We start from the raw sequence: 54,929 nt of genomic DNA, 5'->3' as shown, positions 1-54,929 counted from the left end.
AATCTTTAGAACATGTGTAAAATTGATAAACTCGAGAGGCACTGAAAGTTTCGTCGCGATCGGCCGCTTTTTGCGCGAGTTATGTGCGAAAAGCCGAGGTGGTCCGTTCGCCCGCCTATAAGTGCGAGGGTTAATTTTGGCTTTTGATGCTGAATTCTGTTTTATGTCGCTTATTTCACCGATAGAATACAGTCCGAATTAGATTTGCTTCACTTAACTTCATAAATATTTTGTTGACTACCAGTCCACAAAAGCTCAGAAGTATATGTATTCTTTCATTTCAATCCATTATTTCTGTCAGAGGCATATCAACCTTGACCCGCAACTGACAATGTGTTTTAATTACAAGAAAATACACTTGTAATTCCAAAATATGTTGCCAGTTTTGATACCGTTGGCTTGAGGACACGTGACTAGCCAAGTTCAGAATGTTCTAAGTAAAACTAAGTATCATAAAGCGAAAAAATGATGCTGCTAAAATCAAGCCATTTTGATAGCGCTGTGTTGGACGTGATTGCGTTTTCATGAATGTGAGGTCTGCTGCCAAACTACTATCATTTTTCTAATGGTTTCTTTCAGGATGTGTTCTCTCATCCTTCTTTTAAACCCTGGCATTTTATCAACTCACCTCTGAGCTTCTTAAGCCGAGAAATTTTGAAAAATCCAAAATCATATCAACTCACCCCCTGGGGGGTGGTGAGTTGATATGAACTTTGGCGTTTTAAAAAAGGGGCTTAATATATACATTTTTTATTCATTTTTGCTGATTGCCTCCCCAAGGCATGTGCCATGAAACTGGCACAAAAAGAATTCCGTAAATGAATGTGACTTTTAAAGAAACGTTAGGCGGCACGGGCGGACATCGATAGCAGCGCCTCTATCGGTCACTAGGGAAAGCTTGGCTGTAGGCGACGAAATACCGGCTGAGTTGTCACACGTTGAATAGGTTTATAGACATCCGTCTTGTGAAAAAGTTGAACTTTTGCCTTCAATATTTCTACAGGCAATTTTAGAAGTGTCTTCACATAGATTACAAAACCATTTAGATTATTCTATTCACTTCAAGCCTTTCCTATTGTTCTTGACGAGATGCGGGAACTATTTCTAATTAGTGTTTCTAGCTTAGTAAAAGAACATCTTATGCAAACGATGAAAAAAGCATAAATGGAAGATTTTATATGCAATTTTCTCTAACAATTAATGGTAAATTATCTACATATCAAGGAAAAGATGCATGCTAACTGATAATTTAAAGTTCTTGGGGCCAGTTGTCTTCCTCTTTTCTTACGTCGCCCCAATGGCCGCGAATACACTAGTGATAACGCCTATCGATCTAGAATAACCTCAAAATCCATATCAACTCACCCCGGTTTACGGTAATAGCCGTTTTCACGACGGCCATCTGGTACACATTTGGTGCACATTTGGTGCAGATTAGGTGCATATTTGGTCAAATTAGGTTCAGTGTATCTCTTAGAAGCTATCAGCTAGGGTTGCACTAATTGCTTATATGCCTCCTTTGTCATATTATCAGAGAGTCTCAACGATTCAAACACTGAAATAAATTCATAAAATGAAGGTATTTGCTGTAAAAGAAATTGGGTGCAGATTTGGTCAAATTAGGTGCATTTGCCGGAAAGCCCGTCGTGAAAACGGCTATTATGAGGTTGGGTTAGATCGACGCCTGAGTTGTGTGCGGGCGAGGAGTGGGTGGACCATATCGGATTCACTAGCTGCTCACACTGAATCGTCGTTCAGGTCCAAGCGGCAAGGAGATGACATTATAACACCATTCTCCAGGATAGCTGACGGGGGACAGAACAAAGGAGAATGCCAACGTTTCCAAGTTATAACGTTCGTCGCCGGCTTGAGGTAAATTTGATCAGACCTGACGTCTAGCGGTAAAATGATGTACTAGTAGTTGAGCGGTCGGCTCCAGCAGCGCGCCCTGCGCTAGGGGCATCGGGACAGCACAGCACGGAATACGGATGGCACACGAGTTATTTCCGGAGGTCTCAGGTCTCTACAATACAATCGGCACACCATCTGTGGAAAGCTTGTTTATGCTTATGCGAACGTAACTGTGTGAGAACTCGCATGGATGGTTCATCTCGAGTTACAAAAGCGCGTATGACAGACACGCCCCCGGATCGCAGCCAACTTCACCTGGGGGGGGGGGGGGGGGGGGATTACGGGAAATAGGGGAACAAAAATAGAAAAAAAAAATCGGCCAAACATGACCTAGCTCTATAGCGTCATCTCTGGCCGGTAGCTACAACCAAGGCCGTATAAGAGAGGTAGAATCATCCCGCAATTTCCAATGGACCGGTCGCTAAGCATTAGCGTGACGTCACTGGAGGAGACCGCGCGGCGCCCGGCTCCAAGCCGTATGTCGGGTACATTTGGCACTTTATCATTGTTATTACTGCACGTAACGACAACTAATGACTCTTAACCCGCGCGGGGCTGGGGTCTCCAGCCGAACGCGCGGGGCTGGGGGGGGGTAAATTTTACCCCCCCTGTTATCTCCCGAACTAATGGTCCGATTTGGAAAATTCAAACGCCAATCGAAAGCTCTCGTCACGAACTACTAAAAACATGTACTTAATTTAAAGTTTGAGGTCAAGGTCAAGGTCAGGTCAAGGGTACAAATTGCAAGTTTCTACAGTATCGGCCTTGCACCGTAGTTGCCGAAGAATGGAGTCATGGACTGAGACTGATCGCCCAAAACGTGTTCTTAGGCTACCAAGACAATATTCGTTGCATACAATATCATTCAGAGGTCAAGGTCAAGGTCAGGTCAGGTCAGGTCAGGTCACCAAAAAACAAAATATAGAAAAGGGCATGTGCGACACATGTTTTATGGGTCATTTTACTCATAGAATTCAATAGGCACACTCAATAAGTGATATGGACCACCTCTGGATGAATTTCAGGTCGAGGTCAGGTCAAGGTCAGGTCAAGTGAGGTCAAATTTTGAAGTTGGTTTTTAAGGCCTAAAAAGGTGTCTATCTGATGCACTTTTTCACGGCGAATCGAATGGTGCTATTTTTGTTTCCGTACGAGGTCTAGAACTTCCAAAAAAGTCATTTTTCAAAAAATTTGTGTGTCGTGACGTCATAAAATTTTGAATAACTCCCATATTTTTGAACCGATTCTTCTAAAATTTGGTATGTAGGTGCACATAGACCACTTCTCTGACATATATTTCGGTTTTTTCGATAGACTCAAAATTTTGGATTTTATAATGATTTTCCCAAAAAAGTCAGTTTTTTGAAAAAATTTAGGCCAAAATCCAAAATTTTCAAAAAACCGAGATAGCCATTTGATAGACAAAGTAAAATTACGTATAACCTTTTTTGTTACGTCTTGATTCCTTTAAAAATGAAGATGTTAGCGGCGTTTGAACTTTTGCCGTTTTTGAGGCGAAAATGGCGAACATGACGTCACTAAAACGTCAATTTCTCAAAAATTTTGCGACGGATTTCGCTCAAATTTTCAGGGAACGTGTCAAATTGATGTAAGAAAAGGTACTGAAAGTTTGGCGGCGCTGCGCGCCGCCGTTTTTGAGATATCGCAAAAATTCGCGAGGGGGGGTAAAATTTACCCCCCCCAGCCCCGCGCGGGTTAATAACTTTTTTACCCACCTAAAGCTGATTTCCTTGCCGATACATTGCCGACCCGAGCCCCAGGGTCGACAATCTTGGGATATGGGTCGGATGGGCGACCTCGCGACGGGAGAAGGAACGATTGCAATTGTTGTGTCCCGCACCGCCGATTGCATTCTCTATTTACACCCGGAGGGGGGGGGGGGCAGGGGACACGTGCCCCTATCGGATCAGGGGGCCTCTCGGGCCCGAGGGGCCCTGCGACGCCAATTGGCGGCTGAGGGTCCACGCTGGCATTTTCGACTCAGAAGGGCCCCACAAGGCTCGAAAGAACACCTTATGTACTCCGAATAGCCACACTTCTCTCCATAAGAGTCACACACCGACTTTTTATTGTCCCTCGTCGGCATTTGAGGGCCCGTTGCCGGCCTCTAAGGGCCTATTGGCGACCTCTGAGGGCTACTTGCCGGCCTCTGAGGGCCCTTAGCGGCCTATCAGGGACCAGCAGCTCTAAGGGTTCCACACACGCCTGCGATGACCCCCTAAACCAATGGTTGAAGGCCCCACAACGGCGCCTACGAGGGCCCTCACCGGCGGCTGTGAAAGCCCCAAAGCGGTGCCCAGCTGAGGGTCCCACACTGCGGGCACACTGCCATCTCTGAGTTCAACCGGCACCCCTGAATGAAGTCCCAAAGGCCCAAATCAGTGCTTTTTGGCCATATATTTATCGGCGGCTCTGAGGGCTGAACGCCGGAGTCTCTGACGGCCCCAGACGGGACCTTCGCATCGGACGGCCAGTGGCCACTCACCGGTGACTTTTGAGGGCCCCACACCGACGACTCTAAGGGCCCCCACCGGCGTCTGAGAGTACCTTGCTGGTCTCGAAGGACTCCACAGGGCTCCTGAAAACACCGCAGACCTCTTGAGGGCCCCTTGTCGGTCTCTGAGAGCCCCTGTCGGCTTATAAAGGATTCGAGCCAGCAGCTCTAAGGGTCCCAACTCCCACACCCGAGTGTGATGACCCCACACTGCAGTGTCTCTGAGGGCCCACAATGGCAACTGTGAGGACCCTCACCGGCGCCTCTGAGGGCCACACACTAGCACCTCCGAGGGCCTACAGCGGCACCTCGGGGGCCCCGCACCAATGCCTCTGAGGGCCTCACACCGGTACCTACCTGTGAGCGCCCACACCAGTGCCTCCAAGCTCCAAAGGCTTCAAAACCGGCGGCCCTGAGAGTGAGGGCACTACACCGGTGATTTTGGGTGTTTACCGAAGGCACAACACAGTCCCTTAGTCTCGCTGAGTTGCTATCCCAATCCCGTACCGGCTTCTATCCCAATTCCGGCTCAACTAATTAGCAGCCCCCCCCCCCCCATGGATCAGCGGCGCCGCGCCGGTGTCGGTGCCGGGGGCCAGCGCCATCGGGGCGGCAGTCGGCCACGCGCACTCAGTGGTTAGCGCTTAGCACCGGCGGCTAGCGCACGCCCGGCGTGTTATCGGCCGAGAGCCGCTCCAAAACGGCTGCAGTAACTGGTCGATATAGCCAGTAAGCAGATGAGGAGATGCAGGTGAACTGATGACCGGCAAACTTTTGTGCTTTACGAGGGCGAAGGGTCGAAGTCGGCTGCTAAGCCTTGAGCGGGTTTTATCAGATACCGGTTCACTATGACCTTTGTCCGGGTCCTGGTACCCTGACGCACTCTTGCAGAGCCGAATTACAGCAAAACTCCATCCACGACTGTATCTATACGGCCTACGCTCTTCTGAAAACGTCTGCGCTTGGTCTTCTACGGGCCCGGCCGGCCGGCCGGACGGCCCCGATTGGCGATCCACCAGTGACGTCACTGGTAGTGTTAAGCTGATTGGCGAATAATACATGGGGAGAACCGGGACGACATCCCCCTGGCTACAACATTTTTCTTGCGCAAGGTGTGAAATTGATGCGTGTAGGGGTACCTACTGAAAGTTTCGTGACGATTCGTTCTGCGATTATGAAGATATTGCTGAAAACGAGAGGGCTCCGTAGAGCTCCCATCTCTGACGGTCATCGTACCCGGCTAGCGGCCTGCTCCTGCAGGATGTAGCTGCCCGCATGGTCTAAACTTGTCCGTCCTGCCCAGCTACAGAGAAATATCTGCGAGCGGGGCCCCAATAAGGTCTGGCAGTCTATCAGGACAGTTGTAGCAGGGAAAAAGGACGGTCCTAGTGTGCAGCCTAATTTACCCGCCGATGAACTGAACTCATTTTTCGTCTCTGTCGGACCTCGCATCGCTGCGGAGGTCCGGTCTCTTAACACCGCTACTAGAGATGCCCCAAATTTGCAATTTCATTACCCGCCCCGCCCCGCAGCTACCCCTTGCCCAACCACAACTACCCGCAAGCTGATTTTGGCTGAGCCGAACCCGCAAAAAACCCGCAATCTTAAAAACATACTTTTGCAAGAAAAAAAAAATACAGCTGAGTCAATGCTAGAGCTATATAAACCTTACTTGCTTCATTGCTGTGCAGAAAAAGACAGCCAAACAAATAGTAAGGACTTGAAATTGCTATGCTAAGTCCTCAGGAAGTGCACACTGGATAGTGGAAAATGAATAATGCATCAATACATTTGAAATTCCTTTCTGTAGAGTTCAGTAAAATCTTTCTCTCACCTTACCCTTGGCTGAGGATCAAAATTTCACTCTGGCTCCCTCTCAATGTTAGGCCTCTGGAATGATATTGTTATCAAAATGAATGTTGATATAAAAAGATATGCGATTTCCAGTTAAAAATAAATAGTGACACAGTGAATAATGAGTATCCAGTCGATCTACACATAAAACAAAACATGCAAAATCCCAGCAAAAACAAACTATAAAACATACATGGCCTTGCAACTAACCACCAATGAACCACGCATTTCTGGAAACATGCGTCAGAAGCGTCACCAACAGCTGATTGCAAGGAATGTTACAGCGACTAAATTATTGCGGCCGTAGTTAGTCGAACTTGTTGCGAAAACACTGTTGTATAATGCATATTCATGTGCCATTCTGATTAAATTATTTTACACAACAGCTAAAGTTTTACAATTCAGAGGTTAATCACCGGTTTAGAAATAAAGAAACAGTAAATGCTAAATTAAATGTAATGATTTTATAGATGGTCTTGGTAATGCTCTCCGGCTGGTCATCTGTCGGCATACAAATGATAAGGACGTAAAAAGACAAAAGAAATAAATGCGACCAGCTACGTGGTTTTGTAACATGTATAACTGCTATTTTGAGGCATTCAAAAACCAAGACAGAAAAAACTGATTGAAAATTATTGCGTCATCAATGACAGCTTTCCTTCGCCTCAGAGACCAAAATTGACGCAGTCAAATGCCAATCCTTGTCAGAATGTCGGAAGTGCGCCAGTATTGTATTGCGTTATGTTTGGGCCGGCCAGTCTATATTTTGATTTTTTGTAAGGGTAATTGGTGTGTTATTTTCGTAATATAGGGTGGAACAGAACATAGAGTAGGATAGGTAATCAATGAATTTGCATCAAATTTTGTTTAGCTGATAGCTCTTTTTTATGCCGACCAGACGCAAATAAAGTAACATGTGGCATTTGCTCTGATTTTCAACATCTCATTTAAGTCTGGGTTCTTCCATAATGTATATCTAGTGCACACTGCACAGTGCACATAGACTTCAGTTCAGCTTCCTATAAGTTTGCTTTCAGGGTCTTTTATGTTTTATGGAATGCTTTCATCAGCATTTATTTATGCTTAGTAGTTTATTGCTTGTACCCTGGTTTGGTCATTGCCAGACTGTGGATGCTATTGCTGGTTGTTTTCAGTTTTGCATTTGAAATGTGCTTCCTTGATATATTTTTATATTTGGTTCTGTTTTAAAAGTTGTTTTGATGAATATTGTATTGTTAACCTGAGCAAATGCACTTGGCATTGTGTTTTGCATCTAAAAAAAAAATAAAAATTATAGGTTCTTAAGTCTGACCGCCAAATACCCGCCACACGACAAGTTTTGCTTCTCGAACCCGCCAAAAACCCTGCGGGTTTTGAAAACCCGCAGAAAGCGGGTTCGCGGGTTCAAAAAGGGCATCTCTAACCGCTACCGATCTGAACGTTCGCCTCCCCCGGGTCGGTGCATGTCGTTTTCAGCTCCGCGCGGTCACTCTCGGCGAACTTGGTCACACTATCTTTGGCATGCGCAACTCAGGCGCCAGTGGGACTGATGGCATTTGCATCCGAATGTTAAAGTCCGGCTTCTCAGCTATCGGTCGCGTCATACTTTACATTATCAATACGTGTATTACCAACTCCGATATCCCCGATTCCTGGAAACATTCCACAGTCCACCCCATCTTCAAATCAGGCAGCCCCTCGGATCCCACCAACTTTCGACCAATCTCATTAGTCCCCGTGATTATGAAGGTTGTGGAACGCCTCGTACATCAACAGCTTTACCACTACCTCTCAAATAACTATCTCCTTGCCTCCTCGCAGCATGGTTTTCGCCCCCGACACTCCACAGAGACCGCTCTGCTGTCCGTCACAGACCAAATCCTCGCAGCCTCTGATAGGGGAGAACTTTCACTGCTGTGTCTCCTTGACTTAAGCAAATGCTTTGATGTCATCGACCACGAACTTTTACTTCAAAAACTGGCCATGCACGGGATCGAGACCTCTTGGTTTTCTGCTTTTCTCACGGGACACACCCAGAGCGTGTCCCTATCTAATGGCGCCGGAGGTAGAGTACTGTCTCGGCCGCTTCCAAATAATATGGGTGTCTTCCAAGGATCTGCCCTGGGACCGTTACTCTTCACCATATTTTCGAACAACCTCTCGCTATACGCAGGTGACGCCACCGTTTTCCAATATGCGGACGACACCCAGGTTCTAGTGAGCGGCCGTGCCGACGACCTCAGATCGCTTATCTCTCGCATGGACAGTGATGCCATCCACATTTTTGCTCCATCCCAAGATCTCGACCAGAATTTCCCAAGATTCTCGTCTCGAATCCCAAGACTACCCATCGCATGTTCTTAGGAGTGCCCCAAGTAAATCCATAGCTTATTTTGGACATATTAGTGTGTTTAGTATTCAACTTTCTCTTCTTCGGGTCCACCCTTGTCCTTATTGGCGTCTTTACAGCAGCTTATGTACCTAGAGGCCGGGGGGAGGGGAGGGGGAGGGGGTCGATCGAATTCCTACAGCTGATCGGTTCCTGACCGAGTATAATAGCTTCACGAAAAATGAAGATGCTGGCCTAGACAACATGAAGCCGGTGGTATCTGCTATTATGGTCAGGTCATTCGTCGACCGTCAATGGTGGGTCAAGGACCCAAAACACAAAGTTCGAATCTGTTAGAACTTCTTGGAAACGAAGTCTGTGGCATTTTGGGTTTATTTCGAAATTTGTCTCGTGGCACATTTGGAGAAGCTAGAGTCAGGTGAGGTCAGGCTGATTTTTAGTGTTTTCCACCAATGAGTTTTGAAATATGGGCTCCAAAACAAGCTCTTAAAAGCTTATGTGAATCCCGAAATCGAAAAGCCTATATTCTATTCACGGCATATATGCCGTGAATCTGCGCGTAAGCCAGTGCCCGCTGGGGCCCATGAATTTTCAAGCCGACGATGGCGAGGGGGTCTAAACGAGGACCTAACACGTCCCCTGGACTATATAGTTACAAGACGTCAGCAGTGTTGTGAAGGTCGCAAGGTTACGCTTTGATTATTTTTGGTCCAGCAGAGCCCAGAGGTCAGGTGACCAGACTCTTTTCCGAGGTCAAAGACAAATTGCCCTTATTTTGGTTCGCGGTCAACGGATAAGCCTCCATAGAGCAAAACCGTGAAATGAAACGCTTTGTGCGGGAGCCGCTTTCTGAAATATTTTTTAGGCATAATGTATGTAAAAGCTTTTCATAGCCATCCAACATCATGCCTCCAAACCACCCATCCCCGTTGATCGGTAGTTGGAAATTAAACAAATGAGTGCCAGTTGCGAACAGCGACTGAAAGCTGCTACTATACCCATAACAAGTAATGGTACATTACTCCTGCGAATCCTGCGACCTCGGGAAGATAATGCCTGCAAGAAACATCGCAAGCTTCGTCCGTTACTTCAATATGTTTGAATGCTATTAACCGTCCGTGAGGCAAATCCATCCTAAATTTATTATCGACCAAGGAAAAAAGCATTCGACAGCATGAGAAGACAAAGTGAAATCAGCTTCTGCCAGATCCCAAGATATGCAGCGCAAATCACAAGATCCCAATGTGAATGTTCAAATCCCGAGATCTTGGGACAAATCCCAAGGAATGGCATCGCTGCGCATGGAAGCTTCACTCGCATCAATCAGTGACTGGTTCTGTCTTCACGCCCTCAAGCTAAACGCAAACAAAACACAACTCATGGTTTTTGGCAGCAGACAAAATTTACGGAAGGTACCCGACTTCAGCGTCTCTCTTCGTGACTCTGTGTTGCAGCCAAGCGAGCAGGTGGGGAATCTGGGTGTTGTCTTTGACAGCGCCCTGTCCTGGGAAGCACATGTGTCCGAGCTTAGTCGTCGGTGTACTGGCTTGTTGATCGGACTGTCTCACGCACGAAATTGTCTCCCTGACGGTGTCATTAAAGTTCTCGTGACATCTCTGGTCACATCACGAATCAACTACTGCCTCACTGTGTACGGTAACGGGACTCAGAAAAATTTTGACCGACTCCAGAAAATTTTGAACTTTGCCGCTAGAGTGATCTTCGGACGGCGTAAGTTTGACCAAGTCTCGGACCTGCGCGACAGACTTGGCTGGCTATCACCAAAATCCATGTCAGATTACCTGACACTCACGATCGCGCAAAAGGTCATTAAGCATGAAGAGCCTGAGAACCTCGCTGCACTGTTCGTCCCTAATCAAAATTTTCGAGACAGGCACACACGGCAGGATCATCTCCTTCATCTTCCCCGACCGAGGCTTGAAACCGGAAAACGGCGTTTTGAGTACCGCGCCGCGGCGCTGTTAAATAGCCTCCCACCCCAGGTAGTGCAGCTGCCACCTGCCAGCTTCGCCCGGTCTGCCAGGGCCGCGCTGATTAACAAATCCCCGCTACGCCGCTGACGAGTCTGTTTAGTAGTAGACGAGGCATGCCGCCAATAGGTGGACGATCTGTTTGTGCTTATGTATATATATATATATATATATATATATATATATATATATATATATATATATATTGTTTGTCTTATGTACATATGTGGATGATTATTATCGCGACCCCCATCGATGGATGACTGTCGTCTAGTGCTGAGTGTTCTTCCCCCTGCCCGCATGACTGTTACCCATTATACTCGGATCTAAGCCGTAATCGCCACGCCATATATGTGGAAGGCTTTTGGTGTCAATACATACATACATACATACATACAACAGGAGTGGGGGAGTGGGGGAGAAGGATTTGACTATCCTTAGGATGGAAACGACGGAACGGAAGAAGGGTGTGGCCAAAGACGCAGTTCTCACCCATGCGAAGGCGGATGATTCACTGATTAGTAAGGTGTCTGCAGGAAAAACATAACTTATACCTATTTCTTTTGTATTTTGCCACATCCAAGATACCTACTTCAGAGACGAGTCATTCCGCGTGTCCAAGCTACTGTATGGACTTTCAAAATAAAACCTTGTATGAATCTTTCAAGTAGCGACAGCTGGCTGTTCTTCTTTCTAATAAATAGTATTCCATGAACGCTTCGGCTCCTTGGTAGTTTAGAGCCAGACTGGTAGGTGGCGCTACGGTCGCCGTCCGTGGCCGGCGGTGGCCCGTAATATGCCATTCAATCACTAAAAATACCCACAATAGGCTAGTGTAACTTTCATATCAATCGCCCAGGGTTAGCGAAGCACGTTCAGTGGTTGCAATAGACAGAACAGTGACCACTATCCTACAGATAGCCGCGCTCGGTCTTCTGCAGCAGCTCGTAGGGTTCGTGCGACTCCCGGACCACCGTGACCTCATCGATGACGGCTGTGGCGCCCTCCTGGGTGGTCTCCACCTGCTCGATGGACATGTGGGTGGCGTTGTGGAACGTGAAGCGGGAGTAGCCGTACTCCAGACTCCGGAAGGCCGTCCACGGCATCTTGATGGAGAATGGGGACAGATTCTCCTGGCAGCCCTGCAGGTAGAACACAGGAACCGTAAAAAAGATAGCCATCTTGCGGTCGTTATGGTGTTATTGCGCTGCATTTTCAGGTGAATCAACGTAACATGCTCATTGCTCAGCTTACTCAACGCTCTTAAAAATCATAAAACGGATTCTTTTGATTATTGCAAATCAATCCTATTTTGGACTTTGGTCATAGTTCATCTACTGATCTAAATATTTGATTTTTTTCTTTTAAAATCTTATTATTCTAATTGTCCATGGCAGCAGTGTATTACGCCTCTGTACAGTCGTGTATGCTGTACAGCGTACCATTGGTACCTCCTCTGTACCACGTACCGCTGACCCGGTGACGATGTGTACGGGCGCGCCCGGGTTACGGTACGGATTGTCGTCCGTCCCGTTGTAGATCCTGTAGTTATACAGCGGCCACATGCGCTCGTACGAGTGCTCGTGGCCCCAGACGGCCAGGTCGACTCCGTACTGCATCAGCAGGTCCTCCAGACCGGGACTGGGGAGGAAGGAGGGGGGGGGGGGGGCGAGAGGACGGATCAGCAATGGGAAGACTCGCTATGAAATGTTAACCCGGCACCGCCTGGACTATTTCCGCACCCACGACAGCCTGGGGGGGGGGGTCGGATCCGACCCCCCCTGTTATCTCGAGAACCAATGGTCGTATCGAGCCCCGCGAGGCGGCGTTCGAAAGGTCTCTACGAGACCTTCCCAAAGCACTCTTAAGATTTTAAGATTGAGGTCAACTTTCGGGTCAAGGTCAGGTCAAATATCAAATTCAGGGGTTTTGCATGATTAGGCTTACGGACAGCGGAATCGATAGCTGCTGCTCGAAACTCACAAAAAATGACCTCAAAGGCCTAGTGAAGGTACCATGTGCGTATAAGGGTCATACTAAGTACGGGTCAAGGTCAGGTCAGGTCACGAAAGGTCACGGTTTTCACTTTCTGCTACATGGGCGTGCGACACATGTTTTATGGCTTATTTTTCACGCCGAATCCGATGGTAATTGTTATATGTATGTAACCCCAAGTCACTGTGCTGGTGATAAGTGTGCATTGAAAGCATAAAAAATCGTTTATATAGTTTTAAAATATAGTTTAAAATATTATTAAAATATTATTAAAATATAGTAAAAAATAGTTTTTTGAATTTTTAGGGGTAAAAAAACGCATTTTATGGAAAATCCGAGATAGCCATTTAGAAGAACTTGTTGAGCTGCGTCTTTTCATGTCCTTAATTTGCGATTTGCTTAAAACCCTGATTTTTGGCGATTTTTTAAACATTTACCACTTTTTGACTAAAAACGCCATGTAGTTACATCACTAAAATCGATATATCTCAGAAAATTTTGGATATTTTTTCTTAAAAATTGCACAGGAGACGTCAAATCGATGGAGGAGAAGGTATGCCAAGTTTCAAGTAGATAGCAAAAGTGGTTCATGAGTTATTCAAGAAAAACGGAGGGGGGGTCGGATCCGACCCCCCCCCCAGGCGGTCGCGGGTTAACGTGTTAGGGCTCCTGTATTTCCCACGTTTACGTTTTCAAGCTCATCTTTGCTGAGTCTGACCATCATCATAGCCCGTGCTCTCGAAATCGGACAATTATAAACAGAACTTACAGGGTCCAAAAACACGTATAGTTATATTCATGACATACTGACGAAAAGGCACATTTTAATTCCCAGCAGTTGTTTTCATCCTTAGCTGTGCGTCATCTACTCACATTGGCGGTTCCAGGTCTGGAGCGCCCACTCTGACCCTGTCATGCACCTTGGTACAGTCATCCTCGTCCCGGTTGGTGCAGTACATGGGACGGTGTCCGTACAGGACGATCCACGGTCGGGCGGCTCGGGCTGACGGCTCAGTGGCTGCCTGTGGACAACATTTGGTCGGTTGATACGTGATAGTTATATCGTATGTAGAGGGTGGCTAAGGTGACACTGACCTGACTTTTTGTAAAATACTCTATAAGAAGAGTCAGTATCAGAAGGAAACTCCTGTAAAAGAGTCATGCAATCCAAAAACAGCATTATGAAGGGTGTTAACACCCTAAAAGAGTATTGCTTTTCTTATTATTCCTTATAAAATCGCTATTATGTGAGCCTTTTCGCTGGATGCTTAAAAGCTTAGCTATGGTTGAAAGCGAAAGAAGTCGAAAAAATGGTACATACAATGTTTTCGACGAAGTAGTGAACGAATTGCTTAGTTTACCTAGTTACTTACCTCGAGGTCGGAGACCAGCCAGTTATACTGCGAGAACGCCTGGTCTGTGCCGTAGCCGGTGAAGTAGTAGAACTCGGTAGATATTGAGATGAAGTGGACAGGACCCATGTCGAAGCTGTAGTACATGCTTTCCGTCCCACCAGGCATACTGAACCTATTCAGCAGAAGAAAGAAAGGAAACATCGCTGGCATGTCTATTCTGACCTCACCAGCTTTCATTTTGTGCCAAAACATAGTAATATTGCTCTGTTTGGTGGAAATATGTCAAAAGAAACCGTCAATATGTAACAATAAAGTTGCACACCGCGAATTTCACCTGTTTTTGTAGTTGGAGAAGTTGGCGTACTGCTCGTGGTTTCCGGGACAGGTCATGTAGGGCAGGTGGGCGGCCACCGGCTGGATCTGACGCATGAACGTGTCGCCCACCTCGCCCTCCTGGTCGTACATGTCGTACCCAAAGTCGCCGACGTGCAGCACCGCGTCGTACATCTCATCGTAGGTGTCGTTCACAATGAACGGCAGCGCAACACCGTTCTGAAGACCACACACAAATTGTGTCATAAAAACAAGAGCTGCCATGCCGTGTCCGTCCGTTAGCAGCTGCCTAAACACCTGTCCTTATACGGCTACCCACGTAAATACATCTGCTTACGTACAGCTGCCCGCATACAGCTGCCTTAGCACAGCTGCCTACACACAAAATGTGTCAACGTACCACCATGCCCAGGTCTCCATAGACGGCCAGCCGGGGGCTCCAGTCGCTTCCCTGCTGCATGGGTCGGAACCAGAACACCTCGGACCATCCGGCCGGACCGAGCACCTGGTAGACGTGCCGCTCCCCCGGCGACAGACCGGTCAGAGACACGCTGAAAGGTCAACCAACGACGTCAGGGAAATAAAGATGAAGTTGTGAAGATGTATGATGTAATTATTAGTCATACATGATAAACGAAGAGCCCACTATTGCCCGTATACTGTATTTTTTATTTCGCTTCGTGGGCGGGGTACGAACCCCCTGTCGTTCCTATCCCACTTTGCTAAGGGGATCCGAAACATCGCAAGATCCGAAACACAAACCAAGCACCAAATCTGGCAGAATTATGAATCGAACCCGCAAGAACTCGGGAGCTTACTAATTCCCGAAGTTTTGTTCTCCTACGTTAGAGTTCCTGGCAAAGAGCATTGGAAAATCGCAGCATTTTTATTCATGCAGAAGATTACTTACTTACGAGTTCACTTACGAGGTCAGCGACCTTGCCTGACTTTGATATGCAGTTTGAGTGATATGGTTTGGCTTATCGAAAGTCAGGTAGATTGGATTTCAATTATATCTGTCATAGATAACACAAATATATAGATTCACGTTGTCTATGTATCAATCGACATATCCTAACGCGTGTTCCGAACATTCGCGAAAATTATTATCACGAATGACACTATACCCACGGCGGAGGAAGGGTAACAATTGACCATAAGATAACAACAATAACAAAATTATCATGCTCATTACTCAATGTGAAGTGCTCACCGATTTATGTACTGGAGATGAGTTCCGTTGTCATCCTGAGCGAATGGAGTGGAAACTCCTTCCACCTGGCAAACACATACGACCATAAAATAGGAGACGGATCTGGACCATGACCACGGCGATCATGTAATGACAGCATACAAATGTCCCAGGTATGAGGTAATGCACCATGCTGTAAACGGCATGAGATGTTGAGTCGGTTGATGTGTTGCATTGCGTTATGTTGTTGGTGTTGTTGGAATGGATAGGTACTTAACAGTGCAGCGTGGCGATGCTGTATCTTATGTCATAGCGAATATAAGGCATGCTGGTGAGTTAAACAAAATACATAAATAAAACGAAACATGTGCGTAAAAACATGTGCATGCACATAAAAATCAAAATTTGCCAACATACAACATCCACATTCCACAACCATGTGTACCAAGCTATCAAATTCACTCGCAATTCAATACAACGAACGCTACCTGGCGTCTCTCCTAAAACCGTAGGAATAAAGATTCAAAATTCTGGTGCTGTTTTAGCGTTTGAAATTCCGTAGCTTTCCGGCACCCGTTTATCAATATACCATCTGGGCATCCTCAGAAACCCGTTATGACGCTACCCGACACTGGCCAGTACCCCAACTCCCCAGGCATTTTTTAAAAAGACATTTGCACTATTGCAAATGCACACAGTTTTGACAATATCTTTATAAACACATCCGTTTGTTACCAATGAGCTAAAGCATGAGATTAAGTAGTGTAAGGGAAACGCAACAATTTATAACATGAATCATTTCTTTCCCCAAAGATCTTTGTCCTGTTCTTCTTGCCCCGTTTCATCCTTACCAGTGTGTCGGGCTGGTCTCTTCCGTATCTGGCCGAGGCCTTCACCGGCTGGAAGGTGCTGTAGGTGACCTGGATGGTGGTGACGTCATCGGTGAAGGACAGGTGAATTTGTTCGGCGCCGCTGTTGTCGGCTACCGAACACACTCCTCCCAGCAGAACAGCCGCCACCAGCAGCAGAAACAGCGGTGATCGGGACAGTAAATTACGATAGGAAAACATGATGTTTGTGTGCTCCTGTCTGAAGAAGAAAGCACCGTGTCAGCTTAGGTGATTTGTTATATAAATTAACACCTTATCCAGGTGTTAGTACGTAAATAAAGATAAAGTATACAATAAACACTTCATATTAGGCTCGTAATTGATAGACTTGCCCAAAAACGCAAAGAATCCCTCGCTGACCGCCTGAACCATTCACCTGTTTGAACTCTGGGTGCCGACTGCTGACAGAGCTCCCTCCACGACGCGACACATACGCCCGGCTGAAGATAGGGCTGGATGCGTTCACCAGGGTACCGGACCAGTCGGCACAGTCCGCCTCAGCTATCGTGAGAACGAGCGGACGGTTCCGCATACGTCACACCCAGGCTGTCCGCCATCCTCGACCGCGGCGTGGTTTGATATCTGCTAGCGCTTGGTAACACAGGCCATCCTTGAAACAGGCGTGATTTCTGATATTGTGCTCTATACAGGTAAAAAATATAAGAAGCAAGAAAATTTACTGATTCTAAATTTTGCCAGATGAGCTATTATATTTGTCAATTCAAGATTTTGCGGCTAATGTGGTGACACATTTCCGTTTTTACGGCTACTCAGGATACCCTCTGATACCCTGACTAAAAATCGAAATTAGTTCACTGTTATGTGTGATGGCATATTGTCACAATATTCCTCCAATTCGATCGCGATGATAGAGGAAATACGCGAGTGTAACGAAGGCTTACTTTTCCACATAATCGCTGGCTTGCAAGCATGTTTTCATAGCCCTGGGAAGAATCCTTACGGACATGGAAAAGACGGTATTTATATCGGACACATTCCTAATCATATGTTGCCCAACGTTCTTTTTTATTATTTCTCTGCTGCCGTATTTTTCTTTAAATTTTCGAACGCCATAAACACGTATCTCATATATCGTTCCCTATAATTTCCGGAAAAGGTAGTTCTGCCTCAGAGGGGATGATAATGGGCGGGTTCTTACCTGGGGGAGATCCGCCTGGAGCCCAACACCTCTGGTCACAGTTTAGACCCGGCCGCCAGTCGCTGCCGGACCGCCGCTGCCGAGCCATGCTGTCCCACTGCCCTCCGTGGAGTGTCCTGTCCCGCCGGACAGTTCCGGCGAGTGTCCTGTCCCGCCGGGTCCCGGGGAGTGTCCTGTCCCGCCGCTTTTCGGGAAGTGTCCTGTCCCGCCGGGCAGTTCCGGGGAGTGTCCTGCCCCGCCGGACAGTTCCGGAGAGTGTCCTGTCCCGTCGTGTCCCGGACCGTGTCCCATCCCACCGAGCCGCCGCTGTGGGCCGTGTCCTCTCCCACCGTGTCCCGTGCTGTGTCCCATCCCACTGCCCCGTCGCTCTGGGCTTTCTTCTGCCACTGATCACGCTGCTTCTGGTTGCTGAAAGCGCTGCTCACGGCAGCAGTCAGTCGTCGCTAACTATGCGACTCTCCTCGACCCGATCCGGCCACTGCCAGGTGGACCGGGCAATGGTCATCGCTCAGAAACGCCAGAGCTCCGACTGTAAGTCACAGTGACGGGTGGTATAGGGTTAGTGCAATGGAAGTGCGGTTTATTTGTCGATTTGTGCGAACGATATTTTGCTACAGTTAGAGTGGGCTTGTAGAGTTGGAGTGCGCAGTGGGCTCATAGATCGAAGCATTTTTCAATTGAAAGGCTTTTCCTTTCGAGAGCACTGGGCTGCTGTACGTTGTAGTAGTGTAACTTCTTGGTTTTTCGGGTTGTAAAAAGCGTGGGTTAGGCCAGGTACGTTTTTACTATATAAGCGTTATTTCTGATGCCAGGGGTGATAACAATAATGTGCTATCCCAAAATATAGCATGGCATTGAATTGGTAATGTCCTTCTGTTCCTATTGTAAAACGTAAGCACCATTACACCTGTGTACAACAGCTCCACATTACATCAGCTCCATTACACCTGTGTACAAATAGCCATGCATGCGCAGCTGCATCATGTACAGGGATTGGAAACTCGAAGCAAAAAGAAAAGTGCATGTCCATTGGACACCTTATAACGACGTTCTACTACGCTGCCCATCACCGTTTGCCTCCGTTTCCCTCGCCCTCGAGGTCTGTGGACTGACGGTGGTACCGGCGCCCTGCAGGCGGCTGTTTCCTGTCCTGTCTGGCCTGCAGTCGCTGCTGGGCGGCCGTCTACACGCCGGCCAATCACACCTGCCAGCTGCTGTACAAACGTGTCAACGTCTGTACCACCTACAGCGACGGCTCCAACTGCCTGGCCGAGGCCGGCGACGGTCCGCAGCTGGTGGCCAATCGACTCAGTGAGTCGGATAGCGGCGGTTGACCGGGGGGGGGGGGGGGGCACTGCTGTGTGTGGCTGACCTGGGCGCGCGTGGGCTGACCTGAAGGCACTGCATATGTGCGGCTGACCGGGAGGGGGGGGGGGGGGGCAATACTGCGTGCGGCTGACCGAGGGCATTGCTGTGTGCATCTTAGCGGGGAAATGTTCGTCTTTGGTTTTGGTAGTTCTCCCATGAGGTGGCGGTTTCTATAATACACCAGGACAATGGCTGGTAGGAGACGACTGACGGAAAAGTACTGACAGACGACTATGAAAAGGCGACATTGCTAAACGACTACTTTGCCAGTCAGGCAAAGCTCGACATTCCAAATTCGCACACCCTACCAATGGACAACATAAGACACACGCCGATTCCTACCCTCGGTACAATTGAGACAACTGAGAGAGAAGTCCTACGAATCTTAAATTCCCTTGACTCTAATAAATCCACGGGCCCGGACAAAATGCCAGTAAGAATATTAAAACTATCTGCACTCATCATAGCAGGCCCACTTTCGAAATTGTTTAACAAGTCTCTCGCTTCTGGAATTTATCCTTCAACGTTTAAACAGGCTAATGTAAAACCTATATATAAAAATAATGGATCACCATCTGATTATACCTGCTACCGACCCATCAGTCTTTTATCTTCACTCTCAAAAGTTTTTGAAAAAATTGTCCACAAACGCATTTATGATCATTTAACAGAACATTCCATATTGACTGACAAACAGAGTGGATACCGGAGAAAGCATAGCACAGAACAACAGTTACTTTATTTGACCCATAACATGCACAAATCACTCGACTCAGGACATGACTTCACAGTAATTTATCTGGACATATCAAAATATTTCGACAAGATCTGGCATCGAGGACTATTGGGGCATTCCAGGACGATTCAACAGGTGCATAACACCCGACCCCCTCAGATTTGCTTCTAAATTGCTGTACAGGGTTATTCTGTGCCCAGAAGCCGAATCTGAAATTGTCAGACCCGTAGAAGCAACAGTTTTTGAGTTATAGCATTGGGAAATTTTGGAAAGTTAAAAAACATCATTGTATTTTAGTAGCTATATCTAATCGAAAACGTTTTTTAAAATATAAAAATTATACATATTTGAACTCGCCACATCACAAGCTTTCAGATGGTATGCAATTTTTTTCAAAATTTTGAATTTTTAATTTTCAAAAAATTGTTCAAAAATTTCTTTCAAATTTTTCAAAGTGTGGCCAGTTGAATAAAATTTATTTTTTTAGCTTTTATTAATGCTTAGGGTATTGGGAAACTATATTGTGAAAATTGGAGATAGGTATTTTTTATAAATATTTTATTTCATTTTTTTACTTTCTCCATGTAAATATACCATTTTGCTTTGATATGGTGCCGACGGTGCTATCTCGGGAACGGATGATCGTAGCGCGCCGGACGAGGCGGCAATGGAAAGATCTCAACAAGATGGATCTAGACATTGTCCGAATGTTGTTCTTAAAGGTCACGGGTCAGGTCAAGGTCAGGTCACGAAAGGTCATGATGAATAAAAAGGGATTATGTGCATGCGACACATGTTTTATGGGTTATTTTCCAATTCAAAGTCAATGATGATGGGCATTTGACGATTCGGGACAAAATCAGGTCAGTTCAGGTCAGGTCACGGTCAGGTTAACCAATCCCTTGTTCAACGAAGGAAATACAACACACATTTTGGTGACCAGCTCGTTGAAATGTATTGGGCACACATATCACCAACAATACAGTGCACAGACAGCCACCATACAGACACACGGCAGGGGTGCTAGCAAGTCTACGCGGGCTCACCTTCGTCTTTTCGGTGCCCTACTGCGGTGCACTTTCACCAGCCGGCCTGGTCCCCTTGACAACTTTGAGACTCGCAGTGTCTCGTGGTTGACCGGAATAAAGCTGTGCAGACTCTGCGTGCCTTTCACTGCCACCGCTTTGCTGAAACGCTCCTTGAGGTGTTCTGCAGCTTTTTCGACTTCGACCCTCGACACGAATACAAAGTTCACTGTAGTCTCGAATTTGTCACTTAAAAACTCAAACATTTCGGTCGCGTTTGTGATTTGCTCCCTTGTGGGCCTGCGTAGACTCTCGAGAGCGGTCGCTCTCTTCACGGTGCCTCCCACGTCGTCACATGCGCCTTTCCCGTGCGAGGTGGCAAAAAATTGCCAGTCGCAGTCTAGCCCAAAGTCACTTTTGTGAGCGCAGATATTTGAAAAGTTGAAGCGGTTTTTGTACTGTGCTGCTGAGCCGTCTGAAAAGTATCTGATTTTAGTCAAAGACGGAATTTTTTCCTTCAGTCGTGGAATCAGAGCCTTTTGGAAAGCCCTGGCGATTGCCCTGGCGAGGCTGGTGCTGACACGTTCTTGAGCCTCGTCCTCCACGACGAGGAGTGTGTGACCATGGACCATATGTATAAACAGTGGGTTAGCACCGACCGATGTGAGCTTATTGATGTGCGAAAGGACTGGGATGATTTCATTCACGATCTATCTGTGTCAGTGGTGAAGCTCACCAACCATCACTATGTAGCAATCCGACAGAGTAGGGCATTTAAGGAGTGTAAAGAAAGTGTTGTGGAGGGAGAGGCCGTTGTCGTTGGGGACTTCAGTGAGAACTATACGTTCGTCATACAGGATGAGGTGCAGAGTCATCACTGGGACGCGCCACAGTGCACCGTTCACCCGTTCGTGGTGTACTGGAGGGAGAATGGAGAGGGACAGCACCAGAGCTTCTGCATTATCTCAGATAACCTAAAGCACAACACGACCACTGTCCATGCTTTCCAAAAGGCTCTGATTCCACGACTGAAGGGAAAAATTCCGTCTTTGACTAAAATCAGATACTTTTCAGACGGCTCAGCAGCACAGTACAAAAACCGCTTCAACTTTTCACATTTCTGCGCTCACAAAAGTGACTTTGGGCTAGACTGCGACTGGCAATTTTTTGCCACCTCGCACGGGAAAGGCGCATGTGACGGCGTGGGAGGCGGAGAGTCTACGCAGGCCCACAAGGAAGCAAATCACAAACGCGACCGAAATGTTTGAGTTTTTAAGTGACAAACTCGAGACTACAGTGAACTTTGTATTCGTGTCGAGGGTCGAAGTCGAAAAAGCTGCAGAACACCTCAAGGAGCGTTTCAGCAAAGCGGTGGCAGTGAAAGGCACGCAGAGTCTGCACTGCTTTATTCCGGTCAACCACGAGACACTGCGAGTCTCAAAGTTGTCAGGGGGACCAGGCCGGCTGGTGAAAGTGCACCGCAGTACTGGGCACCGAAAAGATGAAGGTGAGCCCGCGTAGACTTGCTAGCACCCCTGCCGTGTGTCTGTATGGTGGCTGTCTGTGCACTGTATTGTTGGTGATATGTGTGCCCAATACATTTCAACGAGCTGGTCACCAAAATGTGTGTTGTATTTCCTTCGTTGAACAAGGGATTGGTTGACCTGACCGTGACCTGACCTGAACTGACCTGATTTTGTCCCGAATCGTCAAATGCCCATCACCATTGACTTTGAATTGGATAATAACCCATAAAACATGTGTCGCATGCACATAATCCCTTTTTATTCATCATGATCTTTCGTGACCTGACCTTGACCTGACCCGTGACCTTTAAGAACAACATTCGGACAATGTCTAGATCCATCTTGTTAAGATCTTTCCATTGCCGCCTCGTCCGGCGCGCTACGATCATCCGTTCCCGAGATAGCACCGTCGGCACCATATCAAAGCAAAATGGTATATTTACATGGAGAAAGTAAAAAAATAAAATAAAATATTTATAAAAAATACCTATCTCCAATTTTCACAATATAGTTTCCCAATACCCTAAGCATTAATAAAAGCTAAAAAAATAAATTTTATTTAACTGGCCACACTTTGAAAAATTTGAAAGAAATTTTTGAACAATTTTTTGAAAATTCAAAATTCAAAATTTTGAAAAATTTTGCATACCATCTGAAAGCTTGTGATGTGGCGAGTTGAAATATGTATAATTTTTATAGTTTAAAAAAAGTTTTCGATTAGATATAGCTACTAAAATACAATGATGTTTTTTTAACTTTCCAAAATTTCCCAATGCTATAACTCAAAAACCGTTGCTCCTAAAGGTCTAAAAATCTCAGATTCGGCTTCTGGGCACAGAATAACCCTATACAGCAATTATGAAGAAAATCTGAGGGGGTCGGGTGTTAATTTGCACCCATGAGCTGTTGATTCGTCCTGGAATGCCCCTATTACACAAATGCAAACACGACTTTGGCATAACTGACTCACTTTTAAATTGGTTGACTTCCTACCTAAGTGACAGACGACAACGAGTACAAATAAATAACACCTTTTCGAACCAACAAATTGTTAATGCTGGCTGTCCTCAAGGTTCTGTACTCGGACCCCTCTTAGCCTTAATGTATCTTGACGGACTTCAACAAAACATTGACAATGACATTCTACTCTTTGCAGACGACACATCTCTTCACGCACCGCACTCAACGACAGACATTCACGATGTAGAACTTTCACTTCAACGCGACCTTAACAAAATATATGAATATGGTCGAGAATGGGCAATCACATTCAACACAACAAAAATAGTCCAGCAAACTTTTTCACGTAAAAATAATTTCATAACACCACGTCTCACATTTGGTGGGAATCCCATACCCATTCATGAAAATCACACCCACCTGGGATTGACATTCTCCAATGACCTACATTTTCACCATCACATCAACCAAATTTGCAAAAAGGTCAACAAAGCATTAAGCCCACTATATCCAATTGCACAATACGTACCCAGGCCCATTCTCGACCAAATTTATAAGACATATATCAGACCACACTTCGACTATTGCGACACAGTATACGACGGACATATCACGACACACGACGCCATGCGACTCGAGAGACTACAAAACAGAGCGGCAAGACTTGTGACAGCAACCTTATTTAGGACACCAACGGACAAGCTTTTACTCGACTTAGGTGGGATAGACTATCGACAAGAAGACGCATGCATAAAATAACACTTTATCACACATTTAACGGTCACGACGAGCATATACCACACTATATAAAAATGATAATGCCACACACACGCGCTGAAAATACCGGACGAATCTTAAGAAACGCCAGTGCACACACAACGACGCCTAGCCGCACCACTTCTTACTACAGTTCATTTTTTTTCCATCGACAGCTAAATACTGGAATGATCTCCCTGAGTCCACCCGATCCCTGACACGAACATCCTTCAAAAAGACGATTTCTGAGCGGCTGGGGGTGACCAAGCCTCCAAAATTTTACATAACTGGGTCTAAATTACGAAATACTCTGCACACAAGACTAAGAACCGGAATGAGACGCCTTAACCCGCGCGGGGCTGGGGGGGTAAATTTTACCCCCCCCTCGCGAATTTTTGCGATATCTCAAAAACGGCGGCGCGCAGCGCCGCCAAACTTCCAGTACCTTTTTTTACATCAATTTGACACGTTCCCTGAAAATTTGAGCGAAATCCGTCGCAAATTTTTTGAGAAATTGACGTTTTAGTGACGTCATGTTCGCCATTTTCGCCTCAAAAACGGCAAAATTTCAAACGCCGCTAACATCTTCATTTTTAAAGGAATCAAGACGTAACAAAAAAGGTTATACGTAATTTTACTTTGTCTATCAAATGGCTATCTCGGTTTTCTGAAAATTTTGGATTTTGGCCTAAATTTTTTCAAAAAACTGACTTTTTTGGGAAAATCATTATAAAATCCAAAATTTTGAGTCTATCGAAAAAACCGGAATATATGTCAGAGAAGTGGTCTATGTGCACCTACATACCAAATTTTAGAAGAATCGGTTCAAAAATGTGGGAGTTATTCAAAATTTTATGACGTCACGACACACAAATTTTTTGAAAAATGACTTTTTTGGAAGTTCTAGATCTCGTACGGAAACAAAAATAGCACCATTCGATACGCCGTGAAAAACTGCATCAGATAGACACCTTTTTAGGCCTTAACAACCAACTTCAAAATTTGACCTCACTTGACCTGACCTTGACCTGACCTCGACCTGAAATTCATCCAGAGGTGGTCCATATCACTTATTGAGTGTGCCTATTGAATTCTATGAGTAAAATGACCCATAAAACATGTGTCGCACATGCCCTTTTCTATATTTTGTTTTTTGGTGACCTGACCTGACCTGACCTGACCTGACCTTGACCTTGACCTCTGAATGATATTGTATGCAACGAATATTGTCTTGGTAGCCTAAGAACACGTTTTGGGCGATCAGTCTCAGTCCATGACTCCATTCTTCGGCAACTACGGTACAAGGCCGATACTGTAGAAACTTGCAATTTGTACCCTTGACCTGACCTTGACCTTGACCTCAAACTTAAAAGTAAGTACATGTTTTTAGTAGTTCGTGATGAGAGCTTTCGATTGGCGTTTGAATTTTCCAAATCGGACCATTAGTTCGGGAGATAACAGGGGGGGGTAAAATTTACCCCCCCCCCCCCAGCCCCGCGCGTTCGGCTGGAGACCCCAGCCCCGCGCGGGTTAACTCCCATCTCTTCCAAATTCAAAAAAGTGAAACGTCTGTGTGTGCTTGTGGCTTTCCAAGCGAGAACGTTCGGCATTACATTCTAGACTGTCCATTATTTGAACCACTAAGGCTTGATTTGTTTCAAACTATATACGATCAATTAGGTATTGAGTTCAATGTAATTTCTCCAAAACAAAAACTTGACATTCTGATTTACGGTGAGACTCTGGACGATGAGAGCGGCAGCGTAGTCGCACATCTCTTTCAAAAATTCATTTTAAAATCGAACCGATTTACAGCTCACTGAACAGTACGACATTGACCTAGGGGATCAGGCCGCGGTTGGTCGTGGCGCTCCGGGCTGACCGTGCTGTGGCTCGCGCACGCTGCTCTACTGCTCGGTGTCTGTCGTGGCGGCGACAGCCAACTCGTATGCTTTATGCTACGCCTGTCAATGTTTTTCTATAGCTCATGCTTAGAATCTCATCTGGCTGGAGTTTTTTTTTTTCGTTTGTTTGCATTTTCGTTCAGAGTGATGCTTAAACTCAAGCGCTCTGCGCTTTTGCATCCCTCTGCCTCATTCTTCCAGAATCTTTCTGTCTCTGCTAATAAACATTGTGTGTGTGTGTGTGTGTGTGTGGGTGTGTGTGTGTGTGTGTGTGTGTGTGTGTGTGTGTGTGTGTGTGTGTGTGTGTGTGTGTGTGTGTGTGTGTGTGTGTGTGTGTGTGAGACAAACTTGTTTTTTTATCCAAGGGGCATAAGCCGTAAGATTATATTTGTTTGCAGAAAGAGATATTCAATGGCTTTAGATAAAGTGCCTAACTATAAATGCTATCGAGTAGAAGACCAACGCTGTACTTCTGATCAAGCTTATAAAGGTGCATGTATGCTTTCCTAGGAACCTGCTTACGTTCACATTACAATCATTTGAAAGTATGATACGTTTGTTCTCCAGCATTTTGACAGCGACATGTACCGCTTTCAGACACATATGCAGCAAGATATGGTTTGCGCTTTTGGTACAGCCACTGAACAAACGCAGCCCTAAAGATCTGCCAGCCACATCGAACGATAACATTGCACGAGTGCTTTACAGTGAGCGAGGTCCGTAGTGAGAAGCCAAGCCAATTCAACCACAGATGCACTGCGTTTAATTGTGAATGAACAGGTGAAAAATGTCGCTACCTCGGGCCTCGGTCATCACTCAAGTGCCATTCCTTCAATTGTTCTTCTTCATGTGAGCTGGTTATAGCGTGATAAATGAGAGTTGCTTGATTTTCGCTATTTTCACGTAGGTAAATAAGAAATGTTTATTTCAATTCGTTATGAATATGTAATGCCCTGCACTTTCAGAAACATGTGTGAGGGGCATGCAGTCCAATATACACCCTCATTTTACCTTTGACTTTTTTGGGGGGAGGGTTAATCTCTTTTGTCTGACAACACCGTTGTAAGGCCATAGGAAAAAATCAAAAGTAAGTACGTGATGCAACCACCATCAGGTGACCATCGCGACTGAGACAACTTTGAGCATCGCCACCCAGACGCGACAACGGGACTATTGCAAAGACCGGTCATCGGTGCGGCTGAGATAGACCCAAGTCCCACCAGCGGCAACGACCATCACTTTGGGATAGCTGAAATCGTGCCCTATACCTACCCACCCCGACGGAGTGACCGACTCCGGACCGAATGATTGCATGAGTCAACGACAGGGACATGTGAAATGTGAATGTTCTGAGGATGGAGGAGACGTCACTCAGTTCTTAAAGCGAACTTTTTTAGCTGAGCTGGCGTTTGTATTTTGTTCTTTTACGCATTTTCCACATTATTTTGAAAACCATGTAATTGTAGAATGCCCCTTCCTGACAACCAAATAGCAGCGTTTCCACTGCGCGTCACCAATCTCCTCCGCTAAAATATTGGGGAGATAAAGGAAGACCAGTGGCCAATCATTTAATACCACATGCCCGTCAGTGCAAGTGCTAAGTTTTAAATGAGCTGTGCTTATCCATAGTAAGCCAAGGGACAGGTGCAGGCCCGAACTTCGGCTACCAAAGCTCGTGAGCTTAGCTCCTGCGTTAGCGCACCAATGTGACACTCGCAAATATTTCTCCGTTAGGGACACCCTGGCAGTGTGATGTTGCAGATTGTGGTTTTTAAATCGAAAATTGTGAAGTGGAAGTGTGTGGTTGTGCAATTGTAGCGAAATGAAAAATACGCCTGTACGACACTGTCTATGTGGAAATCTAATTGCAGTAAAACATTGCATTAATTAAACAACGCAACCCCGGGAGAGATAACCACACCCACCCCCTAAGGTTTTTCGTAAATAGCGGTAAAACCTCGGCTCGTAGCGCTGCTGAATTTGGCATGATTTTTTCCTCATCAATTTTACACATTGTGTGCAAGGTTGAACCTCCTATCTTTCGAGGTCAGGTTATCAGGTCACTTTGAATGACCCAACCTTAAATCACTTTTTTTGCAACTTTGTCACCGTGTCAGAGCTACAATAGATAACGGAGGACTTTGAAAGTCGTTAGGATGTAATGAGGGCATTGATAGCTACATTTTTATGTCTCGGAGTTTTGATATCGATGACCTAAGGTCAGGTCAATTTCTTGACCTCCCATTACAAGTCGATGGGGGAAAAATGAACCTCCTGTTTTTTTTTATCTCACTAAAACGCGTCGGAGTGGCCCAATATACCATTGATGACTTCATATACGATTAACCTTGACTACCTTGAGACCTTTTTGCTTTTGGGGAGCTGTAAGGTCATGTGACGTCATCAAGGGTCACCAAAGTTTTTTTTTGCTAATGACTCATTACAGGAACGAGATACAGCCGCGCATACATCGAGGTCAACGCATATGTGATTCGATGCAGATTGACAAGAGGATCACGATGGCGTCATTAGTTAGTTCCGTGCTTGGCTACTTCGGAAGTTATCCGAGAAAAACTCTCTTTATTTCTAGCGCCGCCATTTTGACTTTTTTGACCCGTGTGACGTCATCTTTGACCTGACCTGAAAATAACTTTTGTAAAAATAGTAAAACTTGTCCGTGCGTATCCCATGCCGTTTACGGCTTGTCGCTATCTTGGTTCGTTCTCGATATCTCAGGGGGGGGGGCAACCGCCTCCTCCCCGTCGGGTATAAGTTGGCGCGTACCCCCGTCGGTGCGCGGGTTAAAACGCTCGAAATAAGGTCATCATTTGTTGCACAATGCGCATTCAATATATTGGTGCGAAGAAGAGCAATCATCAGAAGAAAAGTAAACATCTGTAACAATTACACATACATTATTTCGATGTTGCAGTAGCGGCGGAACATCTTCAATTAAAGGGGGGGGGGGGGCACCACCGACTTTTGGTCCCATTCTTTCCATGCAACACCCATAGGGCTAATGTTAAAATGCCACAATCAAAGGGGGGCACTGTGCCCCGGTGCCCTCCCCGTCCCGCCGCCTATGCGATGTTGCATGCATAATTAGTGTGCATGTGTAATTGGAATGATTTACAGCGATGAGCGAAGGTTAGTTCAGAGCCAGGTCCTTATTGGCCGTGTTGGCGGCTGACCGTACTCGCTCATTCGAGGTCACCACCGGCACCTGCAATGTGTTAGAAAAAAAAGCGTATCACTGTTCGAATATCATGAAATGTACTGATCGATGTCACTTAGATAATAACTGAACTTCATAACAGAGCATTCTTCAAATTTATAGGTTTGACAACTTTTAGCGTAAGGTAGAAACGTCCAAGACGCCCAGGGTATTTAAGACGCCCTATGTCCTTATTAGTTTTTGACACAACTGTTTCTTTTATTTTATCAACTTTACAGGTGGTAAAGCAAAATACTGAATTTGTATAATTTGAATGAATTTGTACGTTGTCTTTGTATGTACAATGTACATCGTGTCATCTGTCACTGTAAATAGCCAGAAACGCTACCGGCCAGCGTACAATCGCAGCTATCGCTGTAACCTGATTACTGCGTAGTTGTGATGCGCAGCTTGTGATTGCCACTCAGTGCCTTCTGTGTGTTTTCTGTCGGAACAGTGTCAGCTGGCCAGTGTGAGAGCCGGGGACGTTCAGTCCGCTCCTCCTGACCCGGTCACGAGACAGTCACGTGACGGTCCGATGCTGGTGAAAGAAGGGAGAGAAAGAGGCACCTACTAAAAACGTAGGGTGTCAAGGGGTGATGTGAGGGCACCAATGATGAGCGTGGAAATGACATCAGCGCCAAATGACATTTAGACCGTGTGTCACACGTCGTCTAAAAATGATATTCACACATGGCTCCATTTGCCGCTTGCTTTTATTTGTCTTATCAATAGCAGAATATGACTTCAGTAGCTTCCTTTCACCACTTTCTTGCAGTGAACATCTGCCTCGCACTGTTCGCACGCACTTCTAAAATGATTCTTTTGATCATATCATAGTTGAAGAGAAAATATTCTAGTGCCAGAATTACGAGTGACAAGCATATCGTAAGAGGCATGATCATCAAGACAGGAAACATATCTCCTAAAGTAACCTCTTTGTAGCCGGTTGGCGCTTCACAAACTACATTCTTGTAGAAGACCCACCTTTTCCACAAAGCCTCGACCAGCCCAACGTTTCCCATTTTCAACAGCACCCTGTTCAAGTCACGCCTAAGAACCGGTCTTCTTTTGGAAATGGCTATGAACGCATCCGCCTGCCTCGCTGGAGCGTACGGAACTGTGACGAACGAACACGCACCGTCGCCCAGAGAGCTGATCATCGTGTCGATACTGACGTATACCATGACCTGCCCTTCTGTGCTCTTGTGCGTACTCTCCGGAGAGCTGAAGTCGAACGGACGATATCCTTCGCCAGATGCCACACGTCGATATAGGTCGCGCTCGTACCTATCGCTGCTGAATTTCCAGTAGGCAAGAGAAGCATGGCCGGGAGTCACTGACAGCTTCCACTCGGGCTCTTCCGAGAAGTGTTTGAGGCTGACGATGGGAGCGTTGACGCCGCCAGTTGTCAAGTAGGAGATAAGGTTGGCCGTGTAGCCGGCGGTGATGATGATTCCCAACATCCAGCAGCATATGGTGATGATTCTGCCTGACAGGGATGTCGGCGTTGTTGTCCATCCTTGACCCGCTGCGGTCATGAAACACAGGAAGAGACACGACGGCCAGTCTGACTCTCTTTTTCCCAGTCTCTTCTTGCCCTTGCTGCTCCCCTCTTTCTGGATGACCCATAAGATAAGGGAGAGCACCAGAAGTGAGGCAAGAATCGTCCACCACACGTGGGCATGCAGCGGTTTCAGAAGAGCTTTGAAAAGGTTCCCTGTCAGCGAAAGCGTCTCGCCCTCGCCAGCACGGACGTAGAACCGGTAGGTGACCGAGTTAACGGGAAACGTGTCAAGGAAGTCCACGACCGTGGCTCTGGACGGTGTTATGTCCAGCGTCGTCACGGCGACATCAGCGCGTCCGTAGGCCAGCTCTCCGATCATGCCGGACCAAGTGCCGTTACGCAGTGCACCAAAGTCCCCGCTGAGGAGAGGCACCATCCTGAAGCGAATGTTGAGCGCACTGGCCATGATGCTCCAGAGGTCGTATAGATACCCGGAGCAGCTGGAGGAGCCGTCCGCGTGTCGGTCCACCACCATGTATGGCGGGTCGTGGACGGTCGTCACGATGAGCTCCGCTGTGGCGTTCGGTCCCACCACCTGATCAGGGTCTTCGATTGCCCAGGGTTTTCCCACGGACAGCAGGCCGCCAAACTTCTCCATTTCTTTTCAGCTAGCCTGCAAAGACGCACAAAAATGATTCAGCTGTTGACGACTGACGACAATTTGTGTTGAATTCAATCCATTTTCGTAGAAGTCAGGGAAGTATCTTTGTTTATCAATGCTTTCCTCGCTAAACAATCAGAAGGCCTTCAATCGCCGCCTACCTTATGTAGCAGTTCTTGATCACCTGTTGATGTGGTCACAACGGTTCCCTGTTGTAGACTGACCTCAGGTATTTTCTGTGAAACCGTCTGCATGAGTATCGAGCTCGCGACTTGCAATGCCCACGCTAACATTTTGCTGTGTTGACCGAAAGGGACGACCAATTCATTTTGCTGGCATTTGGCAAACACGATGACATAATGCATCCCAGGCGGGCGATTATGTTCAGTACACATGGAAAAGCATCAAAGCGACCGGTGACAGCGTTTTGTAGGTGAACGTGACGTGGAAACCTGCCAGTGTTGACGCAAGCACTCAACCGCTATTGGATAACATCACCAACCTTATCAACACCGACGCCCACCTCTTGTACTAATCCCCATCCGCACACAAAGCTCCCAAAAACAACCACAAACACACCTCTTTGACTCTCCACCTCCATTCACCATATAGCGCCCCCAGGCAGACACAAACACAGCCCTATCGCCGCCCCAGCCACCACACAGCACTCACCCCAAACAACCACAAACACATCCCAAGCACTATCCTCAGCCTCAGCCACCAACCGAGAGACAGAGACGAGAGGGTTGATTGAGGATATATCTGTACCACCAAGGGTGATGTCGAAACAGTTGAGACGAAAACAGCAAGGCAGAACACATTAAAGCTTCAACTAGTATCACTATATCTAATAAAAAAAAAATGTTGCGAGCATTTGTCAAGCTATATAAAATACCTATATTCCACACATACCCCATAAAATGTGATGATTTTCCTAGTTGATTATTTTCTCCTAGTATATCGTTCGTGTCTTTTCAGTCCGTAGGCCACATACAATGTTCGATGGATACCTCCTTAGAAACCACATCAATACCAATTTCCTGTAGTGCATTGGTGCGGACGCCTGCGCTTTTCAACTGATGACAGTCAACTGTATCGCTCTATTTGTTATCGCTCGTGCCTTCATTCTACCGCTTGGAAAGAGACAAATCGCCTTTCTGTGTTAGGATGATAGAGGTCACCACCACGAGGTCAATAATGTCGCAGTTCGCTGATAGCCCCTAGTGAAGACACTCGTCGCCAAGGAGAGGAGGCCCCAACCAGTCTGCGACAGAAAAGCGTCGTGAGCAGGTCAGCACGCGTCAAAGGTCGCAGAACATCCTTGATTTGGATCAAACGGGCCTGCAACAACTGCACTTTTGGCAGATTATTATAAATCATAACCGAATCTTGACTTTCAGCTGTCTTGAAATATAGGCTCAAAAAGATCATTAACTGCAAGCAGCACACCGCATTTTTTGTTCCGTGCAGCAAAATCAACTTCGTGGCGTCTTCTTGAGACGTCCAAGCATCAATAACATAATCAGATGGAGAAGTTTGGCAGCTTGCTGTCCGTGGGAAAACCATGGACAATCGAAAACCCTGATCAGGTGGTGGGACCGAACGCCACAGCGGAGCTCATCGTGACGACCGTCCACGACCCGCCGTACATGGTGGTGGACCGACACGCGGACGGCTCTTTCAACTGCTCCGGGTATCTACACGACCTCTGGAGCATCATGGCCAGGGGGGTGTCACTACTTTGCTTCGCCATAGGTCCAGTACTGATGTCATTGGTTTCGGACCCGGTGACGTCAGTGCTGGCTACATCCGGGAACTTCTTGCACTTGGTTCTCATTAGAGGTGGCCATATTGTTTTGTCCCGTGACGACACATTTGCGTCACTGAGTCCGAAACTGGCTGTAAACAAATCGCTCAGTGTCGCTACCTCCTATATATGGCCTTGATCATGGCCAGTGTGCTCAACATTCGCTTCAGGATGGTGCCACTGCTGACTGGAGATTACGGCTCGATGCATGAGAACGGCACTTGGTCCGGCATGATCGGAGAGCTGGCCTACGGGCGCGCTGATGTCGCCGTGACGACGCTGGATATCACACAGCAGAGAGCGACAGCCGTAGACTTTCTAGACAAATTTCCAGTCACTTCTTCTTATTACCGGTTTTATGTGCGTGCAGACGAGGAGGAGATCCCTTCTTTGACATCGAATCTATTCAACTCCCTTCTGAAGCCGCTGCACGCTCAAGTGTGGTGGGCGATTCTTGCTTGACTCGTGGTGCTCTCCCTCATTTTATGGGTCATCCAGAGAGGATGGAGCAGCAAGGAAAATAAGAGACCGACAGAAAGAGAGGCAGACTGGCCGTCATGTCTCTTCTTGTGCTTCATGACCGCAGCAGGTCAAGGATGGACAACAACGCCGACCTCCCTGTCAGGTAGGATCGTTACCATATGCTGCTGGATGCTGGGAATCATCATCACCGCCGGCTACACAGCCAACCTGATCTCCCACTTGACATCTGTCAGTGTCGACGCTCCCATCGTCAGCCTCAAGCACTTCTCGGAAGAGCCCGGGTGGAAGCTGTCAGTGACTCCCGGACATGCCTCCTTGGACCGGTGGAAGGCAAGCAGCGACAAGTATGAGCGTGAGTTGCACCGGCGCGTTATGTCCGGCCAGGATGTCGTCCCCCTGGACATAAGGTCGCCGCAGAGCGCCCGCAGGAGCACAGAGGGGAAGGTCATGGTGTATGTCAGCATGCCTGCGTTGACGAAGTCCCTGGGCGATGCCGCTTGCTCGTTCGTGCCGGTTCCGTACGCTCGAGGAAGACTAGCGGGAGAGTTCATGGCTATTTCCAAAAAGAGGACGTCACTAAGGCTTGAATTAAATGGCCTGCTGCTGAAAATGGGCAGTACGGGGCTGGTTAAAGGCTTGCGGAAACGATGGTTTTTCTCCACGGGCGTGATTTGCGAGCCCTCTAGTGGATACAAGGAGCTGACTCTAGGGGATGTGTTTCCTATTCTCCTGCTCGTACCAATGACGTTAGGCTTATCTGTTCTGATCCTCGTGCTAGAATGCTATTTCGTCAAGGGCAAAACTATCGACGAAATCATGAGGTGAAAACATCACTAGTGTGAAGGATGGAAAATAATCCACAAGTTTTAGTCAAATAAAGAATCAGCGCGTTTTTGATAATCATTGAATGCACTGGGAATGTATGAATGAACTTGAATTGATGGGCTTTTTCGGCTTTTGAGTTTAATTGAAAGCTGTTGTATGAACTAGGAAGTGAAGGTTTTGTGTACAACGACGGGAAAATACTATTCCCATTCCCAATTCCTTGTATGTAAGTGTGGCAGCCAAATATCCCGTCCGGCCACCCGTCTCTCCAGCGGCGGGGCGGGCGGCCGGTCGCGCCAGCACAACGCCGAGCGCGCCACCGCGCCGTCCCTTCCCCGCCCCAGTGGGGGTGTTTTCTGCGCACCTGTGTGTGCCGGACCTGACCACTCTCGCGGCGACACCCGTCGATAGCTTTGTTCACGGGGAACGTGGTCGGCGCGGCGGGCCCGGTTACGTTTGTTTAGCGCGCTGCGTCCGTCCCGCCGGCCGCTGGCGCGCTGCGTCGCGCCCTCTCTCTTTCTTTATATCCGGTTCGTCGCGTCCAGTTAGTTTGTCTAATACCGTTTGCTTTGCTCCCTCACTATCTCCCCTGTGTGTGACCCCATTGTCAGTCGTATTTAAACCTGCTGTAAACACCTCCCTCTCTCTGTTCTGTCTCAGTCGTCGCGCCGTGCGGTCGTTTCGCTCCGCTCGTCGCAGCCTCCGAGAAGTGTGATTGGCTCGGCCGAATCTGACTCTTAGCAATACAGACTGTGAAATCGGTGCAGTGGTGTGAAAAGAGAAGTAATCACCGAGAGCGAGGAGTGAGAGAATCAAGATAGCGGCACAGTATATTCCACTTACACTTCACTTAACTTACCCTTCAAACGCAGAATTATCCTCCTCCCCAGGGGCGTAGGCAGGGGGGGGGGCCACTGGGCCATGGACCCCCCCCCCCCCCCCTTGGGCGCCGAAGGCGCCCTTTGCGATTGGAGGGCGCCGAAGGCGCCCTCCAATCGCAAATGCAATTGTGATATAATCGAATCGAAAAACAATCGCGACTGGAGGGCGCCCTCCAATCGCGAATGTGTTTACAGGGAAAATACGGATGGAGGCCGCCCTCGGAGGACGCCCATTCCAAATACGCCCTCCAAATACGGTTGGAGGGCTCCCTCGGGCGCCCTCCAACCACATTTGTAGGCTGTAGCTCTCTAAGCGTAACGGTGGTCGCCTATGTAAGCCGCTGTCCTGTAAATAAGCGCCCTCTCACCCGAAGGCGCCCTCCTGTAGGTTGCCACCCTGCTACACATTGCCGCCCTTCTGCTGATCGGCGTCCTCATAATTATTGGCGCTCTCCTACCTATTGCGCCCTCATGTGAAATTTTGAAGGCCGCCTTTCTCCCTTTTGGCACCCTCTTGTTCAGTGCCGCCCTCCTACCTATTGGTTCCCTAGTCCTTCCTGTTGAATGTTAATCGGGGCCCTTCTCCTATTGGCGCCCTCGTGTAGATCGCCGCCCTCCTAACCACTGGCACCCTCCTGTTGATCACCGCCCTCCTATCCACTGGCAGCTTCCTGTTGACCAGCGCCCTCCGCACAGACGCCCTCCTGTTCGTGTCATCCTCTTGAGCAAAGGCGCCCTCCTCACCATTGCCACCCCCATTTTAATCGTCACCCTTCCGCTCATTGGCGACTTCCAGTTGATGACCGCCCTCCCACCTATTGGCGACCTCTTGTTGATCGCCACCCTCCTATTGGTGCTCTCCTGTTCCTCGCCACCCTCTTACTTGGTGGCGCCCTCCTGTTGATTGTTGATCGGCGCCCTCCTACCTATTGGTGCCCTCCTGTTGATCGCTGCCCTTCTATCCATTGGCGCCCTCCTGCTGCTCGCCAACTTCCTACCTATCGGTGCCCTACTGTCGAAACTCGGGATGTTGATCGGGGCTCTTCTACCTATTAGTGCCCTCCTGTGGATCGCAGCCCTTCTACCTATTGGCAACATCCGTTGATCGCTGCCCTCCTATCATTTATTTACTCCTTTGGCATGTTTTTCAACTTAGTCGTTCTATTGCACATAGTTGATGTCTTGCCTGTGAAAACTGCCACAAATGAACGTGCATTCAGCACAATGAATGAAGTATCTATACCTACCAAAACTATCTACGCTCTACGATGCATAAAACACGTCTTTGGTCTTAACGGATTGATCCTACTTTACGTGCATCATGGCATCTATATGGATTACGATTAAGTATTGTCAACAGGTTCGGGCGCAACAGCAGGCATCTGAACTCTGAAGTTTCGGTGATTGAAACGCGTATTTGGAATTTCCGACCTCGACGAGCGTCTGTGGTAGAAAACCACCACTTTGGTAGGGGAAACTACTGTTGTCTGCTACCGTTTGCACTGCATGTCTCGCTGTAGTTGCGACCGATTGCGACATCTATGCCTAGCGATATACGTACTTTATAATTTACGTACTTTTTCGATGCGTATTTTCTTCCTTGAAGTAGGTACTTTTGTCTAGGTATACGTACTTTGTACTGTACGTACCTACCTCTGCGATACCTACGCCTACTTCCGTCCTTGACATACTTATTCCATACGTACTTTATACTCGACGTACTTTTGAAACTGGTTATGTGGGTACACTATGCATCTGTGAGAAGGCTATGAAGGCTGGTCTGAGGTAATTTGGATGATGTTTACGCATCTCGCGCTCCGGTATCAATCTGATACGGTGATCTGGTGCGTAGATATGCCACCGCCAATAAACTTTTATACATCGACACCCATGAGCCAAGCTTTCTGTACAGTTTGTGTGGCAGCGGCCCGACCAAAACTTAGGTATTTTTTACACCTTCAAATTTGGTAAAAGAGCGAGAGGAGCTTTGAACAGTGATCGTATAAAAGGCGTGCCTAAAAAGCGGAGGAAAAGGTTGTTTTCAAAAATTTCGCGCGCCTTCGGCGCAGCATTTCAAGACCACTTGACCTTTTGTGACCTGAAGTATAAAGAATACACACGATGCAAAATCAATGCAGCACGACCTATACAAGGTTACGCAAAAAAAACTGGTGGCATGGTAAAAAACGCCTCCCAACCCCCCAACCCCCACTGAGCGATTTTTTATCTCGCGACCGTATGGCGCCCTCCTTGGGTGAGGTGGCGCCCTCCAAACCCTTGCCCCCCCCTTCGCGATTTTCTAAATACGCCGCTGCTCCTCCCTATACCTCACCCGATCGTGTCAGTATGGTCTCTATTCCTCACCTCTGTTCACGCCATCGTGGACTCTGTCCTACGAACCCCTGTTGCGCCAGCGCGACTCCTTAACCCGCGCCCGGCTGGGGGTCCTGGATTTCAACGCCCTGCTGGGGGGGGGGGGGGTGTTTGAACACCCCCCCCCCCCTTCTAACTCGGCTCCTGGGCCACGTAGCGATACGCGGAAGACGGCGTTCGAAAGAGCGTCAAAAATAATGAGGAAATCACTTCGGTCAATTTTTTTGTCAGGTCAAAGGTCAGGTCACCAGAGGTCATTGAAGGCAAAATTTCGCCGATTTCCAGATCGAATGTCGACAATTTCCAAGAAGCCAACGCATAACTCGGGAACCAATAGAGCTACAGCGCCGCGGAAAAGCGCATTCGATAGCCCTATTAACGCCCTTTCTGAGTAATTCTCTCAGATTTTACCTAACGTCAACGGTTTTGCCTGCAGGGGGCGAAAAACTGCAAAAATAGCCGATTTTTTCGGAAACAGTTTTTCCGCAATAACTTTTGACCCAAGCCTTGTACGAGCTTACTTTTACCGGCATCGTGTTCCTCTCGTCAAGACGCATCGAATGAACTATAACTTGACCTTGAAAGGTCAACTTGAAAATTTGACCTCAGGTAAAGGTCATGACCTGACCGGAAAGGGTCATGTTGCATATCAGTCGATCCGTATCGTCGAGCTGAACACATCTAAGGCGTTTTCATCGCTCTAGCATGCCTCTATCAAAAGTTATTTGCGAAAAACTGTTAGATACCATTCGTGACCTAAGATGACCTCAGGGCATAAACAGGGGTCACGGACACCATTTTCATGTTCAGTGTGTCTAAACCACTTGTAATTTAGTGTTTGGGAGTGTTTATAATGTCTTTCGTTCAAAGGAGGCGCATTTCAATTTTCTCCCATTGACTTATAATGGGGAGGTCGTAAAATTGACCTGACCTTAGGTCATCGATATCAAAATTCTGAGATATACATTTTGTACATGCTATTGCTCTTAGCAATCGCTGAACGTTTCAAAGCAATCGGTCACTCGGTGTAGCTATGACAGACATTGAAACTTTTTATGAGGTGAGGTCACTTCAAGTGACCTCGTGACCTGACCTTGAATGACCTTGGTCTGAAATTTTCACAACATGTGTAGAATTGATGTATGATAAGGTGTACCAAAAACGGCGGCGCTCCGCGCCGCCGTTTTTTAGATATTCGCGAAAAACCACAAGGGGGGGGGGTGTTCAAACACCCCCCAGCAGGGCGCGGGTTAACCTCCCCTCGAGTCACGCCATCGTTGCCTCTATCCCTGCTTATCCTTGTGTCATTAGGGTCTGCGTTTCAGTCACCTAAATGTCATGGACCAGTAGCCAAGCCCAGTCACACAGAAACAAGATACAGTCCACTACAGAGCACTCGTGACGCACAGGCACAAACGTCACCGAGTCGGCGCCGGCTGCTGCGTCTGCGACATTTAACTGGTCCTCCGGGCCGGATAGAGCCCGCATCATGTCAGAAACAGAAGGTACAGATCAGCCCGGCGCAGCCGAGCAGGAAGAGAGCGTCCAGGAAGAAGCTCGTCAAGAAGCAGCCAGTAGAGCACTTCATGGGCCGGATAAATCCGTTATCCACGGATAAATCCGCGGACCGGATAGGATTGGATTCTAAATTTGTTAAAAAAGAACGGATATGGGCGGGCCGGATTTGGGAATTGAAGGTTGAACCCGGATCAAAACGGATCAAAATTTTAACATTCAACATTGAAGTTAAAAATTAACCTGCACTTTGCGTGTGGGTGAGTAAAGACTGGGATGTGGATAGTGGGCATGGGGCGGTATTACAATTATGTAATATCTGTTGGGCACTTGTAACTCACTAACTACCACCATACATGCATTTGATGACCTGAACTTCCCTATCTTCTTACTTCTTAGAGAAATTGTGTATTACTATTGAAGGATGATACCTAGTTTACCAATGTGGTGATTTTCATGTGGTTTTAGGTTTATAAGCATGGTTTTTGGAACCATGATGGTCTGTGAGATGTATGGCTGTCTGGTCCCTTAGATTGAATTTGTTAGTCCAGTTTTGGGTGAAACAAGTTATTGGTGAAACGGATTATTACGGATATTTTTTGGAAGTTTGGCTGCAAACGGGCCATGTGTGGGCCGGATTCTGATATTCAAAGAAAGGCGGATAATGGGCGGATCTGGATATGACTTGCCGGATATGGGCCGGGCCGGATCCTAAAAAGCCTATCCGTGAAGTGCTCTAGCAGCCAGTGAAAACTTGAAACTGCTGCGCCGAAAACGGGAGCAAAAGTTGGCAGCATTCTCACGGGCGTGTCACCGAGCGGAAGCGATCATCGCAGCTCGTGGGAGTCGGTCCGGGTCGCGCCTGGAAGGTTTGTTGGAAACCATTGACTCGTCCCTGGAAGGTGTCATCGCAGCGAATGAAGCTTTAGAAGCCTGTCTGACATCTCAACCTGAAAGGGCTGAGGCAGAAGCGTATTGCTCAAAAGCGGAGCGCGACAGAGAGGAAATTGGGGAAAGAATCACTCAGCACCTTGCTGAGCGCAAGGATGAGGCGCCATCAGAAGCCGGCTCTCATGTATCTGTCGCCCAAAGAAGAAACACAAGTAACCCCTCGAAAGCTTTGCAGGTTAAAGCAGAAGTCGCCGCAAAGTTGAAGTGTTTACGCCTACAGCAGCTGAAGCGCAAGAAAGAAGAGGAGTGGCTTCGAGGAGAGGAGCAGGAAGGAGCAAGAAGAGGTGCGGAGCGGTGCCAGAAGTGTGGGCGGTGCCCAAACTCAACATCTCCATGCCACAAGTCAGCAGCCGAAAGAAATGGCATCATTTGGAAGGGCTAGACGTGCCGGACTGTGCCAGTGGCGAAGTACAACTTCTACTGGGCGCCAACGTCATCGAGGCTGTGATACAGCATGAAGTGCGGTCAGGACCACCAGGGCAGCCTGTTGCGGTACGAACTGACTTCGGTTGGGCTCTGACGGGGGCGGTTCACAATCTCGTCCCGGAACCTATGCAGCAGGTGATGTTCATCCAACGCAGAGTCAGTTCGGAAGAGCTTCTGGCCGAGCAAGTGAAAGATTGGTGGTCGACAGAAGCCTTCGGCACTAAGTACAACAAGCCAGTGTCGCAATCCAAGGAAGATGAGCGTGCGTTGTCGATCCTGAGACGTACGACAAACAAGCAACCCGACAGGTACGAGACAGGCATGCTATGGAAAGAGTATCAAGCCAAGTTCCCGGACAACAAGGCGATGGCAATGAAACGGCTTCAAGCCATAGAGAAGAGCCTAAAACGCCGCCCCGAGCTGGCCGATGCGTTTCGAACCACTTTGCAGTCTTACATACAGCAAGGACATGACATGCAAAAAAGCTGACCGCAGAAGAGGCAGCTCAACCAAACGACTGCAGATGGTTTCTGCCGCATCATGGAGTGACCGACCCGAACAAGCCAGGGAAGGTGCGGGTGGTTTTCGACGCCGCGGCCAGCTTCCGAGGCACCAGCCTAAACGACAAGCTGTTAACCGGACCGGACTTGCTGAAGAGTCTGCCAGGAGCCCTGTTACGCTTTCAGGAGCAGCCAGTCGCTCTGACAGCAAACATAGAGCAAATGTACCATCAAGTGCGAGTGTCTGAAAACGATCAGCCAGCGCTTAGCTTTCTCTGGCGCGATATGGACATGACAAAAGCACCAGACATGTACCAGATGCAAGTGGTCATCTTCGGCGCTAAGTCGTCTCCGGCGATGGCCAACTTTGTCCTCCAGAAGACAGCGCAAGACTATAGCGAGCAAGTAGCGACCCCAAAAGCCCAGGCAGGAGCAGCCGCTGTCAATGCAAACTTCTACACGGATGACCTTCTGATCTCTGGGAAGACGCTTGAAGAAGCGACTACAATGCAACAAGAAATAACCAAACTCCTGGCCTCTGGTGGATTTCGCCTAACCAATTGGCTGAGCAACTCCAGAAAGGTGCTGGAAGGCATACCCGCTTCCGAGAGAGCGACCGGTAGTGTTACGCGGCGTTTCCGATTATTTAGATGAGAGATGTTGAGGTGTCGATGCTGATTTTTGTCGTGGTACCGTGATTTTCTTCCTGTTTCCTTTGGTTCTGGTCGTGATGCTCTCAACTAGTCTTCCTGTTTTCTTTGTTCGACATCATCGCCGCCGCGTAACGCCTCTCACGCTCGCCCGTCAGTTTGTCGGCAGATCATTAAGCAGTTTAGATTCCCAAAGCCCAAAATGCATAAAAGCAACAAGCTGTCGTGACTGACTAATTTTGTCAAAGTCTGAATTGTGTCAATTTGCACTCTCATATCTCGGTAAACGTTCAGTGCCTACGCATCATAGGTAAATTAAACCAAACAAAGCGCACCAATAATGCCAGGAAAACTCAATAGCCCCATTTACTGTTCCGCTACAAGCACGTTACGGAACTGTGAAGACAGAGGGAGGGAGAGAGAGGGAGAGTGAAAGAGAGAATAAGAGTGAGTGAGTGAGTGAGTGAGAGAGAGAGAGAGAGAGGGAGAGAGAGAGAGAGAGAGAGAGAGAGAGAGAGAGAGAGAGAGAGAGAGAGAGAGAGAGAGAGAGAGAGAGAGAGAGAGAGAGAGAGAGAGAGAGAGAGAGTGGGAGAGAGGGAGAGAGAGAGAGAGAGAGGGAGAGAGAGAAAGTGGGAGAGAGGGAGAGAGAGGGAGAGAGAGAGGAGGCTGTTTAGTTTCGACAACTATCGATTCGGCGTTCATGCCATAAAACGGCTAGCGGACACGACGAGTGATCACGGCCACACTTGTCCAAGTACCGGTTTCCTCTCGAAACTTGTCGACTTTGGTGACCTGATGAGACTTTGTTAGACGCGCGGAGAGAACAGGCTAAAGGCAAGTTACTAATTCGTTCGTTCCGAGCCAAAGTTGTATCGGTCAAGTACGTGTGGTGACACTTGTCAATTCTGTACTGGCTGGAACGAGACAACAATAACAATAAAATGACGCCTCGCCGGTCCTGCGGCGCACGCGGCTCGGCGCGGCTGTAAAACGATTACCGATTTGGATTGTTACCAAGCGATGAGTGCAGTGGCACCTGCACACTGTCGGTCGGCTGTACTGAGAGCCGTGCTATTCTCTCTGGGATTGCGTATCGATTTCACTGTTCAGCGTCATAAACGAGCAGCTGGTGATGCTGTGCGACTGGTGGACACACCCGGGCAATACAGGCCCGCTCAGTGCGGTCAAAACAATATCGATCCGGTTATATGGAGCAGTCCATTCAACCTATTGGCACATGTTAAACGGTCGGGATGGGCAGCTAGCGTCATTATCTCTGGGCTTCCGCAACTGACATTATTGCATGTATACACCTTTCGCTCATTATTTAGGTCATACTGGGAGCAGCCTATGGCCAAAATTGACGACAGAGTTGGCCTACTCTGAAGGCAATTAGGAGCTTCCGGGACGAGCTAGTAATAACCACATTCACACAGCAACCATACTTCGGAAGTGGATCCCAGAAATTAGTAGCCCCCTCCATACGGCTAATTATGGCACCACCATATAGCCCCGTTACATGCGATACCCCTTTGTCGTGACCTATTGCGGATCACGGAACTCTAACCACGCGGGACGTGACCGAAATGAATGATACCGCGGGACGCACCCGGAAAGACTGATACCGCGGGACGTACCCGGAATGAATGATACCGCGGGACGTACCCGAAATGAATGATACCGCGGGACGCACCCGGAATGAATGATACCGCGGGACGCACCCGGAATGAATGATACCGCGGGACGTACCCGGAATGAATGACACCGCGGGACGCACCCGGAATGAATGATACCGCGGGACGTACCCGGAATGAATGATACCGCGGGACGCACCCGGAATGATGATACCGCGGGACGCACCCGGAATGATGATACCGCGGGACGCACCCGGAATGAATGATACCGCGGGACGCACCCGGAATGAATGATACCGCGGGACGTACCCGGAATGATAACCGCGGGACGCACCCGGAATGAATGATACCGCGGGACGTACCCGGAATGATAACCGCGGGACGCACCCGGAATATCCAACAACGGCGTCAACGTATCCTCACCCCCGTCTGGGCCAGTGAATGAGACACGCACACTGTACCGCCGCCCCTCACCAGCGGCAGCACAGGCAATCGAACAACGACGCTGGCCCGTTTCACTGCCGGCTCACGACAGTACGGGCCCCAGACTGGATCTGACCTTCAGCCAGCCAATGGCACGTCTCCAATCATTCGAAAATGTGTGGATGCATGCAAGTGGTATCTCCATGCAACGACCAACACTGCCTTGAGTAAAATTGCACTACCTTGACCAGGACAGGGAGGACAGCACTTATTTCTCATTCCCCGACAATTGAAAAAGTGTAATCCAGTCGATTGTGTATACCGTACCAACACGCTTCAGCTCGCTTCCATGGAGAGGTAATTACGGCCACGCATGGCCAGCCGTCGCTGTCTCATTTATGGGGGCAGTAAACCCAGCGCTCACAGAGCAGTCGGGAGATCTGGGCTGGTGCTGTAGAAACTTTACAGTAAATAGGCGTCATACACTATTGCATGTGTCCTAGAAGTGGACTCGTCGCAGCTCTCACTGGTGCGGGGCATGATGCCAATAATGACAATTAGTAGTAATTATCTACCCCATTCGATATAATGGTAACGACTGGACTATTTTCCTGGTAAGGGCGGCTGGTGTAACGCCAGGCCGTATATGTATCTCTTAACCACTACAATTGTTGTCCCGTAAATTAGTCGCTGAATAGAGGAATGGAGCCAACTGACAATGATTGTTTATCTTATTGACTTGGTCCCAAAATCGTTCGGTTATCTGCTGCACTAACAATTTACATAAATGATAACGATGCGGCGTCCCCTACTAAATGGCTGACGCTAAATAGGCGAACCGGCGCGCCTGGAATTCAGTTGAGTTTGGCGGAGTGATATTGACGTAGTTTACCAAATATGCCAGACGCACTGAATGTCAATTAGGTGAGTGGTCCTTCAGCAAGTATAGGACATTACTAAATGGTAATGATACGGCGTCCCCGAAACTAAGCGGCTGCCACTAATAGGGTGAACGGCGCGTCTGGAATTTTCTGAATTAGGCAAAGTTATATTGACGTAATTAACCAAATCTACCAGTCACACTGAATGACGATTATAAGAGCGTTCTTCAACAAAGACAACAGAACAGGTTGACAATAGAATAAATTGACTTCTACGTAATGCCCCTTTGGCATCAATTTCACTGCTGAGAGCCACTGTACCGAAATGTAGCATTCATCACAAAATTAAAGCGGGCGTCGCTTTACGTTTTAAGGGGAAGTTAACTAGTAATAAAACTAGACACTATATCTGTTCCTGATCATGCGTTTTCCATGCCTGGGTTTCATCTAGAAAACGTGCCTTTACCGAGAATTATAGTAAGGTTGGAACCCAACGTACTCCGCACTTAACCATGCCGCATTATATGAAATAGAATGCAAAACGTTCAGCCGCAAAACATTGAATGCGTGAAAGGTGTTTCATTTTGGACCTCCTTGAGCTGTAATTGATGAATAAGCGAACTGAGACCCACTAGCAAGTAACAACTATCCGGATAATTGCGACTGCATACAGGAGAACTACCGTCAAATGGCATGCTGAGCTCTGAAGATTTTTTTTTTAAACAAGATATTGATTACTGAAATTATCTGGTATTGTCAGTTGACGTCATCCAAGCGTTAATATGAGCTAATGACGGCAGGTTAATAGCAAAGTAATAAAAGGACAACCCCCAGATCCTCAACGCTCAAATCGACCCACTCCCCTTGATATTTGACCGAGATATATCATTTGTTAGCCTTGCTACCCAATTATAGACCACAATTTCCGAACCCCGTTCTACTCTATCATCTACCCGACCTCGTCAACCCATTGCTTCGATCATCTCCCTTTCGTTATAGCCCCTCATTCGCCATCATAGTCTAGTTTCATCAGTGGGTTATATTGTATGTTACGTGCTAATTTCAGGAGGAGGGAGTAGGGAGGGCAGTGGGAGCACGACATATTTGACATGCACAATCCGCGTCATACACACGTGAATGCACACAGACATAAACTAACTTCAGAGCAAGCGAAGGCGTTATAGTGGGTACGAGATTTGCACAACTCTTTATGACGACGTTAACAGTACGCACACAAAAATGATGCAGAAGTCTGAACTCCACGAGTAAGTGACCATTTACCGAGATATTTGAATCAATTGACAGACTCAGATTTTATGTTAGTGGGCCAAAAATAAAGCATTCGATAGGCTGGAGAATCTAATGCCGCCGAATGACCGGCGACGCGCTGCCGGACTTACATGATAGTTGTCGGTCGCAGGGGGGTCAAGAAGCCGACCAGTCAGCCCGGTATCGACGGCGATTCTCACATCGAACGATCACACACCGCGAATGACTGACAGTCCTCCAGCGTGAGTGAACGAATGCGTAGTGCGTAAGTGTCTTGACGTCCGGGACGAATGTCCCGGACCGAATGGTCCGGCGACCCACGCGGTGTACCGCCACCAGTAGAGTCCAGTGACGAGTGTCCGACTGAGAGACAGAGTGTGTGCGCGCTCGTGTCGCCGCTGCTTTTATGTGGAGCAGCGAAGCGCATCGAGAATCGATCGGTCCACATGGCTCGGAGATAGGACAGTGTGTTACATGAAATTCGGTTCGAAAGAAAGTACGGCGTGTCACATCAGAAACAACCTTGGAAAAATTCCGTCCTCGGAATTTCGAAAAAAATGTGATAACATCGATTTCGGTTCACAAGAAAGTACGGCGTGTCACAGTAGCAGGAACCTTGACCTACAGCTCCTTCCATCAGAAAAGACTCTAACAAGGAGTGGTCTGCCAACAGCGAACAAGACACACTAGGCTTCCCAGTCACCGAGACGAGCGCCCAAGCTACAAAGAGAGAGATTCTCAGGCAGACAGCATCCGTCTTTGACCCGCTGGGCATTGGCACACCATTCATCGTGAGAGCCAAGATACTGATGCAGCATCTGTGGACACTCCAGCTCAGAGACTGGGACCAGCGACTGACCGAGTCAGAAGAAGAACAGTGGAAGCAGTGGCTTGATGAGCTGCAACTGCTGAAAGGCGTCTCCGTCCTTCGCTGCATTAACCCGGCAGGGCCCGGGGGGGGGGGCGTTTTTCGCCCCCCTGTCTAACTCCGTAAATAAGGGAGCTACGGAAACAAAAGCGATACCAAACGAAAGGTCCTAACGAGACGATTCTAAAGCACCTAAAATTTTTGACCTCAGGTCAATTTTCAAGGTCAGAGGTCAAGGTCAAAGGCAAAAACCGGCACATGTGTAGTGATCTCAAAGTAAGCCTTCTAGAGGATGGCAGGATGCATCAAACCGGCAAAATTGGGTATCAAACGAAAGAAGAGAATCTTAGGATTTCGAAAATGTGCTCAAAATCAAAGGTCAAGGTCAAGGTCACGCTCAAAATTGACCTCAAACTTTGCACTTTTTTCGTACATCTTGCGTGCTAACTTCCAAGACGTTTTGAAATGTTTTGAGGCTTATCAGTTCCCTATTTGTGGTTCATCTTACGATACAAGGCTGCTCAAAGGTCAAGGTCACAGAAGAGTATCCTTGCTAGAGGCTATTTCACTAATTCAAATTAGTAATAATAGATAAGACAATTTTGCCATCCGGAAGCTCTAAATGAAGGCTTAGAGGAAAATAGATGCCATATTCGTGATCAGCGGGTACAAATCCATCATAAACGACCTTTCATGTGTCAAGGTCAACCAAAGGTCATTCGAAGTCACATGAGGTCAACATAAAATTTGACCTTTTCCAAACAAAATGTATATCATTCGACGCGGCTTGACACGGCGAATGCGATGGTACCACTGCCGTAGCTCTAGGACCATTTTTGTCGAAGTTATTTGCGAAAAACTAAAACCACATTTCGGGGTCGTTGACCTGACCTCTGACCTCAGGTCACCAAAACTATTTTTTCTATTTTTCTCTATGTCAAACGCTACACAACCGTGCTCGTAATTTGTCTTTATCTCTAAAACTCTATTTTTAGCAGCTATTTGAAGTTCGCGTCTGTGACGCCGAAGTTTGCCTTGCAGGAGTCTAGAAAAATCGACCTTGTGACGTCATCAAGGGGGCTAGGTCATTTTTTTTGCTTCAAAAGATGTCAAATTGATGGGAGAAAAGGTACTGAAAGTTTCGCTTTCCTATCCCTAAGCGTTCGTGAGCTATTGCAAATATTCGCCAGGGGGGGGGGGCGAAAAACGCCCCCCCCCCGGGCCCGCGAGGGTTAAACCAGTCGCTGGAGAAGAAGCATCTTGCCAGTTCCACGTGTTCTGCGACGCTTCCGAGGCAGCATTTGGTGCGGTCATATATCTCAGAACATCACTCTCAAACGGCGACCAGTCTCGACGAGAGGAACACGATGCCGTCAAAAGAAATGTCATGTTTTTTTTAGTCAAAAGTTATTGCCGTAAAAACACTTCGTGAAAACGGCTATTTTTGGAGTTGGAGCCTACTATGGAGGCTAAGCCGTTGACCTGAGGTCAAATCTGAGAACAATACTCAGAAAGGCCTGTAAAAGGGCTATCGAATGCGCTTTTCCGGGGCGCTGTAGCTCTATCGGTTCCCGAGATAGCCGTCGGGAGTTTCCAAAATGTTGCAATAGTCAACATTTTACCTTTGGTGACCTCTGGTGACCTGACCTTTGACCTGACCAAAAAATGACAGAATTGTTTTCGTCCTTATTTTGGACGCTCTTTCGATTGCCGCTTACCGCGTGTCGCTACGTGGCCCAGGAGCCGAGTTAGAATGGGGTGTTCAGACCCCCTGGCCCGGCGCAGAAGTCTCGGAGCACCGGCCCGGCGCGGGTTAAGGCCCCAGGCTGACCGCTGAAGGCCCATGCTGGCCTGCACCGGCCCACATCAGCCTCTAAGGGCCCAACTCGGTATCTGATGGTCTCAACCTACTGGTCTTTGCAGACCCTGTACTGGTCTCTGAGGGCCCTAAACAAACCTATAAGTGAAAACATACAGTGGTGGGCTTCTGAAGTTCAGAGGACTCACGCAGACTCCTGCAGAGCCTTACGTTGGTCCCGACGGTCCCGCGCAGATTCCCTAATGTTTCGGCGCCGGGGCCCCATGAGCCGGTATGGGTCCTGGGGCTGGCAGAGACCGATGAAGTCCCCCTGGGACCAGGGGCAGTTTTTTAGTAGTAGGACTAGGCAGGCTGAGTGAGCCCCAATAGAGCCGTTGCGAAGCCCCGAAGGAGTCTGCGCGCGGCACTCAGATGCAAATTTGGAAATCAAGAAACCTATGGAGGGTCTTCAGAGGTCCCTATACCTACTCTCCACCTACTCTGCACCACCACACAACTATATGGGTAAATGTCATAGTCTGAAAATGCTCTCTGGGTTTCACGTGCTTGTTCAAAGCAAGAGGTATTTGTACTTTCCCGAATTGATTTCAATAGTGGTAAGGTCATGCATCTGCATGCTCGACCTTTCGTTATATGCTACATCGATCCGTTGCCATGGTGCAGTGGCCCGACCGGCGCGGTGAGCACACCGTGGAACGGTAAATGGAACGGAGTTAAAAAAAATGTACGCAAGATTGACATGGATGTAGCATAGGTTATGCGAACTGCGTGGCGCTTCGTGGTGTAGATTTTGCTACACACGTAAAAACTTGGCCGATCACCCCCCCCCCCGTGACGGATAAATGTTATGTTCCGCGAGTGTGACTTTGCTCCCCCCCCCTTTGGCTAGTGGCTGCGACCGCCAGTGGACCCATACCCCATAAAATGTGATGATCTTCATAGCTGATTATTTCCTCTCGGTATATCATTCGTGTCTTTTCAGTCAGTAGGCCACGCACAATATCCGATGGATAGGTACCTCCTTAGAAACCACATCAATACCAATTTCCTGTAATGCATTGGTGCGGACGCCTGCGCTTTCAACTGATGACAGTCGATTGTGTTTCTCTTTTTGTTATCGCTCGTGTCTTCATTCTACCGCTCGAAAAGAGACAAATAGCCCCTCTGTGTCAGGATGATACAGGTCACCATTACGAGGTCAACAATGTCGCATTTCGCTGATAGCCTCTTAGTGAAGACACTCGTTGCCAAGGAGAGGAGGCCCCAACCAGTCTGCGACAGAAAAGCGTCGTGAGCAGGTCAGCAGGTGTTAAATGTCGCAGAACATCCTTAATTTGGATCAAACGGGCCTGCAACAACTGCGCTTTTGGCAGATTATTAGGTATAAATCATAACCGAATCTTGACTTTAAGCTGTCTTGAAATATAGGCTCAAGAAGATCATTAATTGCAAGCAGCATACGACATTTTTGTTCCGTGCAGCAAAATCAACTTCCTAGCGTCTTCTTGAGCCGTCCAAACATCAATAAGATAATCAGATGGAGAAGTTTGGCAGCCTGCTGTCCGTGGGAAAACCCTGGGCAATCGAAGACCCTGATCAGGTGGTGGAACCGAACGCCAAAGCGGAGCTAATCGTGACGACCGTCCACGACCCGCCATACATGGTGGTGGACCGACACGCGGACGGCTCCTTCAACTGCTCCGGGTATCTATACGACCTCTGGAGCATCATGGCCGGTGCGCTGAAGATTCGCTTCAGGATGGTGCCACTGCTGACTGGAGATTACGGCTCGATGCATGAGAACGGCACTTGGTCCGGCATGATCGGGGAGCTGGCCTACGGGCGCGCTGATGTCGCCGTGACGACGCTGGATATCACACAGCAGAGAGCGACAGCCGTAGACTTTCTCGACAAATTTCCAGTAACTTCTGCTTATTACCGGTTTTATGTGCGTGCAGACGAGGACGAGATCCCTTCTTTGACATCGAATCTATTCAACTCCCTTCTGAAGCCGCTGCACGCTCAAGTGTGGTGGGCGTTTCTTGCTTCACTCGTGGTGCTCTCCCTCATTTTATGGGTCATCCAGAGAGGATGGAGCAGCAAGGAAAATAAGAGACCGACAGAAAGAGAGGCAGACTGGCCGTCATGTCTCTTCTTGTGCTTCATGACCGCAGCAGGTCAAGGATGGACAACAACGCCGACATCCCTGTCAGGTAGGATCGTTACCATATGCTGCTGGATTTTGGGAATCATCATCACCGCCGGCTACACAGCCAACCTGATCTCCCACTTGACAACTGTCGGTGTCGACGCTCCCATCGTCAGCCTCAAGCACTTCTCGGAAGAGCCCGGCTGGAAACTGTCAGTGTCTCCCGGACATGCCTCCCTGGACCGATGGAAGGCAAGCAGCGACAAGTATGAGCGTGAGTTGCACCGGCGCGTTATGTCCGGCCAGGATGTCGTCCCCCTGGACATAAGGTCGCCGCAGAGCGCCCGCAGGAGCACAGAGGGGAAGGTCATGGTGTATGTCAGCATGCCTGCGTTGATGAGTTCCCTAGGCGATGCCGCTTGCTCGTTCGTGCCGGTTCCGTACGCTCGAGGAAGACTAGCGGGACAGTTCATGGCTATTTCCAAGAAGAGAACGTCACTAAGACGTGACTTGAACGGGCTGCTACTGAAAATGGGCAGTACGGGACTGGTTAAAGGTTTGCGGAAACGATGGCTTTTCTCCACGGGCGTGATTTGCGAGCCCTCTAGTGGATACAAGGAGCTGACTCTAGGGGATGTGTTTCCTATTCTCCTGCTCGTACCTATGACGTTAGGCTTATCTGTTCTGATCCTCATGCTAGAATGCTATTTCGTGAAGTGCAAAACTATCGACGAAATCATGAGGTGAAAACATCACTATGTAGTGTGAAGGGTGGAAAATAATCCACAAGTTAGTTTCTGTGGTTTTTGGTTTCGGAGATATGACCTTGTTTTTCAGGTCATGTCATGATCCAAATGGCCAATTCTCAACATCTTGCGTTTGCCATGGGCCTTGTGAGCTTTTGACACCCTGATTTCGGCCTTTTTTGCCAGTCTTACCTCCCACCTATCATGGAACATGTTGTTCGACGATGTACAGGGGTCAAGGTCAGGGTCAAGGTCAACCTAGGTCATCTAAGATAATTGCGTTTTAGGCAAGCTGAATTTACTTTTTGTGAAGTTTGTTGACTGCATTTTTGGTAAAAGCTTCTCAGATCATGATTTCATGTGATATGGACCCAAAAACAATCGGTGCACACATCAGTATACACACAGACACACACAGACATACAAACACATATAATTGACCTTGACCTAACTTGACCTGAAATGACCTCAGCAGCGAAATTCTGGTCGGATAGTGTGACAAAGAGGTTCTAGCTGGCTTGGCACCAGAAAACAGCATCGTCATCGGTATTTGATAAGCAGCGCACTTGATATCCAACGGTGACCCAAAACAGCAACATTTTTTAGTTTGACCTGACCTGGAAGGTCAATGACTGACCTGAGAAGGTAAAACTGGGTATCATTGGATTCGTCTCTTCCCAAAGAATCTTTTTGGTCTTTACTGCTAAGCTCTATCTCCAACAGGAACGAAATGGCGCGGGGGGGGGTGGCAACCCCCCCCCCCCCATGTGCGTTCTAGGATGGGAAAATGGCATGTGCGGGCGAGGGTTAATTTAAAGCTGTTAAATGAAGTGTAGGTTTTAACGACGGGAAATACTATTCCCATTCCCAACTCCTCGCATGTAAGCGTAGACGCCTGGTAAATTGAGTTGACAATATATCGAGTATTCTTTACTAGGAAATTCAGGCCGTGTCATTGGTTGAAAACGCATCGGATATATGCTGATCCATTAACAAAAATATTGAGCTGTAGTATGTAGGTGGTAGAAAGTGAATGAAGCCGGTCCCGTAGCTCAGTTGGTAGAGCGTTGGACTCCGCGTGGTTCGAGCACGCGTTCCCGGTTATAACAGTCCGGGTTCGAGGCGCGACGGACGCTTGACATTTATGGGCCTCCTGACAGGTATGGTTGCGGTTGGTGGCAGGCCGTAGCCAGGCGAAGTCAGTGAGGGGACCGGCCGTGCGCGGCTTTGTGCGCACGTTAAACTTTGGGCTCTAAACTCTGCCATAGAACTGGAATTGCGCGATCGGAGGGTAGAGGGCAGGGTCACCGCAACAAGCTTCGCTTAGCGGTGGCTCTGTCCTTGTGAATGTTTCCTATCAAAAAGTTCGGACTAAATTTATAAAAAAAAACTAAGGTACTGGGAAAAACTAAAATTGGGTAAACTTAGATAAATAAAGTTCATAAGTTCAGAAACATGCATCGCATCGCATATCATTCTACTCGGCTGATCAGAAGGAACACAATGCTGTCAAACATGACACCATCCTATTCCCAAACCCACTTGTTGAGGCGGGTACATCGGCCGTCAGTGTCGCCGGGCGTCCCGCCACCCGCTTGAATTTGTCAATCAGGGTGGTCTAAGACATCAAAGCTGCTGCGCTGATCCGGAGAGCGGGTAGGCCGCCGCCACCCGTCGCTGTCGCCGCCCGGGGCGTGGCTGCTGGTCCTGTCTTCGGTGCCGCTGACGTTGCATGACGTGGGATTGTGCGTCATGAATATAGCTAGCTGTAGACTGAAGCACTTATACTAAAGCGAACCCTGGCATGTGCAGTGGCTCTCTTGGTTAGGATAAATATGTCTGACGCTTATGAGCATGCAGTTGAAGGTTGGCTTCTTGTTTATTTTTCCCCGCCCAAGTGATCGATATGCCACCTGACCGCATTGTGTAGGTCAGTCTTGGCACTGCAATATACTCAAATGAAGAAGACACCATTTTTGAAGCTCTAGCTACATTGTGTGCCGAGTTGTTAGCAGAAACGTAATTTGGCCTTCGTTTGACCTCGGTTGTCCCGATCCTAGCGCTCTTGTAGCAAACAAATAAAAGCTTATGCCACCTATTTATTGTAAACTGAGGTAGTGCAGCACAAAACGCTAAAAAGAACAGTTATCTCCAAGGTTACACAATTGGAGCCATTTCCTATTTCCTGAAAATTAGTCATGACCTGTGGGTGACCTCAGGTCTAACAAATTTGAAAAAACCGGGAAACATATTATCGCACTCGGAGAGATTAGCACATCCTGCAAGTTTAAATGAAATAGATGCAAAACTCCAGGCTTTATGAAACAAAATTGTAATTTCAGTGCCAATTTCACAGTATACCGGATTTTATAGCCTGGTGACCTGACCTGAGGTCACTAGGACTGGAAACTCCCAAGATACGCGTCAAATGGTGTTTTCAATTTGGTGAAAGTACGTGCTAAGGTGCTTACACTCCAGCTCCCCACTGGGGTTTGCGTATATCGCGCCCTACTGGGGAGGGGGGCTCTTCAGAGCCCCCTCCTAACTCCTGGGCTACTGGGCTGATCGTCAAAATTCAAGCGGTGTCTGATAGCCCCGGACAAACTGTCGAGCGAAACCTAATTTCATTGACCTCGAGGTCACCAATGACGTCACAGGTCAGGTCAAAGTAAAGTTATCGATGTTTGGCTTGTTCACACTTTGGGCTCTGGCCTCCGTCTTACAAGTCAGATCAGGCTCATTTTTGGTTTACACACTCGTTAGCAGATGCTTTAGATACCCTGAGGGTTACAAACTTGTACTTTGATTTTCGAGTCAGGGTCAGGTCATCACAGGTCACGGAAATATTATATCATGCGTCGGTCACGTGACACATGTTTTATGGTCCATTTAGGCCATAGATTTCGAATTCGATGTCGTTTGTGTCATTCGAGGTCATTATAAGTTGAATTTAGCGTAGGTAAGGCCATTTTCAGGTAAAAAAGGTCAAATTTTAAAGTTAAAATTTTGCAACAAAAAAAAAAATGGTGAATCGGATGCAGTTTGAGCTCAGGAACACAATGGCGCTATTTATATTGGTTTACAATGTCAAATACGTACTTAAAATTGATTTGAAATTTTTATTGTGTTTTTTGTGCAATAACGCGTGTTAGAAATCGTGCACGTCCTTCTCCTTGTATTGTGCACCAACATACCCCAGCTCACCATTCGTGGTCAAACGCACCGCCCAAGGCCATATATAGGAGGTAGCGACACTGAGCGATTTGTTTACAGCCAGTTTCGGACTCAGTGACGCAAATGTGTCGTCACGGGACAAAACAATATGGCCACCTCTAATGAGAACCAAGTGCAAGAAGTTCCCGGATGTAGCCAGCACTGACGTCACCGGGTCCGAAACCAATGACATCAGTACTGGACCTATGGCGAAGCAAAGTAGTGACAACCCCCTGGCACCGCCTGACTGACTCACACACATAACTCACTTCAATCGTCGACTCAATAACAATAATCGACACACATTATGAATA

At 47.7% G+C, this 54,929-nt stretch overlaps 3 protein-coding genes across 3 annotated transcripts; 1 reads left to right on the top strand and 2 right to left on the bottom strand.

The window, feature by feature from the left end:
- Window positions 1-11,172: 11,172 nt before the first annotated feature.
- LOC122386424 (acid phosphatase type 7-like) lies at window positions 11,173-17,137 on the bottom strand. The gene is made up of 9 exons (XM_043375602.1): window positions 16,763-17,137; window positions 16,348-16,585; window positions 15,518-15,582; window positions 14,705-14,855; window positions 14,306-14,523; window positions 13,990-14,143; window positions 13,490-13,638; window positions 12,091-12,262; window positions 11,173-11,763 (listed from the first exon to the last, which is right to left on the bottom strand). The coding sequence occupies exons 1-9, from the start codon at window positions 16,816-16,818 to the stop codon at window positions 11,533-11,535; spliced, it is 1,434 nt and encodes a 477-aa protein (XP_043231537.1). The 5' UTR covers window positions 16,819-17,137; the 3' UTR covers window positions 11,173-11,532.
- A 55-nt stretch (window positions 17,138-17,192) lies between these two features.
- On the top strand, window positions 17,193-26,830 carry LOC122386400. Its single transcript, XM_043375570.1, has 4 exons — window positions 17,193-17,363; window positions 17,961-18,076; window positions 18,680-18,856; window positions 26,418-26,830. Exons 2-4 carry the CDS (start codon window positions 17,995-17,997, stop codon window positions 26,462-26,464), a joined length of 306 nt encoding a protein of 101 aa, XP_043231505.1. The 5' UTR covers window positions 17,193-17,363; window positions 17,961-17,994; the 3' UTR covers window positions 26,465-26,830.
- Window positions 26,831-29,420: 2,590 nt separating this feature from the next.
- LOC122386403 (ionotropic receptor 25a-like) lies at window positions 29,421-31,199 on the bottom strand. Its single transcript, XM_043375573.1, has 2 exons — window positions 30,176-31,199; window positions 29,421-29,479 (listed from the first exon to the last, which is right to left on the bottom strand). The coding sequence occupies exons 1-2, from the start codon at window positions 31,197-31,199 to the stop codon at window positions 29,421-29,423; spliced, it is 1,083 nt and encodes a 360-aa protein (XP_043231508.1).
- Window positions 31,200-54,929: the final 23,730 nt, after the last annotated feature.

This window comes from Amphibalanus amphitrite, unplaced genomic scaffold (assembly GCF_019059575.1).
Source record: "Amphibalanus amphitrite isolate SeventyFive unplaced genomic scaffold, NRLGWU_Aamphi_draft 000250F_arrow, whole genome shotgun sequence".
Taxonomy (NCBI): Eukaryota; Metazoa; Arthropoda; class Thecostraca; order Balanomorpha; family Balanidae; genus Amphibalanus; species Amphibalanus amphitrite.
The sequence above is the reverse complement of the archived record's forward strand: the minus strand, read 5'-3'. Positions and strand labels throughout refer to the sequence as shown.

Coding starts and splice junctions, on each gene's coding strand:
- LOC122386424 (XM_043375602.1), bottom strand. CDS start 16,818: ATGTGTCGCGTCGTGGAGGGAGCTCTGTCAGCAGTCGGCACCCAGAGT. Junction 13,639..13,989: donor GGCTGGTCTCCGACCTCGAG/GTAAGTAACTAG, acceptor TGTTGTCCACAG/GCAGCCACTGAGCCGTCAGC. Junction 11,764..12,090: donor ACATCGTCACCGGGTCAGCG/GTACGTGGTACA, acceptor TTCTACCTGCAG/GGCTGCCAGGAGAATCTGTC.
- LOC122386400 (XM_043375570.1), top strand. CDS start 17,995: ATGCGACTCTCCTCGACCCGATCCGGCCACTGCCAGGTGGACCGGGCA. Junction 18,077..18,679: donor GAAACGCCAGAGCTCCGACT/GTAAGTCACAGT, acceptor GGCGCCCTGCAG/GCGGCTGTTTCCTGTCCTGT. Junction 18,857..26,417: donor GCTGGTGGCCAATCGACTCA/GTGAGTCGGATA, acceptor TACCGCTTTCAG/ACACATATGCAGCAAGATAT.
- LOC122386403 (XM_043375573.1), bottom strand. CDS start 31,199: ATGGAGAAGTTTGGCGGCCTGCTGTCCGTGGGAAAACCCTGGGCAATC. Junction 29,480..30,175: donor GATCAGCTCTCTGGGCGACG/GTGCGTGTTCGT, acceptor CTGTTCCGACAG/AAAACACACAGAAGGCACTG.